This window comes from Triticum urartu, chromosome 7 (assembly GCF_003073215.2).
Source record: "Triticum urartu cultivar G1812 chromosome 7, Tu2.1, whole genome shotgun sequence".
In the NCBI taxonomy this organism is placed as follows: Eukaryota; Viridiplantae; Streptophyta; class Magnoliopsida; order Poales; family Poaceae; genus Triticum; species Triticum urartu.
This window is the reverse complement of record NC_053028.1, coordinates 31,761,254-31,833,342: the sequence shown is the minus strand read 5'-3', so window position 1 is coordinate 31,833,342 and position 72,089 is coordinate 31,761,254. Positions and strand designations below refer to the sequence as shown.

At 43.6% G+C, this 72,089-nt stretch overlaps 1 protein-coding gene and 1 pseudogene across 1 annotated transcript; one reads left to right on the top strand and one right to left on the bottom strand.

Moving 5' to 3' along the window:
* The first annotated feature begins 38,520 nt into the window (after positions 1-38,520).
* Positions 38,521-41,747, top strand: LOC125518239 (annotated as a pseudogene).
* Positions 41,748-42,827: 1,080 nt separating this feature from the next.
* On the bottom strand, positions 42,828-45,919 carry LOC125522320 (26S proteasome non-ATPase regulatory subunit 8 homolog A-like). Its single transcript, XM_048687385.1, has 6 exons — positions 45,615-45,919; positions 45,374-45,452; positions 44,342-44,444; positions 43,469-43,732; positions 43,273-43,384; positions 42,828-43,185 (listed from the first exon to the last, which is right to left on the bottom strand). Exons 1-6 carry the CDS (start codon positions 45,717-45,719, stop codon positions 43,045-43,047), a joined length of 804 nt encoding a protein of 267 aa, XP_048543342.1. The 5' UTR covers positions 45,720-45,919; the 3' UTR covers positions 42,828-43,044.
* Between the last annotated feature and the right edge of the window lie 26,170 nt (positions 45,920-72,089).

The following is a 72,089-nucleotide window of genomic DNA, read 5'->3' as shown; positions in this document are numbered from 1 at the left end:
GTGATGCGTGATCCAAATCAACTAACCCATGTCCGATCATCACGTGAGATGGGGTAGTTATCAATTTTGAACATCTATATGTTGATCATATCTACTATATGATTCATGTTCGACCTTTTGGTCTCTAGTGTTCCGAGGCCATGTCTGTACATGCTAGGCTCGTCAAGTTTAACCCAAGTATTCCGCATGTGCAAAACTGTCTTGCACCTATTGTATGTGAACGTAGAGTCTATCACACCCGATCATCATGTGGTGTCTCAACACGACGAACTGTAGCAACGGTGCATACTCAGGGAGAACACTTTTACCTTGAAATTTAGTGAAGGGGTCATCTTATAATGCTACCGCCGTACTAAGAAAAATAAGATGCATAAAAGATAAACATCACACGCAATCAAAAATATGTGACATGATATGGCCATCATCATCTCGTGCTTTTGATCTCCATCTCCAAAGCATCGTCGCGATCTCCGTTGTCACCGGCTCGACACATTGATCTCCATCATAGCATCGTGGTCGTCTCGCCAAGTATTGCTTCTACAACTATCGCTAACGCATAGTGATAAAGTAAAGCAATTACATGGCGTTTGCATTTCATACAATAAAGAGACAACCATAAGTCTCCTGCCGGTTGCCGATAACTTTCAAAACATAATCATCTCATACAATAACATTCATCACATCGTGTCTTGACCATATCACATCACAACATACCCTGCAAAAACAAGTTATACGTCCTCTACTTTGTTGTTGCAAGTTTTACGTGGCTGCTACGGGCTTCTAGCAAGAACCGTTCTTACCTACGGCAAAAACCACAACGGTGATTCGTCAAGTTTGCTATTTTAGCCTTCTTCAAGGACCGTCCGTAGTCAAATTCGATTCAATTAAAGTAGGAGAAACATACACCCACCAGCCACCTTTATGCAAAACTAGTTGCATGTATGTCGGTGGAACCGGTCTCATGTACGTGGACATGTAAGGTTGGTCTGGGCCGCTTCATTCCACAATACCGTCGAATCAAAATAAGACGTTGGTGGTAAGTGATACTTCTCCAACGTATCTATAATTTTTGATTGCTCCATGCTATATGATCTTCTGCTTTGGACATTATTGGGCTTTATTATTCACTTTTATATTATTTTGGGGACTAACCTATTAACCGGAGGCCCAGCCCAGAATTGCTGTTTTTTTGCCTATTTTAGGGTTTCGAAGAAAAGGAATATCAAATGGAGTCCAAACGGAATGAAACCTTCGGGAACGTGATTTTTGGAATGAACAAGATCCAGGAGACTTGCACCCTACGGCAAGCAACCAACAGGGAGGCCACGAGGTAGGGGGCGCGCCTACCCCCCCAGGTGCGCCCTACACCCTCGTGGGCCCCCCGTTGCTCCACCGACGTACTTCTTCCTCCTATATACACCTACGTACCCCCAAACGATCAAATACGGAGCCAAAACCCTAATTCCACCGCCGTAACTTTCTGTATCCACGAGATCCCATCTCGGGGCCTGTTCCGGAGCTCCGCCGGAAGAGGGCCGTCATCACGGAGTGCTTCTACATCATCATAGCCTCTCCGATGAAGTGTGAGTAGTTTACCTCAGACCTTCGGGTCCATAGTTAGTAGCTAGATGGCTTCTTCTCTCTCTTTGAATCTCAATACAAAGTTCTCCCCCTCTCTTGTGGAGATCTATTCGATGTAATCTTCTTTTTGCGGTGTGTTTGTTGAGACCGATGAATTGTGGGTTTATGATCAAGTCTATCTATGAATAATATTTGAATCTTCTCTGAATTCTTTTATGTATGATTGGTTATCTTTGCATGTCTCTTTGAATTATCCGTTTGGTTTGGCCAACTAGATTGGTAGTTCTTGCCATGGGAGAAGTGCTTAGCTTTGGGTTCAATCTTGCGGTGTCCTTTCCCAATGACAGTAGGGGCAGCAAGGCACGTATTGTATTGTTGCCATCGAGGATAACAAGATGGGGTTTTTATCATATTGCATGAATTTATCCCTCTACACCATGTCATCTTGCTTAAAGCGTTACTCTGTTCTCTTGAACTTAATACTCTAGATGCATGCTGGATAGCGATCGATGTGTGGAGTAATAGTAGTAGATGCGGGCAGGAGTCGGTCTACTTGTCTCGGACGTGATGCGTATATACATGATCATACCTAGATATTCTCATAACTATGCTCAATTCTGTCAATTGCTCAACAGTAATTTGTTCACCCACCGTAAAATACTTATGCTCTTGAGAGAAGCCATTAGTGAAACCTATGGCCCCCGGGTCTATCTTCATCATATTAATCTTCCAGCACTTAGTTATTTTCTTTGCTTTTATTTTACTTTGCATCTTTATCATAAAAATACCAAAAATATTATCTTATCATATCTATCAGATCTCACTCTCGTAAGTGACCGTGTAGGGATTGACAACCCCTTATCGCATTGGTTGCGAGGATTTATTTGTTTTGTGTAGGTGCGAGGGACTCGCGCGTAGCCTCCTACTGGATTGATACCTTGGTTCTCAAAAACTGAGGGAAATACTTACGCTACTTTGCTGCACCACCCTTTCCTCTTCAAGGGAAAACCAACGCAAGTGCTCAAGAGGTAGCAAGAAGGATTTCTGGCGCCGTTGCTGGGGAGGTCTACGCAAAAGTCAACATACCAAGTACCCATCACAACCCTTATCTCCCGCATTACATTATTTGCCATTTGCCTCTCATTTTCCTCTCCCCCCACTTCACCCTTGCCGTTTTATTCGCCCTCTCTCTCTCTATCCTCCCTCTCTTTCTCTATTTGCCTCTTTTTTGCCCGTTCCTCGTTTGCTTGTGTGTTGGATTGCTTGCTTGTCACGATGGCTCAATATAACACTAAATTGTGTGACTTTACCAATACCAACAACAATGATTTTATTAGCACTCCGATTGCTCCTCTTACCGATGCTGAATCTTGTGAAATTAATGTTGCCTTGCTGAATCTTGTCATGAAAGATCCGTTTTCTGGCCTTCCTAGTGAAGATGTCGCTACCCATCTAAATAGCTTCGTTGATTTGTGTGATATGCAAAAGAAGAAAGATGTTGATAATGATATTGTTAAATTGAAGCTATTTCCTTTTTCGCTTAGAGATCATGCTAAAGCTTGGTTTTCGTCTTTGCCTAAAAATAGTATTGATTCTTGGAATAAGTGCAAAGATGCTTTTATCTCTAATTATTTTCCTTCTGCTAAGATCGTCTCTCTTAGAAACGATATTATGAATTTTAAGCAACTTGATCATGAACATGTTGCACACGCTTGGGAGAGAATGAAATTAATGATACGTAATTACCCTACGCATGGTTTGAATTTGTGGATGATTATACAAAAATTTTATGCCGGATTGAATTTCGCTTCTAGAAATCTTTTAGATTCGGCCGCGGGAGGCACTTTTATGGAAATCACTTTAGGAGAAGCTACTAAAATCCTAGATAATATTATGGTTAATTATTCTCAATGGCACACTGAAAGATCTACTAATAAAAAAGTGCATGCGATAGAAGAAATTAATGTTTTGAGTGGAAAGTTGGATGAACTTATGAAATTATTTGCTACTAAGAGTGTTTCTTCTGATCCTAATGATATGCCTTTTTCTACTTTGATTGAGAATAATAATGAATCTATGGATGTGAATTTTGTTGGTAGGAATAATTTTGGTAACAACGCGTATAGAGGAAACTTTAATCCTAGGCCTTATCCTAGTAATTCCTCTAATAATTATGGTAATTCCTACAACAAATCTTATGGAAATTATAATAAGATGCCCTCTGATTTTGAATCCAATATTAAAGAATATATTACTTCGCAAAAGAATTTCAATGCTTTGATTGAAGAAAAATTGCTTAAGATTGATGAGTTGGCTAGGAACGTTGATAGAATTTCTCTTGATGTTGATTCTTTGAAACTTAGATCTATTCCTCCTAAGCATGATATCAATGAGTCTCTCAAAGCCATGAGAATTTCAATTTATGAGTGCAAAGAAAGAACCACTAGGATACGTGCTAAGAAAGATTTCTTTATAAGAGCGTATTCTTCTAGTTTCCATGATAATAAAGATGAAGATCTAAAAGTTATTGATGTGTCCCCTATTAAATATTTGTTTTGCAATATGAATCTTGATAATGATGGGACTGAATATGATCCACCTTTACCTAGAAGGCGTTCCAAAAATTCAGAGTTTTTAGATTTTGATGCTAAAATTGATAAAAGTGGGATTAAAGAGATCAAAACTCTAGATGTTAATGAACCTACTATCTTGGATTTCAAGGAATTTAATTATGATAATTGCTCTTTGATAGATTGTATTTCCTTGTTGCAATCCGTGCTAAATTCTCCTCATGCTTATAGTCAAAATAAAGCTTTTACCAAACATATCGTTGATGCTTTGATGCAATCTTATGAAGAAAAACTTGAGTTGGAAGTTTCTATCCCAAGAAAACTTTATGATGAGTGGGAACCAACTATTAAAATTAAAATTAAAGATCATGAATGCCATGCTTTATGTGATTTGGGTGCTAGTGTTTCCACGATTCCAAAGACTTTGTGTGATTTGTTAGGTTTCCGTGATTTTGATGATTGCTCTTTAAACTTGCACCTTGCGGATTCCACTATTAAGAAACCTATGGGAAGAATTAATGATGTTCTTATTGTTGCAAATAGGAACTATGTGCCCGTAGATTTTATTGTTCTTGACATAGATTGCAATCCTTCATGTCCTATTATTCTTGGTAGACCTTTCCTTAGAACGATTGGTGCAATTATTGATATGAAGGAAGGAAATATTAGATTCCAATTTCCGTTAAGGAAATGCATGGAAAACGTTCCTAGAAATAAAATTAAATTACCTTATGAATCTATTATGAGAGCCACTTATGGATTGCCTACCAAAGATGGCAATACCTAGATCTATCCTTGCCTTTTATGCCTAGCTAGGGGCGTTAAACGATAGCGCTTGTTGGGAGGCAACCCAATTTTATTTTTATTCCTTTATTTTTTTCTCATGTTTAGTAATAAATAATTTATCTAGACTCTGTTTTGGTTGTGTTTTTTGTGTTTAATTAGTGTTTGTGCCAAGTAGAACCGTTGGGAAGACTTGGGGAAAGTCTTGTTAATCTTGCTGTAAAAAACAGAAACTTTAGCGCTCACGAGAACTGCTGCCATTTTTATTTGGAAAGTGATATTTAGTTAATTATTTTTGAATATTATTAATAGATAAATTCCTCACGTCCAGAGATTTATTTTAGAATTTTTGGGGTTCCAGATCTTGCGTTAGCTACAGATTACTACAGACTGTTCTGTTTTGACAGATTCTGTTTTTCGTGTGTTGTTTGCTTATTTTGATGAATCTATGGCTAGTAAAATAGTTTATAAACCATAGAGAAGTTGTAATACAGTAGGTTTAACACCAATATAAATAAATAATGAGTTCATTACAGTACCTTGAAGTGGTCTTTTGTTTTCTTTCGCTAATGGAGCTCACGAGATTTTCTACTTTAAGTTTTTGTGTTGTGAAGTTTTCAAGTTTTGGGTAAGGATTTGATGGATTATGGAACAAGGAGTGGAAAGAGCCTAAGCTTGGGGATGCCCATGGCACCCCCAAGTTAATCTAAGGACACCTAAAAGCCAAAGCTTGGGGATGCCCCGGAAGGCATCCCCTCTTTCGTCTACTTCTATCGGTAACTTTACTTGGAGCTATATTTTTATTTACCACATGATATGTGTTTTGCTTGGAGTGTCTTGTATTATTTTAGTCTTTATTTTCTAGTTTTCCACAATCATCTTTTCTGTACACACCTTTTGAGAGAGACACACATGATTCGGAAATTATTATAATACTCTATGTGCTTCACTTATATCTTTTGAGTTATATAGTTTTGCTCTAGTACTTCACTTATATCTTTTTGAGCACGGTGGTGGATTTGTTTTATAGAAACTATTGATCTCTCATGCTTCACTTAGATTATTTTGAGAGTCTTAAATAGCACGGTAATTTGCTTAAATAATCCTATATGCTAGGTATACAAGATTAATAATAAAATTCTCTTATGAGTGTGTTGAATACTATGAGAAGTTTGATACCTGATAATTGTTTTGAGATATGGAGATGGTGACATTAAAGTTGTGCTAGTTGAGTAGCTGTGAATTTGAGAAATACTTGTGTTAAAGTTTGTGATTCCCGTAGCATGCACGTATGGTGAACCGTTATGTGATGAAGTCGGAGCATGATTTATTTATTGATTGTCTTCCTTATGAGTGGCAGCCGGGGATGAGCGATGGTCTTTTCCTAACAATCTATCCCCCTAGGAGCATGCGCGTAATACTTTGTTTTGATAACTTGTAGATTTTTTCAATAAGTACATGAGTTCTTTATGACTAATGTTGAGTCCATGGATCATACGCACTCTCACCCTTCCACCATTGCTAGCCACTCTAATACCGTGCACCTTTCGCCGGTATCATACACCCACCGTATACCTTCCTCAAAACAGCCACCATACCTACCTAACATGGCATTTCCATAGCCATTCCGAGATATATTGCCATGCAACTTACCACCGTTCCGTTTATTATGACACACTTCGTCATTGTCATATTGCTTTGCATGATCATGTAGTTGACATTGTATTTGTGGCAAAGCCACCGTTCATAATTCTTTCATACATGTCACTCATGAGTCATTGCATATCCTGATACACCACCGGAGGCATTCATATAGAGTCATATCTTGTTCTAAGTATCGAGTTGTAATTCTTGAGTTGTAAGAAAATAAAAGTGTGATGATCATCATTATTAGAGCATTGTCCCAGTGAGGAAAGGATGATGGAGACTATGATTCCCCCACAAGTCGGGATGAGACTCCGGACGAAAAATATATATAAAAAAGAGGCCATAAAAAGAGAAAATGCCCAAAAAAATGAGAGAAAAATAGAGAAGGGACAATGCTACTATGCTTTTACCACACTTGTGCTTCAAAGTAGCACCATGATCTTTATAATAGAGAGTCTCCTATGTTATCACTTTCATATACTAGTGGGAATTTTTCATTATAGAACTTGGCTTGCATATTCCAATGATGGGCTTCCTCAAATTGCCCTAGGTCTTCGTGAGCAAGCAAGTTGGATGCACACCCACTTAGTTCCTTTTGCTGAGCTTTCATATACTTATAGCTCTAGTGCATCCGTTGCATGGCAATCCCTACTCACTCACATTGATATCTATTGATGGGCATCTCCATAGCCCGTTGATACGCCTAGTTGATGTCAGACTATCTTCTCCCTTTTTGTCTTATCCACAACCACCATTCTATTCCACCTATAGTGCTATGTCCATGGCTCACACTCATGTATTGCGTGAAGATTGAAAAAGTTTGAGAACACCAAAAGTATGAAACAATTGCTTGGCTTGTCGTCGGGGTTGTGCATGATTTAAATACTTTGTGTGGTGAAGATAGAGCATAGCCAGACTATATGATTTTGTAGGGATAACTTTCTTTGGCCATGTTATTTTGAAGAGACATAATTTCTTAGTTAGTATGCTTGAAGTATTATTATTATTATTATTATTATTATTATTATTATTATTATTGTGTCAATATTAAACTTTTGTCTTGAATCTTTCGGATATGAATATTCATGCCACAATTAAGAAGAATTACATTGAAAATATACCAAGTAGCATTCCACATCAAAAATTCTGTTTTTATCATTTACCTACTCGAGGACGAGCAGGAATTAAGCTTGGGATGCTTGATACGTCTCCAACGTATCTATGATTTTTGATTGCTCCATGCTATATTATCTTCTGCTTTGGACATTATTGGGCTTTATTATTCACTTTTATATTATTTTTGGGACTAACCTATTAACCAGAGGCCCAGCCTAGAATTGTTGTTTTTTTTGCCTATTTTAGGGTTTCAAAGAAAAGGAATATCAAATGGAGTCCAAACGGAATGAAACCTTCGGGAACGTGATTTTTGGAATGAACAAGATCCAGGAGACATGCACCCTACGTCAAGCAACCAACAGGGAGGCCATGAGGTAGGGGGCTGCGCCTACCCCCCCCTCCCAGGCGGGCCCTCCACCCTCGTGGGCCCCCTGTTGCTCCACCGACGTACTCCTTCCTCCTATATATACCTACATACCCCCAACCGATCAGATACGGAGCCAAAACCCTAATTCCACCGCCATAACTTTCTGTATCCACGAGATCCCATCTTGGGGCCTGTTTCGGAGCTCCGCCGGAGGGGGTATCCATCACGGAGGGCTTCTACATCAACACCATAGCCTCTTCGATGAAGTGTGAGTAGTTTACCTCAGACCTTCGGGTCCATAGTTATTAGCTAGATGGCTTCTTCTCTCCTTTTGGATCTCAATACAATGTTCTCCTCCTCTCTTGTGGAGATCTATTCGATGTAATCTTATTTTTGCAGTGTGTTTGTTGAGACCGATGAACTGTGGGTATATGATCAAGATTATCTATGAACAATATTTGAATCTCCTCTAAATTCTTTTATGTATGATTGGTTATCTTTGCAAGTCTCTTCGAATTATCAGTTTGGTTTGGCCTACTAGATTGATCTTTCTTGCAATGGGAGAAGTGCTTAGCTTTGGGTTCAATCTTGCGGTGTCCTTTCCAGTGACAGTAGGGCAGCAAGGCACATATTGTATTGTTGCCATCGAGGATAACAAGATGGGTTTTTTTAATCATATTGCATGAATTTATCCCTCTACATCATGTCATCTTGCTTAAGGCGTTACTTTGTTTTCATGAACTTAATACTCTAGATGCATGCTGGGTAGCGGTCGATGAGTGGAGTAATAGTAGTAGATGCAGGCAGGAGTCGGTCTACTTGTCTCGGACGTGATGCCTATATACATGATCATACCTAGATATTCTCATAACTATGCTCAATTCTGTCAATTGCTCAACAGTAATTCGTTCACCCACCGTAAAATACTTATGCTCTTGAGAGAAGCCACTAGTGAAACCTATGGCCCCCGGGTCTATCTTCATCATATTAATCTTCCAATACTTAGTTATTTCCTTTGCTTTTACTTTGCTTTTATTTTACTTTGCATCTTTATCACAAAAATACCAAAAATATTATCTTATCATATCTATCAGATCTCACTCTCGTAAGTGACCGTGAAGGGATTGACAACCCCTTATTCGCGTTGGTTGCGAGGAGTTATTTGTTTTGTGCAGGTACGAGGGACTCGCGCGTAGCCTCCTACTGGATTGATACCTTGGTTCTCAAAAACTGAGGAAATACTTACGCTACTTTGCTGCATCATCCTTCCTCTTCGGGAAATCCAACGCAGTGCTCAAGAGGTAGCACTTGTCGTCACTAGTTGTTTCTTGATCAGGCGGTATTGTTGGATGAAGCGGCCCAGACCGACATTACGCGTACGCTTACGCGAAACTGGTTCTACCGACGTGCTTCGCACACAGGTGGCTAGTGGGTGTCAGTTTCTCCAGCTTTAGTTGAATTGGATTCAATGAACATGGTTCTTTCTGAAGATCAAAAAGCATCACTATACCGCGTTGTGGTTTTTGATGCGTAGGTAAGAACGGTTCTTGCTCAGCCCGTAGTAGCCACGTAAAACTTGCAACAACAAAGTAGAGGACGTCTAACTTTTTTTCAGGGCATGTTGTGATGTGATATGGTCAAGACATGATGCTAAATTTTATTGTATGAGATGATCATGTTTTGTAACACAGTTATCGGCAACTGGCAGGAGCCATATGGTTGTCGCTTTATTGTATGAAATTCAATCGCCATGTAATTGCTTTACTTTATCACTAAGCGGTAGCGATAGTCATGGAGGCAATAGTTGGCGTGACGACAACGATGCTTCGATGGAGATCAAGGTGTCAAGCCAGTGACGATGGTGATCATGATGGTGCTTTGGAGATGGAGATCACAGGCACAAGATGATGATGGCCATATCATATCACTTATATTGATTGCATGTGATGTTTATCCTTTATGCATCTTATTTTGCTTAGTTCGACGGTAGCATTATAAGATGATCTCTCACTAAATTTCAAGGTATATGTGTTCTCCCTGAGTATGCACCGTTGCTACAGTTCGTCGTGACGAGACACCACGTGATGATCGGGTGTGATAAGCTCTACGTTCACATACAACGGGTGCAAGCTAGTTTTGCACATGAAGAATACTCGAGTTAAACTTGACGAGCCTAGCATATGCAGATATGGCCTCGGAACACTGGAGACCGAAAGGTCGAGCGTGAATCATCTAGTAGATATGATCAACATAGTGATGTTCACCATTGAAAACTACTCCATCTCACGTGATGATCAGACATGGTTTAGTTGATATGGATCACGTGATCACTTAGATGATTAGAGAGATATCTATCTAAGTGGGAGTTCTTAAGTAATTTGATTAATTGAACTTTAATTTATCATGAACTTAGTACCTGATAGTATTTTACATGTTTATGTTGTTGTAGATAGATGGCCCGTGCTATTGTTATGTTGAATTTTAATGCGTTCCTAGAGAAAGCTAAGTTGAAATATGATGGTAGCAATTACACGAACTGGGTCCGTAACTCGAGGATTATCCTCATTGCTGCACAGAAGAATTACGTCCTGGAAGCACCGCTGGGTGCCAGGCCTGCTGCTGGAGCAACACCAGATGTTATGAACGTCTGGCAGAGCAAAGCTGATGACTACTCGATAGTTCAGTGTGCCATGCTTTACGGCTTAGAACCTGGACTTCAACGACGTTTTGAACGTCATGGAGCATATGAGATGTTCCAGGAGTTGAAGTTAATATTTCAAGCAAATGCCCGGATTGAGAGATATGAAGTCTCCAATAAGTTCTATAGCTGCAAGATGGAGGAGAATAGTTCTGTTATATAACATATACTCAGAATGTCTGGGTACCACAACCACTTGACTCAACTGGGAGTTAATCTTCCTGATGATAGTGTCATTGACAGAGTTTCTTCAATCACTGCCACCAAGCTACAAGAGCTTCGTGATGAACTATAATATGCAAGGGATGGATAAGACGATTCCCGAGCTCTTCGCAATGCTAAAGGCTGCGGAGGAGAAATCAAGAAGGAGCATCAAGTGTTGATGGTCAACAAGACCACCAGTTTCAAGAAAAAGGGTAAAGGAAGAAGGGGAACTTCAAGAAGAACAAAGCCAGTTGCTGCTCAAGTGAAGAAACCCAAGTCTGGACCTAAGCCTGAGACTGAGTGCTTCTACTGCAAAGGACTGGTCACTGGAAGCGGAACTGCCCCAAGTATTTGGCGGAGAAGAAGGATGGCAAAGTGAAAGGTATATTTGATATACATGTTATTGATGTGTACCTTACTAATGCTCGCAGTAGTGCCTGGGTATTTGATACTGGTTCAGTTGCTAACATTTGCAACTCGAAACAGAGCTACAGATTAAGCGAAGATTGGCTAAGGACGAGGTGACGATGCGCGTGGGAAATGGTTCCAAAGTCATGTGATCGCGTCGGCACGCTACCTCTACATCTACCTTCGGGATTAGTTTTAGACCTAAATAATTGTTATTGTGCCAGCGTTGAGCATGAACATTATATCTAGATCTTGTTTGATGCGAGACGGTTATTCATTTAAATCAGAGAATAATGGTTGTTCTATTTATATGAGTAATATCTTTTATGGTCATGCACCCTTGATGAGTGGTCTATTTTACTAAATCTTGATAGTAGTGATACACATGTTCATAGTATTGAAGCCAAAAGATGCAGAGTTGATAATGATAGTGCAACTTATTTGTGGCACTGCCGTTTAGGTCATATTGGTGTAAAGCGCATGAAGAAACTCCATTTTGATGGACTTCTGGAATCACTTGATTATGAATCACTTGGTACTTGCGAACCATGCCTCATGGGCAAGATGACTAAAACTCCGTTCTCCGGAACAATGGAGCGAGCAACAGAGTTATTGGAAATCATACATACTGATGTATGTGGTCCAATGAACAATTGAGGCTCGTGGCGGATATCGTTATTTTCTCACCTTCACAGATGATTTAAGCAGATATGGGTATATCTACTTAATGAAACATAAATCTGAAACATTTGAAAACTTCAAAGAATTTCAGAGTGAAGTTGAAAATCATCGTAACAAGAAAATAAAGTTTCTACGATCTGATCGTGGAGGAGAATATTTGAGTTACGATTTTGGTGTACATTTGAAAAACTGTGGAATAGTTTCGCAACTCACGCCACCCGGAACACCACAGTGTAATGGTGTGTCCGAACGTCGTAATCGTACTTTACTAGATATGGTGCGATCTATGATGTCTCTTACAGATTTACCGCTATCATTTTGGGGTTATGCTTTAGAGACGACGCCTTATGAACTGTGGTTTGGCAAGAAACCAAAGTTGTCGTTTCTTAAAGTTTGGGGCTGCGATGCTTATGTGAAAAAGCTTCAACCTGATAAGCTCGAACCCAAATCGGAGAAATGTGTCTTCATAGGATACCCAAAGGAGACTGTTGGGTACACCTTCTATCACAGATCCGAAGGCAAGACATTCGTTGCTAAGAATGGATCCTTTCTAGAGAAGGAGTTTCTCTTGAAAGAAGTGAATGGGAGGAAAGTAGAACTTGACGAGGTAACTGTACCTGCTCCTTTATTGGAAATTAGCACATCACAGAAAACTGTTTCTGCGACACCTACACCAATAAGTGAGGAAGCTAATGATGATGATCATGAAACTTCAGGTCAAGATACTACTGAACCTCGTAGATCAACCAGAGTAAGATCCGCGCCAGAGTGGTACGGTAATCCTGTTCTGGAAATCATGCTACTAGATCATGATGAACCTACGAACTATGAAGAAGCAATGATGAGCCCAGATTCCGCAAAGTGGCTTGAAGCCATGAAATCTGAGATGGGATCCATGTATGAGAACAAAGTATGGACTTTGGTTGACTTGCCCGATGATCGGCAAGCAATTGAGAATAAATGGATCTTCAAGAAGAAGACTGACGCTGATGGTAATGTTACTGTCTACAAAGCTCGACTTGTCGCGAAAGGTTTTCGGCAAGTTCAAGGGATTGACTACGATGAGACCTTCTCACCCGTAGCGATGCTTAAGTCCGTCCGAATCATGTTGGCGATTGCCGCATTTTATGATTATGAAATTTGGTAGATGGATGTCAAAACTGCATTCCTGAATGGATTTCTGGAAGAAGAGTTGTATATGATGCAACCGGAAGGTTTTGTCGATCCAAAGGGAGCTAACAAAGTGTGCAAGCTCCAGCGAACCATTTATGGACTGGTGCAAGCCTCTCGGAGTTGGAATAAACGCTTTGATAGTGTGATCAAAGCATTTGGTTTTATACAGACTTTCGGAGAAGCCTGTATTTACAAGAAAGTGAGTGGGAGCTCTGTAGCATTTCTGATATTATATGTGGATGACATATTACTAATTGGAAATGATATAGAATTTCTGGATAGCATAAAGGGATACTTGAATCAGAGTTTTTCAATGAAAGACCTCGGTGAAGCTGCTTACATATTAGGCATTAAGATCTATAGAGATAGATCAAGACGCTTAATTGGACTTTCACAAAGCACATACCTTAACAAAGTTTTGAAGAAGTTCAAAATGGATCAAGCAAAGAAAGGGTTCTTGCCTGTGTTACATGGTGTGAAGTTGAGTAAGACTCAATGCCCGACCACTGTAGAAGATAGAGAGAAAATGAAAGATGTTCCCTATGTTTCAGCCATAGGCTCTATCATGTATGCAATGCTGTGTACCAGACCTGATGTGTGCCTTGCTATAAGTTTAGCAGGGAGGTACCAAAGTAATCCAGGAGTGGATCACTGGACAGCGGTCAAGAACATCCTGAAATACCTGAAAAGGACTAAGGATATGTTTCTCGTATATGGAGGTGACAAAGAGCTCACCGTAAAAGGTTACGTTGATGCAAGCTTTGACACTAATCCGGACGATTCTAAATCGCAAACCGGATACGTGTTTACATTAAACGGTGGAGCTGTCAGTTGGTGCAGTTCTAAACAAAGCGTCGTAGCGGGATCTACATGTGAAGCGGAGTACATAGCTGCTTCGGAAGCAGCGAACGAAGGAGTCTGGATGAAGGAGTTCATATCTGATCTAGTTGTCATACCTAGTGCATCGGGTCCAATGAAAATCTTTTGTGACAATACTGGTGCAATTGCCTTGGCAAAGGAATCCAGATTTCACAAAAGGACCAAACACATCAAGAGACGCTTCAATTCCATCCGGGATCTAGTCCAGGTGGGAGACATAGAAATTTGCAAGATACATACGGATCTGAATGTTGCAGACCCGTTGACTAAGCCTCTTCCACGAGCAAAACATGATCAGCACCAAAGCTCCATGGGTGTTAGAATCATTACAGTGTAATCTAGATTATTGACTCTAGTGCAAGTGGGAGACTGAAGGAAATATGCCCTAGAGGCAATAATAAAGTTATTATTTATTTCCTTATATCATGATAAATGTTTATTATTCATGCTAGAATTGTATTAGCCGGAAACATAATACATGTGTGAATACATAGACAAACAGAGTGTCACTAGTATGCCTCTACTTGACTGGCTCGTTAATCAAAGATGGTTACATTTCCTAACCATGAACAAAGAGTTGTTATTTGATTAACGGGATCACATTATAAGGAGAATGATGTGATTGACATGACCCATTCCATTAGCTTAGCACCCGATCGTTTAGTATGTTGCTATTGCTTTTCTTCATGACTTATACATGTTCCTATGACTATGAGATTATGCAACTCCCGTTTGCCGGAGGAACACTTTGTGTGCTACCAAACGTCACAACGTAACTGGGTGATTATAAAGGAGTACTACAGGTGTCTCCAATGGTACATGTTGGGTTGGCGTATTTCGAGATTAGGTTTTGTCACTCCGATTGTCGGAGAGGTATCTCTGGGCCCTCTCGATAATGCACATCACATAAGCCTTGCAAGCATTACAACTAATATGTTAGTTGTGAGATGATGTATTACGGAACGAGTAAAGAGACTTGCCGGTAACGAGATTGAACTAAGTATTGGATACCGACGATCGAATCTCGGGCAAGTAACATACCGATGACAAAGGGAACAACGTATGTTGTTATGCGGTCTGACCGATAAAGATCTTCAAAGAATATGTAGGAGCCAATATGGGCATCCAGGTCCCGCTATTGGTTATTGACCGGAGACGTATCTCGGTCATGTCTACATTGTTCTCGAACCCGTAGGGTCCGCACGCTTAAGGTTACGATGACAGTTATATTATGAGTTTATGCATTTTGATGTACCGAAGGTTGTTCGGAGTCCCGGATGTGATCACGGACATGACGAGGAGTCCCGAAATGGTCGAGACGTAAAGATTGATATATTGGAAGCCTATGTTTGGATATCGGAAGTGTTCCGGGTGAAATCGGGATTTTACCGGAGTACCGGGAGGTTACCGGAACCCCCCCGGGAGCTATGTGGGCCTTTGTGGGCTTTAGTGGAAAGGAGAAAGGGGCATCCCAAGGTGGCTGTGCGCCTCCCCCCTTCCCCTAGTCCTATTAGGACTAGGAGAGGTGGCCGGCCCCCTCTCTCTCTTTCCCCCCTCAAGGAATCCTATTCCAACTAGGATTGGGGGGGGGGGAATCCTACTCCCAGAGGGAGTAGGACTCTCCTGGCGCGCCTCCTATGGCCGGCCAGCCCTCCCCCTCTAGTCCTTTATATACTGAGGTAGAGGCACCCTAGAACATACAAGTTGATCCACGTGATCTATTCCTTAGCCGTGTGCGGTGCCCCCAGCCACCATATTCCTCGATAATACTGTAGCGGAGTTTAGGCGAAGCCCTGCTACTGTAGTGCATCAAGATCGTCACCACGCCGTCGTGCTGACTGAACTTTTCCCCGACACTTTGCTGGATCGGAGTCCGGGGATCGTCATCGAGCTGAACGTGTGCTCGAACTCGGAGGTGCCGTAGTTTCGGTGCTTGATCGGTTGGATCGTGAAGACGTACGACTACTTCCTCTATGTTGTGTCAACGCTTCCGCAGTCGTTCTGCGTGGGTACGTAGACAACACTCTCCCCTCTCGTTGCTATGCATCACATGATCTTGCGTGTGCGTAGGAAATTTTTTGAAATTACTACGAAGCGAATAGATACTTCCATCGGAGGGGCTGGTTTAGGGTGTGTGATCTCGTTCCTCACGTACCAGCTTCGCCAAAAAATGAACAACATCATGCACCGCTCCAACTCAGACAGGGGCGCCAAAGCATGTAATAACCATTCCTTTCCATTGTTAGCTAGTGAGTCAATCTCAGGGAGACTCCAGATTTTGGCCATGGCTCGGTATAGATCCCGCCCATACTGGCATCTAACAAACGGATGATAATTGTCCTCCGGCTCCAGCCCACAGACCGGACAGATACTTGTAGTTTCCAGGCCAATCTTGTTTTTGTTTTTCCACGTTGGTAATCCATCAGTAGCAATTCTCCACGCATGATTTGCCACTGTAGGCGTGGCGCCACAGTTCCAAATGAACTTCCAACAACTCCTGCCGCCATTTGCCGAAGTGCTCGACGAGGCCACATTCCCTCTGGTCAGCTCATCAAAGACTAGATGATAAGCACTCTTAACTGTGAAGTTCCCGGACTTTTCTGGCCCCCATGCAATAATGTCCTCTCCCAGCCTAGGGGATGCTCTAATTTTCATTATTTCCTCAACATCTGCCGCCATAAAATATTGTGACAGAAGATCACTCCTCCACGAACCATTATCATTCAATAAGTCTGAAACAAAGCGAATCCGACAGCGTCCTTGCCTTGTGATCGGCTTATACGAGAACGGTCGGGGAATCCAGTTATCGCGCCAAACTTGGATGCTCCTGCCATTGCCCACTCTCCATATTAGACCCTTCTTCAACAACTCCAACCCGTAACTAATAACTTGCCATGACGATGATGCACTGCCCGCAAAAATTGTGTCCTCAAGTTTACCTTCCGGATAGTATCTTGCCTTTAACACTTGCGCACATAGACTGTCAGGCCTCGTAATTAATCTCCAAGCTTGGCGAGCTAGGAGAGCTTGATTGAACAGCCGAAAGTCTCGAAAACCAGCACCTCCTCTATCCTTAGGCTGCATAAGGTAATCCCAACCTCTCCAATGTACTTTCCTCTTCCCATCCGTGGAGCCCCAATAAAAATTCCGCACCATCCTAGTGAGGTCATCGCAAACCGAGAAGGGCAGTTTGAACACGCCCATTATATAAGTAGGTAATGCTTGGGCCACTGACTTGATCAAAGTCTCTCTGCCAGGCTGCGCCAGATGACCATCACCCCACTGGATAAGCCGCTTGGTAAGGCTTGTCTGAAGATTCTGAAACTTTCCTTTAGACATACGCCCATCTGGAGTTGGAAGCCCCAAGTATTTCTCCTCGAATACTGTACTAGTTACCCCCAAGACATCTCTGACTTCATCTTGTATAATTTGCGGGCAAGCACTGCCAAAGAACATTGAACACTTACTATAGTTGAGACTCTGTCCTGTTGCCACAGCATATAGGTCTAGAGCAGCCTTCACCCGTTCAGCCTGTCCTCTAGAAGCTTCAAAAAACAGTAAAGTGTCATCTGCAAACAATAAGTGTGAGATGCCTGGTGCCCGCCGACAGACTCGTACTGGAGTGATATCGCCACTTTGCACTTTACTATGCAATATTGCAGATAAACCATCCGCCACAAACAAGAATAAGAATGGAGACAGTGGGTCACCTTGCCGAAGCCCTTGCGACGGTGCAAATGAATCCAAGAGAGTTCCATTTAGTTTAACAGAATACCTCACCGATGTGACACATGCCATTATCCAATCAATCCATCGCTGAGAGAAACCCATCTTTTGCATCACTTGCCTCAAGAAACCCCAATCCACTCTATCATAAGCTTTGGACAGATCAAGCTTGTAAGCACAGAAACTCTTTGTTGGGTCTTTCTCTTGCTTAATGTAATTAATACACTCGAAAGCCACTAGGGCATTATCAGTGATCATCCTCCCAGGGATAAATGCACTCTGTTCACTCGATATTAAATCATCCAGAAGCGGCCTCAAGCGGTTCACAAGGCACTTAGATATTACCTTGTATATCACATTACACAGACTAATTGGTCTGTATTCAGCCAACTTAGTGGGGTTAGCAATTTTGGGGATCAAAACAATAGTCGTAGAATTCACACCTTCCGGCATCGCCCCCGTATGGAAAAAGTCTCTGACCGCAGCAAGCACGCCATCCTTCACTGTCCCCCAATTCCTTTGGAAAAATCATGCGGGAAACCCATCTGGCCCTGGCGCCTTTAGGGGTCCTATCTGAAACATAGCGTCAGCAATCTCTTTATCTGAGAACGGCGCACACAGCCTATCATTGTCCTCTTCCGACACCGATCTCTGTAACAAATCAACAACAGGAGTTGCATCGAGCGAAGAATCAGCCGAAAAGATGTTCTTAAAATAATCATTCACCAAGGATCCCATGGCCCCAAGGTCCGAGTGCACAACACCTATGCTGTCAGTCAACTCCCTTATCTTATTTTTCCTGGCTCTCCAAACAGCTTTGCTCTGGAAAAATTTGGTGTTTCGATCACCCTCCTTAAGCCATGAAATTCGTGATCTTTGCAACCATAACATTTCCTCCTGGTACAACACTTCGTTCATTTTGTCAGTCAGTGTCCTAATCTCTTCCCGATCAGCATTCATGTTCATGAGCTCTTCTAGCTGAGTCCGGGATTTTGCCAACTCCCTCGTCACATTGCCGAATTTCCTACCCCATGATCCCAGTGAGATCATGGTTTTTGTGAGAGCGTCCTTTAACTGTGTCAAATTTCGGACCTCCCCAACGGCAGCCCAGGCTTCTTTTATCACCTCTGGGAGTGCCGAGTCTCTTTCCCAGAAAATCTCATATTGCCTGCACGTCCTCCCTACAGGTCCTGGGTCAGCCTCTCCCTTCAACAGAAGCATCACATGATCGGAGCAAGGCGATGGTATGTGTTCGACTACAGCAAACGCAAACAAGTTACGCCATGCATTCGTCGCCACGGCTCTATCCAGGCGTACCTTAACGTTAGCAGAACCACTCCTCTTGTTGTCATAAGAGAAAGGTACTCCCGTGAAGCCCAAATCCACCAGCTCACAAATTTCCAAGGTATCCCGAAAGGCCACCATTTGCGACTCTACCCTCGGTGTCGCTGAGATATGCTCAAAGTTCCACATTGCCTCATTGAAAGCACCCAAAACTAACCATGGGAGGTTGCTTACAGTTTTCAAATTCTGTAGTTTTGCCCACATGATATGTCTGTTCTCAACTCGAGGTTCTCCATAGACAAATGTAGCTCGCCATTGTACTGCTCCTTCCTGCACTCGGATAAGTGCATCAATGTGTCTCTCATCTTTATTCAAGATCTCCACGACACAATTCTCATGCCAATATAATGCCAAGCCACCACTCATACCATCACTATCAACACCACAAAACCCTTTGAGACCCAATCTGTTTCTAACTCTCCTCATCTTCTCTTCCTTCTGTCTAGTCTCACATAAAAATACAAAAGTGGGGGAACGCGACCGACAAATCGTCGCAAGCTCACGAACTGTCCGGGTGTTCCCCCTGTTGGAAATAGGCAATAATAAATTGATTGTTATTATATTTCCTTGTTCATGATAATCGTTTATTATCCATGCTAGAATTGTATTGATAGGAAACTCAGATACATGTGTGGATACATAGACAACACCATGTCCCTAGTAAGCCTCTAGTTGACTAGCTCGTTGATCAATAGATGGTTATGGTTTCCTGACCATGGACATTGGATGTCATTGATAACGGGATCACATCATTAGGAGAATGATGTGATGAACAAGACCCAATCTTAAGCCTAGCACAAGATCATGTAGTTCGTATGCTAAAGCTTTTCTAATGTCAAGTATCATTTCCTTAGACCATGAGATTGTGCAACTCCCGGATACCGTAGGAGTGCTTTGGGTGTGCCAAACGTCACAACATAACTGGGTGGATATAAAGGTACACTACAGGTATCTCCGAAAGTGTCTGTTGGGTTGGCACGAATCGAGACTGGGATTTGTCACTCCGTGTAAACGGAGATGTATCTCTGGGCCCACTCGGTAGGACATCATCATAATGTGCACAATGTGATCAAGGAGTTGATCACGGGATGATGTGTTACGGAACGAGTAAAGAGACTTGCCGATAACGAGATTGAACAAGGTATCGGGATACCGACAATCGAATCTCGGGCAAGTATCGTACCGATGGACAAAGGGAATTGCATACGGGATTGATTAAGTCCTTGACATCGTGGTTCATCCGATGAGATCATCGTGGAACATGTGGGAGCCAACATGGGTATCCAGATCCCGCTGTTGGTTATTGACCGGAGAGTCATCTCGGTCATGTCTGCATGTCTCCCGACCCGTAGGGTCTACACACTTAAGGTTCGATGACGCTAGGGTTATAAAGGAAGTTTGTATGTGGTTGCCGAAAATTGTTCGGAGTCTCGGATGAGATCCCGGACGTCACGAGGAGTTCCGGAATGGTCCGGAGGTAAAGATTTATATATGTCCTGTTTTGGTCACCGGAAAAGTTTCGAGGTTTATCGGTAACGTACCGGGACCACCAGGAGGGTCCCAGGGGTCCACCAAGTGGGGCCACCAGCCCCGGAGGGCTGCATGGGCCAAGTGTGGGAGGGGACCAGCCCCAGGTGGGCTGGTGCGCCCCCCCCCACCAAGGCCCAAGGCGCAAGGAAGAGGGGAAGGGGGCAAACCCTAGGGAAGATGGGCCCTAAGGCCCACCCTGGTGCGCCTCCCCCTCTCCCCTCCCCTTGGCCGCCCCTAGATGGGATCTAGGGGGCTGCCGCCACCCCTAGGGAGGGAACCCTAGGTGGGGGCGCAGCCCCTCCCTTCCCCCTATATATAGTTGAGGTTTGGGCTGCCCAAGACACACGAGTTCCTCTCCTCTTGCTGGCGCAGCCCTACCTCTCTCCCTCCTCATATCTCGCGGTGCTTGGCGAAGCCCTGCTGGATTACCACGCTCCTCCACCACCACCACGCTGTTGTGCTGCTGTTGGATGGAGTCGTCCTCAACCTCTCCCTCTCTCCTTGCTGGATCAAGGCATGGGAGACGTCATCGGGCTGTACGTGTGTTGAACACGGAGGTGTCGTCCGTTCGGCACTAGGATCATCGGTGATTTGGACCACGACGAGTATGACTCCATCCACCCCGTTCTCTTGAACGCTTCCGCTTAGAGATCTACAAGGGTATGTAGATGCACTCTCCTTCCCCTCGTTGCTGGTTTCTCCATAGATAGATCTTGGTGACACGTAGGAAAATTTTGAATTTCTGCTACGTTCCCCAACAGTGGCATCATGAGCTAGGTCTATGCGTAGTTACTATGCACGAGTAGAACACAAAGTAGTTGTGGGCGTTGATTTTGTTCAATATGCTTACCGTTACTAGTCCAATCTTGATTCGGCGGCATTGTGGGATGAAGCGGCCCGGACCAACCTTACATGTACGCTTACGTGAGACCAGTTCCACCGACTGACATGCACTAGTTGCATAAGGTGGCTGGCGGGTGTCTGTCTCTCCCACTTTAGTCGGATCGGATTCGATGAAAAGGGTCCTTATGAAGGGTAAATAGCAATTGGCATATCACGTTGTGGTCTTTGCGTAGGTAAGAAACGTTCTTGCTAGAAACCCATAGCAGCCACGTAAAACATGCAAACAACAATTAGAGGATGTCTAACTTGTTTTTGCAGGGTATGCTATATGATGTGATATGGCCAAAGGATGTGATGAATGATATATGTGATGTATGAGATGATCATGTTCTTGTAATAGGAATCACGACTTGCATGTCGATGAGTATGACAACCGGCAGGAGCCATAGGAGTTGTCTTAATTTATTTATGACCTGCGTGTCAACATAAACGTCATGTAATTACTTTACTTTATTGCTAATCGTTAGCTGTAGTAGTAGAAGTAATAGTTGGCGAGACAACTTCATGAAGACACGATGATGGAGATCATGGTGTCATGCCGGTGACGATGATGATCATGGAGCCCCGAAGATGGAGATCAAAAGGAGCAATATGATATTGGCCATATCATGTCACTATTTGATTGCATGTGATGTTTATCATGTTTATACATCTTATTTGCTTAGAACGACGGTAGTAAATAAGATGATCCCTCATTAAAATTTCAAGAAAGTGTTCCCCCTAACTGTGCACCATTGCGAAAGTTCGTCGTTTCGAAGCACCACGTGATGATCGGGTGTGATAGATTCTTACGTTCGAATACAACGGGTGTTGACGAGCCTAGCATGTACAGACATGGCCTCGGAACACATGCAAAACACTTAGGTTGACTTGACGAGCCTAGCATGTACAGACATGGCCTCGGAACACAAGAGACCGGAAGGTCGAGCATGAGTCGTATGGTAGATACGATCAACATGAAGATGTTCACCGATGTTGACTAGTCCGTCTCATGTGATGATCGGACACGGCCTAGTTGACTCGGATCATGTAATCACTTAGATGACTAGAGGGATTTCTATCTGAGTGGGAGTTCATAAGATGAACTTAATTATCCTGAACATAGTCAAAAGGTCTTCGTAAATTATGTCGTAGCTCGCGCTTCAGTTCTACTGTTTAGATATGTTCCTAGAGAAAAATTAGTTGAAAGATGATAGTAGCAATTATGCGGACTAGGTCCGTAAACTGAGGATTGTCCTCATTGCTTCATAGAAGGCTTATGTCCTTAATGCACCGCTCAGTGTGCTGAACCTCGAACGTCGTCTATGGATGTTGCGAACATCTGACATACACATTTTGATAACTACGTGATAGTTCAGTTAAACGGTTTAGAGTTGAGGCACCGAAGACGTTCTGAAATGTCGCGAAACATATGAGATGTTTCGAGGGCTGGAATTGGGATTTCAGGCTCGTGCCCACGTCAAGAGGTATAAGACCTCCGACGATTTTCTTAGCCTGCAAACTAAGGGAGAAAAGCTCAATTGTTGAGCTTGTGCTCAGATTGTCTGAGTACAACAATCATTTGAATCGAGTGGGAGTTGATCTTCCAGATAAGATAGTGATGTTTCTCCGAAGACATTACCACCAAGCTGCTAGAGCTTCGTGATGAACTATAACATATCAGGGATAGATATGATCCTTGAGCTATTCGCGACACCGCGAAAGTAGAAATCAAAAGGGAGCATCAATCGTTGATGGTTAGTAAAACCACTAGTTTCAAGAAGGGCAAGGGCAAGAAGGGATACTTCATGAAACGGCAAATCAGCTGCTGTTCTAGTGAAGAAACCCAAAGTTGAACCCAAGCCCGAGACTAAATGCTTCTGTAATAAGGGGAACAGTCACTGAAGCAGAACCACCCTAGATACTTGGTAGATGAGAAGGCTGGCAAGGTCGACAGAAGTATATTGGATATGCATTACAATGTGTACTTTACTAGTACTCCTGGTAGCACCAGGGTATTAGATACCGGTTTGGTTGCTAAGTGTTAGTAACTTGAAACAAAAGGCTACGGAATAAACGGAGACTAGCTAAAGGTGAGCTGGCGATACATGTTGGAAGTTTTTCCCAAGCTTGATGTGATCAAGCATCGCACGCTCCCTCTACCATCGAGATTGGTGTTTGCGTTGAGTATAGACATGATTGGATTATGTCTATCACAATACGGTTATTCAGTTAAGGAGAATTACTCTGTTTATTTGAATAATACCTTCAATGGTCTTGCACCTAAAATGAATGGTTTATTGAATCTCGATCGTAGTGATACACATGTTCATGCCAAAAGATATAAGATAGCAATGATAGTACCACCTACTTGTGGCACTGCCACGTAAGTCATATCGGTGTAAAACACATGAAGAAGCTCCATGTTGATGGATCTTTGGGCTCACTCGTTTTGAAAAGTTTGAGACATGCGAACCATGTCTATTGGTGTATATGCATGAAGAAACTCCATGCAAATGGACCATTTGGACTCACTTGATTTTGAATCACTTGAGACATGCAAATCATACCACATGGGCAAGATGACTGAAAGCCTCGTTTTCAGTAAAATGGAACTAGAAAGCAACTTGTTGGAAGTAATACATTTTGATGTGTGCAGTCCAATGAGTGCTGAGGCGTGTAGTGGATATCGTTATGTTCTTACTTCACAGATGATTTGAGTAGATGTTGAGTATATTTACTTGATGAATCACGAGTCTGAATTATTGAAAGGTTCAAGTAATTTCAAGGTGAAGTTGAAAGATCATCATGACAAGAGGATAAAATATCTATGATATGATCATAGAATGAATATCTGAATTACGAGTTTGGCACAGAATTAAGACATTGTGGAAATTGTTTCACAACTGATACAGCCTGGAACACCATAGTGTGATGGTGTGTCTGAACATCATAACTGCACCCTATTTGATATGATGCATACCATGATGTCTCTTATCGAATTACCATAATAGTCTATGGGTTAGGCATTAGAGACAACCACATTCACTTTAAAAGGGGCACCACGTAATTCCGATGAGATGACACCGTATGAACTATGGTTTAGAGAAACCTAAGCTGTCATTTCTTAAAAGTTTGGGGCTGCGACGCTTATGTGAAAAAGTTTTAGGCTGATAAGCTCGAACCCAAAGCGGATAAATGCATCTTCATAGGACACCCAAAACAGTTGGGTATACCTCCTGTCTCAGATCCAAAAGCAATAAGGGACTGTTTCTAGAATTGGGTCCTTTCTCGAGGAAAAAGTTTCTCTCAAAAGAATTGAGTGGGAGGATGGTAGAGACTTGATGAGGTTATTGAACCGTCTCTTCAACCAGTGTATAGCAGGGCACAGGGAGTTGTTCCTGTGGCACCTACACCAATTGAAGTGGAAGCTTATGATAGTGATCATGAAACTTCGGATCAAGTCACTACCAAACCTCGTAGGACGACGAGGATGCGTACTACTTCAGAGTGGTACATAATCCTGTCTTGGAAGTCATGTTGCTGGACAACAATGAACCTACGAGCTATGGAGAAGCGATGGTGGGCCTAGATTCCAAAATGGCTCGAGGCCATATAATCCGAGAGAGGATCCATATTTGAAAACAAAGTGTAGACTTTGGAAGAACTACTTGATGGTCGTAAGGCTGTTAGGTACATATGGATTTTAAAAGGAAGGCGGACAATGATGGTAAGTATCACCATTAAGAAAGCTCGACTTGTCGTTAAGATGTTTTCCGACAAGTTCAAGGAGTTGACTACGATGAGACTTTCTCACTCGTAGCGATGCTAAGAGTCTGTTGGAATTATATTAGCGATTACTGCATTATTTATGAAATCTTGCAGATAGGATGTCAAAACATTGTTTCCTCGACGATTTTCTTGAGGAAAGGTTGTATGTGATACAACCGGAAGGTTTTGTCAATCCTGAAAGATGCTAATAAGTATGCAAAGCTCCAGCAATCCTTCTAGGGACTGGAGTAAGCATCTCGGAGTTGGAATGTATGCTTTGATGAGATGATCAAAGATTTTGGGTGTATACAAAGTTTATGAGAAACTTGTATTTCCAAAGAAGTGAGTGGGAGCACTATAGAATTTCTGATGAATATATGTTGTTGACATATTGTTGATCAGAAATGACGTAGAATTTCTGGAAAGCATATAGGGTTATTTGGAAAGTGTTTTTCAATGGAAAGCCTGGATTAAGCTACTTGAACATTGAGCATCAAGATCTATAAGGATAGATCAAAACGCTTAATGGTACTTTCAAATGAGCACATACCTTGACATGATCTTGAAGGTGTTCAAGATGGATCAGTCAAAGAAGGAGTTCTTGCCTGAGTTTTAAGGTATGAAGTTAAGACTTAAAGCTCGACCACGGCAGAATAGAGAGAAAGGACGAAGGTCGTCCCCTATGCTTAAGACGTAGGCTCTATAGTATGCTATGTTGTGTACCGCACCTGAAGTGTGCCTTGCCATGAGTCAGTCAAGGGGTACAAGAGTGATCCAAGAATGGATCACAGGACAACGGTCAAAGTTATCCTTAGTAACTAGTGGACTAAGGAATTTTCTCGATTATGGAGGTGGTAAAAGAGTTCGTCGTAAAGGGTTACGCCGATGCAAACTTTGACACTAATCCAGATTATTCTGAGTAGTAAACTGGATTCGTATAGTAGAACCGTTATTTGGAATAGCTCCAAATAGAACGTGGTAGCTGCATCTAGGAGATGACATAGAGATTTGTAAAGCACACACGGATCTGAAAGATTCAGACCCGTTGACTATAACATCTCTCACAAGCATAACATGATCAAACCAAGAACTCATCGAGTGTTAATCACATGGTAATGACTCTAGTAAACTCTTTGGATGTTAGTCACATGGGGATGTGACCTTGAGTGTTAATCACATATCAATGTGAACTGGATTATTGACTCTAGTGCAAGTGGGAGACTGTTGGAAATATGCCCTAGAGGCAATAATAAATTGATTATTATTATATTTCCTTGTTCATGATAATCGTTTATTATCCATGCTAGAATTGTATTGATAGGAAACTTAGATACATGTGTGGATACATAGACAACACCATGTCCCTAGTAAGCCTCTAGTTGACTAGCTCGTTGATCAATAGATGGTTACGGTTTCCTGACCATGGACATTGGATGTCATTGATAACGGGATCACATCATTAGGAGAATGATGTGATGGACAAGACCCAATCCTAAGCCTAGCACAAGATCATGTAGTTCGTATGCTAAAGCTTTTCTAATGTCAAGTATCATTTCCTTAGACCATGAGATTGTGCAACTCCCGGATACCGTAGGAGTGCTTTGGGTGTGCCAAACGTCACAACGTAACTGGGTGGCTATAAAGGTACACTACAGGTATCTCCGAAAGTGTCTGTTGGGTTGGCACGAATCGAGACTGGGATTTGTCACTCCGTGTAAACGGAGAGGTATCCTCTGGGCCCACTCGGTAGGACATCATCATAATGTGCACAATGATCAGGAGTTTGATCACGGGATGATGTGTTACGGAACGAGTAAAGAGACTTGTGCCGATAACGAGATTGAACAAGGTATCGGGATACCGACAATCGAATCTCGGGCAAGTATCGTACCGATGGACAAAGGGAATTGCATACGGGATTGATTAAGTCCTTGACATCGTGGTTCATCCGATGAGATCATCGTGGAACATGTGGGAGCCAACATGGGTATCCAGATCCCGCTGTTGGTTATTGACCGGAGAGTCATCTCGGTCATGTCTGCATGTCTCCCGAACCCGTAGGGTCTACACACTTAAGGTTCGATGACGCTAGGGTTATAAAGGAAGTTTTTATGTGGTTGCCGAATGTTGTTCGGAGTCCCGGATGAGATCCCAGATGTCACGAGGAGTTCCGGAATGGTCCGGAGGTAAAGATTTATATATGGGAAGTCCTGTTTTGGTCACCGGAAAAGTTTTGGGGTTTATCGGTAACGTACCGGGACCACCGGGAGGGTCCCGAGGGTCCACCAAGTGGGGCCACCAGCCCCGGAGGGCTGCATGGGCCAAGTGTGGGAGGGGACCAGCCCCAGGTGGGCTGGTGCGCCCCCCCCCCCCCCCCACCAAGGCCCAAGGCGCAAGGAAGAGGGGAAGGGGGCAAACCCTAGGGAAGATGGGCCATAAGGCCCACCCTGGTGCGCCTCCCCCTCTCCCCTCCCCTTGGCCGCCCCTAGATGGGATCTAGGGGGCTGCCGCCACCCCTAGGGAGGGAACCCTAGGTGGGGGCGCAGCCCCTCCCCTCCCCCTATATATAGTTGAGGTTTGGGCTGCCCAAGACACACGAGTTCCTCTCCTCTTGCTGGCGCAGCCCTACCTCTCTCCCTCCTCATATCTCGCGGTGCTTGGCGAAGCCCTGCTGGATCACCACGCTCCTCCACCACCACTACACCGTTGTGCTGCTGCTGGATGGAGTCTTCCTCAACCTCTCCCTCTCTCCTTGCTGGATCAAGGCATGGGAGACGTCACTGGGCTGTACGTGTGTTGAACACGGAGGTGCCGTCCGTTCGGCACTAGGATCATCGGTGATTTGGATCACGACGAGTACGACTCCATCAACCCCGTTCTCTTGAACGCTTCCGCTTAGCGATCTGCAAGGGTATGCAGATGCACTCTCCTTCCCCTCGTTGCTAGTTTCTCCATAGATAGATCTTGGTGACACGTAGGAAAATTTTGAATTTCTGCTACGTTCCCCAACACCCCCCTCCCCGACAGTTCCAACTGAGGCAATTCATTGGGCCCGGCGGTCCTCCTCTCCGGAGGCCGCCTGCGTAGATGTGTCCATATCAATTCCCTCGCTCTCCTCCACCCCGGCCTCTCCTTGCTTTCTTCGCTTCACTACGGGGTTCTTTCCCAGTGTTACTTTAGGATCCAACCGGCTTCCCGAACTGGTTGAGTCCCCGTACTCCAGACGCAGAACCGCATCAGCCACCTTTCCTCCCAAGTTTTGCCCGCCCGGACCACGCACATTTGCCACCCCATCATCATCCACGAGTCTCTTCCTCGTTGTGCGCTCCTCAGCCGATTTCATCATCTTGAACTGCATGATATCCATCCCCACTTGCAGCTCCAAACCTCCCTCCCTTTGCATCTCTACATCGCCTCTCTCCTCCGCACCTTCTGCTCTACCTCCCCTGGATCCACCTCCTCTACCTCCTCTTCTTCCTCCCCGTCCCCCCCCCCTATCGGGCCAGCACCCCCTCTACCTCCATCACTCCCTCCACCTCTACCTCCTCGACCTCCAGAACCCACGGGTTCACTGACCCAATGCAACCACTCCCCCCATTCGCATAGTGCAGTATCATGTACACCATCACCACATTCCTCCACAACATGTCCCATACATCCACAAAAATAGCAGAAATCTGGGAGTTTTTCATAGAACACCGAATACCTCTTCCTTTCCTTCAAGGTGATATGCACAAACCTTACTAATGGTATCGTAACATTAACAAACACCCGAACTCTCAAGAAATTTGATGGGTTGATCCTTCCTTCATTCACCGTGACTGTAAAGGGAGGTTCTCCCACCTTCTTTGCTACCTTCTCAGCCAGCTCCTTCTTCCTCGTCAACCCGTCCGGCAATCCTTTTATTCTTGCCCATAGGGGATACATGTTTAGCTCATATTCTTCTACATCCGAAAAACCATCGTACTCAACTAACACCATCGGATCTCTCCTGAACTGCCATGGTCCCCCTTCCATCACACGCTTCCAGTCCCCCAAGCAATGGCATTGAGCCAAGAACAAGTTGGGGCCCTTAATGTTGAAGGTCACCCCCTGCGCACAAGCCCACGCGTTCCTCATGGAGTTCAACAGAGAAGCATGGCTAAACGGCCGAAGGGTATGAACCCTAAAATGCGCCATCCAGCGCACGTCCTTGATCAAGTCCTCAAACTCCCCAGAAAGGTCCAAATCTTCTTCCTCCTCCCCTTGCAACTTGAGATTCTCAAACGCGCCCTCTAGATCGTGCCCCTGCTCATACTGGTCCCAATCTTCCACCTCCACGCCCTTCTCTCCGTCCGCCTCCTTCCGGCCGATCATACTCCCATCAACAACATCTCCCTTCACCACCCCATCGTCCGGACCAAGCCCGGTACCCGCCGCTGGATCTTCTGCCCTAGCCGCCTCTACATCATCAACCCTAGCCGCCCCTACTTCCGTTTTCTCCATCCCTCCCCGCACCTCCTGGCCGCACAAGTTCTTCATGCAGTCGTCGGAGGCGAGTCCCGACACTTCCTTGATGTCCTTCAAATAGGTTTTTCCATGGTGGTGATCCATCTGTTTGGTTTAATTCACTTGTGGATGTATGCTAGCTAAGCTGCATGTGGTGTACAGCTTTTATAGGCGCTTCTCGAGGTCAGGGCTCCCAAACTTCTAATTCCCGGATTTTTTAAGGAGTTTTCCTCAAGGGAGCATCCAATATAATAAGCTACGCTCGATCACAATCACATCATTGCTTGGTTCGCATGTTACTTGTTGGTCACCCGAGATGTCTTGCTTGGTGTGTTACAATTCATTTTAGCTATATATAAGTTGCCTGAATTTTGAACTTGTGTCATTAAATTTCTTAGTCGTTGTTTCTTGCTCTAAGATTCAGGCCGGGTTTTTTTTTCTGGCCTGTTTTGTGAGCTGTTTGGGCTGTTTTCATATTAATTAACCACATATTTGGGGAATCTTCAATTTGACACCTTCTGCGTAAAACAGATCTGCGACGCACAGGGGCGAGCGCGAAACTAGAAGTAAAGCACCCACCTGGATTCGAACACAAATTCTCACGTACATGTGCTAGTGTCGCTAGCCAATTGACCGAACATTGGCTCTTGTCTATAAATCAGCGCGAAACTAGAAGAACTAAAAGCTAGAGGCAAATTTGAAACATTTTAAGTTTCAAACTGAAACAGTTTTTCAAAACGGAAATATTTTGGAAACGCGGTCAGTTTTTGAAAAAACACGAACATATAACAAATAATTGGAAAATAAAAAAGAACAGAAAATTCAAAAGAAAAGGTAAAAAGGAGAGAAAAGCAAAAAAAGAAGCAGGAAAGAATAAAAAAACCATACTTTTTCGAAATTGTGAGCAAATGCCATAAATGGAAACAATATTTGAAATTATGAACAAAATATTAGAACAGCGAACATTTTTTGAAATTCCTGAACTTTTTTTGAAAGTGCTAACAATTTTTAGAAATACAATTTTTTTTCTCAAATTGCGAATGTTATCTTGAAAAATGAGAACATTTTTTAAAAATATGAAAATTTTAACTTTATCAACTATTTTCAAAACACATTTGTTTTGAAATTAGAGAACATTTTTTTTGAAAACACACACAATTTTTAAATTTGTGAACATTTTTTGAACCCCGAACATATTTCAAATGTGAATTCTAAACATTTTTAAAATTTGCACATTTTTTAAAAGAGAAGCAGGAAAAGGAAAGAGAAGAAAAAAAAGAAGGAAGTAACAGAAAAGATAAAAATTAAAACGAAAATTGAAAATAAAAAAAGGAAAAAAAACCTAAAGGAAAACTAGCCACAAGAGCCAACAGGAAAAAAAGAAAACCCGATTCGGGGAACCTTTTAGAAGGTTCCCAAAACAGGAGAAAACCATAGCTAGGCTAACCGCTAACGGGTCGGCCCAGATCACGTCGCTCGCTCCTGAATCCTTTGCGAACCCTCAACAGTTTAACGCAACATGCGTCACATAGGATTTTCCCGTATTTGGGTCAGTCGTTTTGCTACACGGCTGAAGCCCATTATGTGTACCACCCACCCAGCCCATCTCTCTTTCCCTTTGTTATTTTTCCGTTTTCTAATTTTATGTGTTCTTCTTTCGTTATTTGTTGTGTTTGTTTTGTAGGTATTGTTAGAATGGTATAAGTAAATGTACACACACAATACTATGTGTTGGAGTATAATGTCCAACACTCTCTCAAGCTTGAACTTTTGGGTGAACTGACTAGTATGTGCAATTCTACATGTTATTAGAGCCAAGAGGTCTTGAGTTCAAGACCCGGCTGACGCAATTAAATTGCAGCCCACTTTCGCTCTATGTTTAGGTATGAGGGAGCCAAACGTGAAGGGAAGTGTTAAAGTATAAATGCATAGCCCATATTTCCCCATCAGCTTGATCTTAGGGGTGAACTGGTTAGGTGGATGAATTGCAACCAAGTGGTTTGAAGTTCAAAACCCAGTGAACGTAATAAATAATTGCGGCAATGCCCCCGCTTCCGCTGCCCATGCATAAACTCCAAATTTATACTTTTGGGTGAGTGAGAGTGTTGGAGTATAATGTCCGGCCCTCTCTCATAGGTTGAGCTTTTGGGCGAACTTGCTGGTGTGTGCAGTTCTACACTATGTAATATGCGTGAAAATTACACAGTTATATGATTGTTGTTTGCATACTAGAAAAGTGCAATTCTAGTGCAAAGTTGTGTGTATGTTTCTTAAAACTTTTTCATTATCTTCATTCGTAAAGTGAAATACCAATGGCACTATTTCATTGGTCCTTATAAAATTTTATTTATATTCTGATTTAGTTTTTATTCCATATTTTTCTTCTTAACGGTAATAGGAATGTCATTAACTCATTTTCCTTATAAAACTTTATTATTTTGATTCTGTTATTTCTCCTTCCTGTCCTTTTTTACTTTGCATATAAGATTTGTCTGAAGTCAAACTTCGTAAAGTTTAACCATCTTTACAAAAAAAATATTAACATTCACAATATGATATAAATATCATTAGATGTGTCATGAATTTAATTTTCATAATATATAAATACTATATTGCAGATGTTAATACTTTTTCATATAAATATGGTCAAACTTTACAATGTTTGGCTTCTGATAATTGTAATATGCAGAGTAAAAAGGACAGGAGGAGTATTTTATTTTCTTTCTTGCTAAGGGTAATACCAACACCACTAATTCATTCCTTCTTATGAAACTGCTTTTCTGACAATTATACTATCGTACGCTTACTCTTGCATATTATAAAACAACACAATTTTTCTATATATTATGTGCAAATTTTGTTATATTTTGATTTATTTAATTTTCTTTCTTCTTAAAAGGCAATACCAATGACACTAATTCATTATTCTTTAGAAAATTTTATTCTTTTGATTTTGTTTTAGTTTTAATTTATTTTCTTTCTTCCTAAATGGTAATACCAATGTCACTACTTCATTCTTCTTAGACAACTTCATTATTTTGATTATTTTGCTTCTATTTAATCTTCTTTCTTCTTTAAAGGTATACCAATTCCACTAATTAATTCCTACTTATGAAAGTTCTTTTTGCGACACTATTATATGCTTATTCCACCTTTAAGCGTGCATGTGCAAATTTTGTCGTTGTTTATTTTATTTTATTTTTATTTTTTTCTTCTTAAAGGTTAATACCAATGCCAATGATTTAATATTCCTACTAAAACATCATTTTTATTTAGTTTTAAATTTATTTTATTTGTTCTTAAAGTGTAATATCAATGTCAGTAATTCATTCTTCCTTAGAAAACCTTCGGCGGCAGCAAGGGGTCAGTGTGCCAGGAACAAGCTTGCGCTTAACTTAAACTAGTATCTATCCCTCAAAAAAAAACTTAAACTAGTATCTACAAGAATTGGACCCAACTAAATCAGCATATGGGCAATATAACAATATATAAAAAAACTACGTCTCGGGTCGCTGAGGGCGACTCCGGAGGCGCCGCCGCCGGGACCTTAGAAGGCCCTTCCCCAGCTCCCCGTTCACCATGCCGCCGCCGGGACCTTAGAAGGCCCTTCCCCAGCTCCCCGTTCACCATGCCGCCGCCGGAGGAGGACGTCCGACGGCGGACGGCAGCGGCAGGGCATGTCCCGCTCGTCTTTTTTTCTTTATCTAATCTAGTCGTCTTCAACTCAACCCAAGCAAGATTTCTTCCGATCTAGCCGTCGCCGTTCTGCATCCCCGGCATCCCGATCTGGCTACGTCGGAGGCATCGTGATCTGGCCGCCAATATGCTCCCGATCTGGCAGGCGGCCGGGCTTTTGATCTGTAGTCATCTCCGCGGATGTCGCTCCAGTCATGCACATGCACGTTGTGCCTGCACTACTAGGAAAAGGCGTATCGCTCCAGTCATGCACATGCACGTTGTGCCTGCACTACTAGGAAAAGGCGTACTAATGGCGCATCAGTTTTGCCTATTAATGACACACTACTTATTAATCTCGGGTCACTATGGCTTAATCTCGGGTCAATATGCTTAATCTCAGGTCAAATCGCACTCTGTGGTCAAACTTCCCGGAAGGTCACCCATCCTCACGCTACTCCAACCCGAACACGCTTAACTTCATAGTTCTATCCAACCCCAGCACCACCTCACTTCACAGGCACTTGTTGATATATCTATCATATCAATCCTATTAAACCTTACTGATGTCTAGGACTTTGTTCATGTTCATGAGTATGATGAAATTTTGAAAAAATATTTCAAAACTTCCCGGTCATATTACGTATCATATTTTGAAAAATAATTCAAAAAAATTCGAAACCAATTTTTTTTCTGTTACTAGTGGCGCACCTAGCATACGGTGCGCCACTAGTAAGTCTGAATTTTTTTGCCTCCGGATCTTAAAAGCCCCGTAACTTTTTTTGTGTTAGGTTTTTGGGGATTTTGAAAATGTTTAACGGGGCTCCCCCTGTTAAATTCGGATGTAACTTTTTGAGTAGATGATTTTTCATATAGAAAACTTTTTAATCCAAGTTCGTATGCAAAAGTTATGCCCATTTTACAAATTTCAGAGAGATTTTGAAAATAAAGTCGAAATTCATATTTGTAAATTTTCCCAACAACTAGACCACATATCACATGGGAAACTTATTTTCTTTTATTTTTTTGACATTTCCATCATTTTTTATTTTTTTACTGAAAAGGTGGTCCAGGGGGGGTGTGCATTCGGTGGAAGTTTTGGGCCAAGTTAGTAATGCCGCACCGTGGGAGTGGTGCGCCATTACTAACGCACCACACCCACGGTGCGCCATTACTAGTTTTGAAAAAAAATAAAACAAATTCTGAATTATTTTTGGAAAAAAACTTAGTAATGGCGCACCAGTTGACAGTGCGCCATTACTAGTTTTGAAAAAAAATAAAAAAAAAATTTGTTACTAATGGCGCACCGTGGATGTGGTGTGCCATTAGTATTTGGACACTAATGGTGCACCAACACATGGTGTGCCATTAGTATATACTAATGGCGCACCACATGTCTGGTGCGCCATTAGTGGCCATATCATCTATAGCCCTTTTTCTAGTAGTGCTGGGCTGAGCACAAGTGCTGGAGAAGATCAGCGGCTGGCTAGCCTGCTGGCGCACCACGTCTCATGCTGACACAGGGCACTGGGTGTGCCGTTTGGTGATCGTCTGCCGTGGTTTGTGCCTCCCGATCAATGTACAAAATGGTCTCGGGTGTGGTGCCGCCGCTGGGAGTGCTGCAGGCCAAGGCTACATGATTTCTCCGGTCTTTCCCGTCAGAGATCTATACGGATTGGCGCTTGTCACCCCTAGATATCTAGATCGGAAAGGCTCCGGTCGCACGCGCTCACATTATCAGCCAACACGGTGGCTCCATGGGCCTGGGCCAACCCCCGCCCGGTGAGGACGAGACTTCAGAATTCAAGGGAACACTGGAGAAGGCAAGAGATCACTAGGACGCTTTCATGAAATTCAAGGAATCGGAATTAGCTCAAGAATGGACGAGAAATAAACAAGATTAATGCCGCAAAAAGCAGTGGCACCATAAGTTGGGGCCAGGTGGCTACGAGGTGGCCCGGCCTAAGTGGGATCTCGCTGAGCAAGGGAAAATGGATGCAGGGGTCACTTCGGTTACATTGAGGTGGGCCCCCAGGTGTAGGACTTGGTTCTATGCGCATGGGCGAAAGTTGGACCCTAAGACAGGCGAGCTTTTGGAGCGGGCAAGTTGTAAAGGGGCCATCGACATTTTAATTGTTGCAATAGAAGAGGCTCGAATGGGGGTGTTCACACCCAATAGAGAGAACGACGAGCTTACACACGTCCTGAAGAATCCTGAACACTCGGGAAGAACACGAGGCAAAGGCGTTGTTCCGTGGTTTGAGGGGTTTGCGGACTAGAACGCCGACTACAGAAGCTGTGCGAGAAAGAAGCAGCAGGAGGAGCAGAAGAGGAAGTTGGAGGAGGAGCAGAGGAAGCAGGAAGTAGACCGCCTTCGCATCGTAGAATCAAAGCACCCGGAGTTGGAACTCGCTTTCAAGCGGCGGCGGCAGCAGATCGACTCACTTAGCCAGGAAAGGGGGTCTCGGTAGCGGCAGCATCTAGCGGATCCAACATTGGATAGGACCCTCCCACCCATGCCGAGAAGCAGCGTGGGTTTCACCCAGGGTGATGATGCACGGCTGGATAGATACCTGTGGATGATATCATAGATACGACAACTTGTGAGCTACACTTTAAAATGATGCACTGCTGGATAGATGCCGAGTCTGATCGGATTGTCTTGGCAGAAGGAATATCCTTCGTTGACCGTGAGAGCTTGTGATGGGCTAAGTTGGGACACCACTGCAGGGTTTTGAACTTTCGAAAGCCGTGCCCGCGGTTATGGGCAGATGGGAATTTGTTAATGTCCGGTTGTAGAAAACCTGAAACTTGACCTTAATTAGAATGCATCAACCGCGTGTGTAACCGTGATGGTCTCTTTCCGGTGGAGTCCGGGAAGTGAACACGGTGTTGGAGTTATGCTTGACGTAGGTTGTTCTAGGATCACTTCTTGATCATAGTTTCTCGACCGTGCTTTTGCCTTCTCTTCTCGCTCTCTTTTGCGTATGTTAGCCACCATATATGCTAGTCGCTTATTGCAGCTCCACATCATACCTTTTACCCTACTTATAAGCTTAAATAGTCTTGATCGCGAGGGTGTGAGATTGCTGAGTCCCCGTGACTCACAGATACTTCCAAAACCAGTTTGCAGGTGCCAATGAAACCGTGCAGATGATGCAACCAAGTTCAAGGAGGAGCTCGATGAAGATCTTGTCCTTTGTGTTGTTTCGTTCTAGTTGATCAGTAGTGGAGCCCAGTTGGGGTCGATCGGGTATCTGCGTAGCATTTCGGGTAGTCTTCTTTTATTTTGGGTTCCGTAGTCGGACCTTGATTGTATCTGGATGATGTAATGTTTTATTCATGTATTGTGTGAAGTGGCGATTGTAAGCCAACTATGTAACTCTTTCCCTTAATTATGTATTACATGGGTTGTGTGAAGATTACCTCACTTGCGATATTGCTTTCAATGCGGTTATGCCTCTAAATCGTGCTTCGACACGTGGGAGATATAGCCGCATCGAGAGCGTTACATGGGTCAAAGACAAACGTCCTAACCCAATCCCCATCATGCCCACGGATCAATGTGAATTACTTGTCGGCCTCTGCAACTACATCACGTCCATCGATGATGCCAAGTGTTTGGAGTAAGTATCATTTACCAATGTGTAATGTGTCATCATACATTATTGTTATTATTACAATCCAATTTTCAGGAAGGAATGGGTCCGAAGCTCGACACCCAGTCCAATGGGCTTAAGTCTCAAAAAACTTCAGGGCATACTTAACATGGATCAGTCTATGGACACTGATTGTTTCAACATTGCCGTGCATATACTGTTGGCATGTGACGAGGGAGTATTGTTCATAGACCCTCCTATACACTACATGGATCTACAATTTTGTGTAAGTTATCAAAATTCTTCATTCAATATCATTATTATCAACATGTTTCTAAATAGTTTTTTTTACTCAGTCCATGATGCGGGATTCAACATGAGGTCAAAAGTTCTGCGATAAGGAAACTATTCAGAAGTTGGCAAATTTGTTTGATAGCTGGCCTGGGATAGACAACAACATATCATCGTGCAACATGGTAAGTAAGGTCTTTTGTCCATTGTTTGCCATGGTTTATTGTTGTCTGTAATAGCTATGACTTGTAGATTTATCTTCCATATGAATCTATCGGTCGATACATCTTGTACGTCATCAACAAAGAGGCACGTCGTGTATCTATTCTGGACCCTATTCATACAACACAATTGTTGAAGAGGAAAATTCTGAGGCACTTAGTGAAATTAAAAAGTTTTACGCGGGAATTCAAAGAAGCACCGGAAATAAAGCAACCAGGTATATATATCAAAATGGCAACGTTCATTTCTTGATGGTATTCCAACGAACGTAGACGGGTAATAAATTTAGAATATAAACATTTATTTTTGTTATGACCATATTTAATACAATAACAATTTAGGAAATTGCAGGGATTTGTCAGGCTATTTTGTCTTTTATTTTATGCTATTGTGGAACGGTAAAGACCTGGCGAAGCCACTTTGTGCGGTGAGTATTGTGTGTTACACATGTTTTTAAACCTTCCACGTGAAGTATTCATGCTAACTACATATATTGCTTTTGCGGGATGAGTATGAGTTGAGGAAGAAGCAATTTTTATTATACTTGCTCAAACATCGTGCGAATGAAGCTAAAGACAATTTGTCTGATATTGTGAGAGAATTTCTTAAGAGCATCAAGTAGATCTCAATACTTTGTAATATATTTTTTAATTGGAGATCACTTATATGTATACATTGTTAACTTGCTATTTTGTTATCGCTTTTGATTTTAAATGAAGTGGACTTCAATTATTATGCAATTGTGATTGTGTTATATTGTCTCTATCTACTGTATGACAATTTCACAAGCCCGTGGCAGCGCACTGGCATTCTACTAGTATAGTTAAAATTTCAACCACATGTGATCCCATGACCTCTTTGATATGCACGCTCAAATGAATGAACATGACGCTCGAGATCGCATGTGCCCCTCTCTTTTCCGCCCTGCCCGGCCTCTCCTTGACAACGAAGCTAACTCCATTATCATCCTTATTAGTTAGCTTCGTTGAGGGCCCCACACGGCATCGACGCCACCACCATCCACACCGTCCGTGCCCAATCAAGCGGCCAACACCCGCCACCAGCCACGTCACAACGTCTCCCTCTCGGCCCGAAGGAAATCGCGGCCCTCCCAAGCCGATCCATCCGAGACACCGGAGACAATCCTCGACCGCGGCGGGGGCGGCGGCGCGACGCTGTCGGAGATGTACCAGAGCGCGCGGCGGCTGCTGCTGTCGGCCCGCGTCGAGCGGCTCGCCTCGGCGCCCGCCTCCTCCTCCTACCCCGGGAGGTGGCGCAGATCCAGGGCCTCTGCGTGCAGATGGACCGCCTCTGGCGCTCCATCCCCGCCAAGGGCCAGCGCGACCTCTGGAAGAGATGAGGACACTCTTCCTCTCCTTCTTCTCACGGCCTTAACCCCATTTAGCTGCTCCGTCACGAGTTCCTTGTGTATGCCGCGCGAATCGGCGACGAGGCGGGGAGAGATCTCCAAGCGCCGATGAGTTCTTGGTCACAGCTCTAGCGTATGCATTCTGTCGTTATTGTGGTCTCCAAGGTGAAACCTTCTAGTTCGGCGGTTACCTGAGCATGGATTTGGCGTTAATGGTGAGGATTGAGGAGCTTGTGTAGTAATCTGTGCCATGTTTTCAACTTGTGTGTACTAGTACTTGGTAGGTAGGCCTCCATTGCTTTTCAGCAACTGTAAGTTCAATTAGGTTGTTCGATGTGCCAACTTGGTAGGCTTCAGTTATGCTATTGAGGTTATGGAAGTTAGGTTGTTCAATTATGCTTTGAGCAAGTGGAAATTTGGTTGTTCAGTATGCCTGTTTCAACTTATTTAGCTTGACCACTATCAGTTTTCTTGCCACTGAATCTGCCTGTTGTTGGTAGACAGGTCCATTGGCACTAGATTATTCATAACAAATAGTTCCTGTCGCAAAAAGAATTCTTTGCAAATTTTAGTTGCGCCCTTCTTGGTGGTGGTTCAGAGGGGCAAGACGCCAAGAATAGGCAATGATAAGCACTCATTGAACTACGAGCGCATGATATATACGAGGCAGAGTTTTTTTAATTGTATTTCATGTAGATACTTTTTAGCAATCTTCCATCGGCAAATTATAGGTACACTGTGTCTGATTAGGGATGCCAGTGCCAGAACCACCACGACCTCCACATAGTAGACACCCTCAAATAAGAATTCCTAATTCAGCCTTTCATGATGTTAGTTCTGCTTTGTATGTTGGCATGTACAATTCTTCGTAGACTTAACCAGGGTCATAGTGTTTTAATTCAAGTACCCACCATAAACAAGCAATAAATAACTTTGTGTATCATTGCACTTCATAATGTAGTCAGCAAGCAGGATTATTTTGATGTACGAACTTGATAGTTCAGATTGAAAACTAGCTTTTCTTCAGAGGAATTGGCATAACCAACATTTCATACAGAAAGTTATAATCTCATTTGTTGCTTCTAATCTAAGTTATTAGTAATTCTTGGTTAATTGATTTATCCATCCACCTTCTGGGTGCAGTAGAGATCCTACAGCCAGGTATTAGGTGTAATACATCTTGGAACCTTGATCTTGTCCTCAGCTTGTATCAAATAGTGTTACCTTCAAATACATGTGAGACGGAGTGCTTTTTACCTACATTGCTTTAATCTGTAGGAGATACACATTAGATTGGATTGTTTTCTTGCTCTTAAGATGGCATTTTCTCTAATTCCCTTCCTTTATAGCAAAGATTCAGTCACAGAAGTACTAAACTACTAAATACACATATTTTCTTCTAGTGTTATTCTTTCTCTGGAATTCACCAGCTTAGATCTGAAGGTCTTGTCACTCTATACGTGTGGTCAATATGGAATTTCAGGCCATGTGTCATGCTGAGATAGTTAGACGCCCATGCTAGGTTTATCCGTCCTCGAGGATGCTATATTTCCTTTTATCTGTTTTGTAGAAATGGAGTTCTGTATAAAAGTGATATTTGTGGCTCCTGGAGCAACTCTCGAGAATTGCTCTAGGGTATGATTTCTGTTGTGAATTCCTTTCCTGTTGCATGTATAATCTCGACAGTGTGCACAATTGAAAGGAAGAGCTGAATAGGAGTTATGTAGGTTGCTGTTCCAAGTTTTTAACATTGTTTGATGTTGTCCTGGCAGAAAAGTGGAGCAGCTATCTGAAGAGGTTGATTCATTGAAGGAAACCCTCAACAAGCACTCGTTGCGGCAACGAAAGCGGATTCTGGAAGCCAAGGAAAGGGCGGAGCTATTTGATAGAGAGAGCTGTGAGTAGTCTTGAAGCATGAGCGGTTGTTTTTCATGCAGGATAATTTCGTTGCAGCACTAATGAATTGAAAATTATGTTGCAGAATGGTGAGTCGTCACATGTCCTTCAAATATTTGACGACGAAGCCCAGGCAATGCAATCGGCCCGTAGCTCCTCTCGAATGCTTGACGAAGCCTTTGAGACAGGAGTGGCCATCCTCCACAAGTAGTCTGACCAGAGGGATCGTCTGAAGGTAAACGAAACAGTTCAAGTTGCACAGCACCCTGCTGGCCTTTGTTGGCATGGTGAAAGAATGTGCCTGCCTGATAGTAGTAGAAGTAACATCTCCTTGCACTTGATTGCAGAGCGCGCAAAGGAAGGCTCTAGATGTCCTGAACACCGTTGGCCTATCAAACTCGGTCTTGAAGCTTATTGACAAGCGGCACCGGGTCGACAAGCGGATCGCGTATGGCGGCATGATTATCACCGTCAAAGTGCTGATGGTTGCGTTTTGGCGATGGACACACTAGTTTCAAATGTCCTCTAGAGGTGGGCACACTAGTGCATGAGGAATTAAGGAAGGGGGGTTGTTGTTCAGGTTAAAGTTTTGCTATCTCTGGTCCTTCCTTGTGTAGTAGGCACAACTCTGCTCGGTTACTGATCCATCTTCTTTGTATTACTACTATTATATACTGTGTGTATAGCGATTATGAAAAGATGTTGACAACCCTCAGATCAGATACAGTGGCCTGTTTTGTTGATATGACAATTTCTGTTGTAAAAAATGCAGTCGTGGACGTGCACATCTTGTGTGCTAATACTGCTGTTTATGACCTCTCTTTTAGTTTGCGCTTTTGCAGTTTTCTATTGGATAAATGGTGTTTCATATTGTGTTTTCAGAATTCTGTAACCTGTCTCCTTGAAGACCATGTACTCCATTAAATTCTTACTCCTTTTTTTTACCAAAACAAGCTAGATGAGTATGCTAGAAGAAACATGCAAACAGGGCAAATGATCATAATATTGCTAGTTAATCACCCTCAAGTTATTGCAGATGCAGCAGAGCATTTTTCTTCTTTTTTGCACATCTGTGTTTCTGCTTTTACATTTGGTATAATCCCCTGTCAATCTTACACCTCCTTGGTATAATCTTTTTTTTTATTTGTTTTTAGTGAACCAACCTCTGGTTGAGATGGTTAGGTGGACAGTGGTATCCCCAGCCCACCAGGGTTCAAATCCTGGTGCTCGCATTTATCCTGAATTTATTTTAGAAACTCAAGATGATATGCCGGCTCAGTCTCTCGGAGATGCTCATAGGGGTAAGGTGTGCGTGTGTGCGTTCATAGGGATGAGTGTATGCACGTTCATATGAGCGCTTGCGTCTGTACTGTGTTAAAAAAAAAAAGCATGATGTTTTTATTCATGTCCTGTTTGCTGCAAACATGTATGGCATTTTGGATCTCGGCCTCCATGGAGGCTGAATTTTCGTAAAATTCAAAATTCAAAAATTTCGGTTTCAAAAAAATCTGACGAGGATGAATAGTATCATGTGTTAAAAAGCCCTAGATTTTTTTTCACAGCCCTCATTTCAACTTATTTTGTCCTAAAATTTTACACGTGCATTGTGCCTTCATCTATCTCTTTTTTTTTCAGAATTTTTTGAAATGTAAAAAATATGAATTTTCAGGAATTTTGGATTTGGAGGCTCCACAAAGCTCGGCCTCCAAAAGCAATTTCTGGAGTAGGTTTATACTATATCTTTGGTTCAACTCCCTTGTAGTTTCAAGGCAATTTTGATATAGACTTCTGCCAATCAACCGTCTCATCATCTGCCCGTAGGCCACCATTTCTGCTCAAGCAGCATCAACTGCCGAAGATGTTGCCACCGTCGACCTTGCCTGTCGCCGGCGACGGCAGCAGGGGGAGGAGAAAAAAGCACAGGCAGTTGGACTTACGCTTACACAATCAATTGATTAACATAACAGGCATTGTTTCTTCTGCCATTTTAGGCCGACATTTCACAGTTGTGTAGCTTTGGAAACCGTAGGTGAAACAAACGATTTAACAAAATAGTACAGCCGAGTCACAGGGCAATCCAATCCAATAATCCACCTCTTCATGGGAAACTCAGTCCAATGATGAAGAAAAAAGAGGCAAACAAATCACACAATCCTCTCCAATTCCCTCGCGTAGCCGAGGGTCTGGTTGATGACCGGCGCTGCCGGGATCTCCTTGCAGGGCTGGGACTCCTTCGCCTTCTGGAACAAGACCCGGCCGTCCTTGACATCCCACTCGGGGTGCTCCTGTTGACAACACGACGGTACTTTACAACCCCATGGCCATAATAACTCACGTAATTCACACCAGGAGCACAAGGCATGTTAATTTACCTCTGCGATGTACTGTTGCAGTTCCTTGTCGGAGCTGAACTTAAACATCTGCTTCGCGTCGTTTATTGACAGGTAATCATATCCCTTCTCGCTGCACCCAGCTATCTCGTCTCTGCGGGTGCAGCAGATATCATCACAGTGATGCACAGCAGCACAAGGAGCTAACTGGAAGGGGTGGAGACAGAGACCGACTTACCTAACCGTTTTGACGAGAAGGTCCATGAAGTATATGTAGGTTTCATGCGGCGCGGTTTGTCGAGCGCTCAGCACGCGGTTGTATGCGCCCTCCATAAAGGACTGCTCGAGCTCAACCCCGTGTTTGATGTAAGCATTATCCAGCGCTTTGGCGGGAAGAAGCTCCAGCTCAGTGTGGAACTCCGCAATTCTATTCTGGACTAACAGCCTCAGAAGGTTAGCCCCCATGATTGGGTACTCCTCCGATGATGGAGGAATTATGCCGCTGCAGGCATCAGCATGAATTAGTACGATATATTACAAGCAGAAAACCCAACATGTTCCTAGGTAAAATAACCTTCAACAAGTCCAGACATTTTTTAACATGTTCTGGACTTGATAAACCAGGCATATAAAACTGAATAAGGTGTGAAAACAATTCTGCTAAGATATTAGAAACACAAAACATTTGCCAGTCTGGCAAGGGCATCATGGGTCACCCGCAGGCCAGAAACCTGAGAGTTCGATACGAAACCCAATCTACATGTCTAACTTAACCGCGACTTGCAAACATAAATTCCCAACTCAGCCCCTGTTCCATATTCGACTACCCAACTGAACCAGCAAACTTGGCACAACATAACTCATGCAAGATTAACCCAAAAACTCATGCAAGACTAACACAAAAACCTATTTTGGTTCAACTCATTTGGCAACTTATTATGCCCAAAGAAAACCAATAATTTATACAGTACTTATTTGTTTTGACTTTACCAACTGAAAACCCAATGGATGATGAAGGAGAACAGGGAACAATACACGTATTAAATGACAGCCTACACAATGCATAGACAGAGAAAACAACTGCAAAGTGGTAAAAAAAAAAGGAACTAACCATGTGTCCATGTAATAGGGCTTGAGCTGGCAGAAGTCCCTTTCAAATGCATCTTGGTCTTCCATTTTCACACTCAAAATAACTGCCTGCTCATAAATTTCCCCTGAAATGTTTCAGGTAGATTTAGTGGCTGCTCTATTAAGGATAACCACAAGACCAGAGCATATATTTCTAAATAGCTGGGCCATAACACTACAGACACACATTTTCCTTTTAGAAAAAAAACAGGGCATAGGTTACGATAATCAGACAGAAGGGTTGGGTTCATTCATGGCGACAGCATATGAACGATCAATTCATGAACTGCAACATAGTGATATCTGAATGACCGAATCTTATATCATCTAATACAAATATCCAATGCAGCATCAGAGGTCAAGTCGAAAAAGAGACCCGTTATTCCAGAGTCGACACTCTGACACTGACAAGCATCACTAGCGTCAGTTTTAACTCCTAAGATAGAACAAACATTCAAATCAAATCATCTATAAAAATTCATATATGGCTGCAACCATTCGGCTGAAACTCCTAAAGTAAAATTGCATGACCAAAACAAATCAGTGTTAGGCGTGCAAAGATCCCCCGCCACATCCTCGAGCTAGCTGCATCGAGCAACTAAACATACCAACTGTTACAGAAAGACCACACATGAATTGCCGGCTAACTAAACAAAGTTTCAGTTCAACGGCGCTGAACGAGTCATATCGCAACAATAATCAAACATGACTACAATCTCAGACGGCGTTACAAAAACCAGATAACCACATCACACATCAACCAAACACAGACCAACCTACACACAGAGTCAAAATCCCCTCACCGACACAATCTTCATCATATATATATATACCTACACACAGAATCAAAATCCCCTCACCAACACAATCTTCACATATACCTACATACACTACACACACCATAATAACATGGTGACCTACCAAGAAAAAAAATCGCACCCAGCGCACACATACGGAAAGCATCATTGCAACCACCTGACGACAATTGATAGAGAGAAAAAAAAAGTTGTCTTACTCGCAAGCTTGAGCTCCTCCACGGCGTTGGGCGTCTGCTGGAACAGCGGGGGAAGGCTGGGGAACTTGGTGAGGAGGACCTGCAAGAGGAGGAAGCTTCACCTGTCAATTCACCAGAAGATGGACCTCTCGCTCCCCGGCGAAACCACCGGCGCCGCCGACCCAACCAGAACTAAAACCTAGAAAAGATGCGAGCTTTCCGAACCGCCCGGCGGGAGGGGGGGAGAAGGGGGCGGGCGCACCTTGAGCTGCGAGAGGAGGGTCGAGCAGACGTCGAAATTGCTGGCCTTGAAGGCCGCCTTGAAGCGGTCGAACAGCTGCGTCACCTCCACCAGCTTCGGATCCATCGGCGGCGGCGGGGGGCGGCGGCGGAGCTGGAGCTTCGAGTCGAGTCGAGTCGCGGATTGGAGCCGAGGCTGAGCGGGATCTCTCCTGCGGCGGGAGGGGATTAGGGTTCGAGTCTCCTCCAAGGCTCCAAGTACGAGATCGGGCGCCGCGGGGGAAGAGCTAGCGGCTGTGTACTGTATACTCCTCCTCTCGGGCTGTCCTACTCGGCTTCCTCCTCTTTCTTCTTTCTGTGGAAAAAAGAATAAAAAAGTAATAAATCAAAACGCTTTTTTAATTAAAAAAAAAGGGTTGTAGGAAACGCGAAAAACAATACGTAGACATGACATAATTTTTATATTTGCGAAAGTCCACTTTGCTTATTATTTACGAAATTTATTAACCCAACTAGTACGAACTAGACCTAGGTATGGGCAGCCCGGCCCGACGACCCAGCCTAAAAAATCCAGGCCGGGCTCAGACCTAGAAATTTGACTCATTGCGTATGTCAGGCCGGGCTCTGGCCTAGAAATTTGACCTGTTGTGTATGTCAGGTCGAGATCGAACCTGAAAAATATGTCAGTTTACACGGAGGCCCGGCCCGGCCCGGCTCGAAATTGATGTTTTTAGTTTCTTCGGCCGGGCTCGGGCCTACATATATGTTTTCTTGGCCGGGCCGGGCTAGGCTCGGGCTTAGACTTTGCAAGTCGTGCTTTGACAGGCCTGACCCGAAACCCGACCCAGCCTGAGGAATGCCCAAGGGCAATACTACGCGTCCGGCCCGATGATAAACCAATTAGATCATCCGCCTCGGCAACCGTCAGATGCCGTCCAACACATCCGTCCAATCTTCTGACCTAGCCAATTAAGGACCTTTGCAACAGCTACTAGCATGCTATTCTTATGGGCTTGCAACAAGGACCTTGTTTCAAAGGTCCACCGAGATAGCAGCTGGCTGAGATAGGCCACACCCTAGGCTAGAGCATAGCCGCCATGCCATGACCCGAGCATCTCGGCCATAGAACACCGTCACTTGCCGGAGTTGCTCCTCCTCCTCAGCATTAGCCCCGCGAGCAGCTGCCAGCTCCACTCCAACACGACGGCGACGGCCTCTCATGTCGGACGCTCCTTCGCGTTTTTATGCAACTGGGACTATGTTTCTGAAACATTCTTTATGTTGCAATGCCTGACCTATCACTCTCTAACGTGGGGCGCTCCTCCCGCGCTTTCTGCAACAGGGGCTATGTTACTAAAACAAGACCCCTGTTGCGGAACGGGCTATGTTTCTGAAAAAAACCTGTTGCGGAAAAAAACCCTTCACCACCAAATCATTTTTTGTTTCTGAAACAAGATGTCTATTTGCATAAACCTTTTGAAATAAGACCCCTATTGCACAAAAAGAAACCTTCACCATCAAATAGTTTTTCGTTCTAAAACTAGTCATCTGTTGCAGAAATCTACTGAAACAAGACCCTTGTCGCGCGACAAAAACTGGTTGCATGGGACTTGCACGAGCCTTGGTCAGGATCGATCCGACGGCTAAGCAAGCGTCGGACACTGCGCGTGCATCAGCTGGTTGAAGGGTAGCATTTTCCTACAAATAAAACCTTGAAAAATAAATACGGCCTCCGTCCAGATTTATCCATCGCTAAAATGAGTGTATCTAGATGTGTTTTAGTGTGTCGATACACTCATTTCGGCGAGTTCTGATGTCCAGCGCTTCAAATCAATTCGAGGGTTCAATGGCGACAACTGATGCTCTGGGTTGATGGTCAATAGAGGCACGTACATGAAGACTTTCTGATTGTCATTGGCAAGGTCAAGCCGACTCTGAAAGGGGAGCGGCGATGGCGGTGCGTCGGCGAGTTCGTTCTAGCAGTGGTAGTGTTCGGTGGTGTAGGTCCTCGATGTAATTTTTATTGTGTTGAGTTACTTTGTATTCCTTAGGAACCATTATAATATTGGAAATCTTATATGGGAAACGTTAGAATAATCCTAAAGCACTGTAAGTTGTCATGTCAGAAATTCAACCGTTCACTGCGAACATGCCTAGTGTGAATGCGCCAGCATCCACTCACATACAAAGCTGGTACCCCCCCCCCCCCTGAAAGATCGTGGATGTCGCCTAGAGGGGGGGGTGAATAGGCGCTTTAAAATAATTACGGTTTAGGATTGAACAAAAGAGGAATAAACTCTAGCGTTTTTTGTCAAGCACAAAACCTAAAATGACTAGGCTCACCTATGTGCACCAACAACTTATGCTAGGCAAGATAAACAACTATGTGATAGCAAGATATATAACATGAAACTATGTCTATCACAAAGTAAAGTGCATAAGTAAAGGGCTCGGGTAAGAGATAACCGAGGGACGCGGAGACGATGATGCATCCCGAACTTCACACCCTTGCGATGCTAATATCCGTTTGGAGCGGTGTGGAGGCACAATGCTCCCAAGAAGCCACTAGGGCCACCTAATCTCCTCACGCCCTCGCACAATGCAAGTGAAGGAATATACCCTAGAGGCAATAATAAAGTTTTTATTTTATATTTCCTTATTCATGATAAAATTTTATTATTTATGCTAGAACTGTATTGATCGGAAACCTAAATACATGCGTGAATACATAAACAAATATCGTGTCCCTAGTAAGCCTCTACTAGACTAGCTCGTTGATCAAAGATGGTTAAGGTTTCCTAACCATAGACATGTGTTGTCATTTGATAACGGGATCACATCATTAGGAGAATGATGTGATGGACAAGACCCATCCGTTAGCTTAACATAATGATCATTTAGTTTTATTGCTATTGCTTTCTTCATGTCAAATACATATTCTTTCGACTATGAGATTATGTAACTCCCGGATACCGGAGGAACGCCTTGTGTGCTATCAAACGTCACAACGTAACTGGGTGATTATAAAGATGTTCTACAGGTATCTCCGTAGGTATTTGTTGAGTTGGCATAGATCAATATTATGATTTTTCACTCCGAGTATCGGAGAGGTATCTCTGGGCCCTCTCGGTAATACACAACATAAGCTTGCAAGCAAACAACTAAGCAGTTAGTCACAAGGTGATGTATTACGGAATGAGTAAAGAGACTTGTCTGTAACGAGATTGAACTAGGTATGAAGATACCGATGATCGAATCTCGGGCAAGTAACATACCGATGGACAAAGGGAATTATGTATGTTGTCATAACGGTTCGATCGATAAAGATCTTCATAGAATATATAGGAGCCAATATGGGCATCCAGGTTCCGCTATGATTATTGACCGGAGAGGTGTCTCGGTCATGTCTACATACTTCTCGAACCCATAGGGTCCGCACACTTAACGTTCGATGATGATATAGTATTATATGAGTTATGTGATTTGGTGACCGAATGTTGTTCGGAGTCCCGGATGAGATCACGAACATGACGAGGAGTCTCGAAATGGTCGAGAGGTAAAGATTGATATATAGGATGACGGTATTCGGACACCGGAAGTGTTCCGGAGGGTACCGTGTACATATCGGGTCACCCAAAGGGGTTTCGGGCACCCCCGGCAAATATATGGGCCTTATGGGCCAAGAGGGGAAACGCACTAGCCACAAGGGGCTGGTGCACTCCCCATCTGGGCCGGCCAAAGGTGGAGAAGGACAGGGGAAGGAGGAAAGGCAAGTGTGGAATAGGATTCCCACTTCCTTCTCTCTCTCCCCCTCTTTCCTTCCCCCTCCGACAAATATGGCGGGGGGCACCACTTGGGAGGACCCTAAGTAGGATTCAGCCTGCTTGGGGCGCCCTCCTGGATGCTCCCTCCTCCCCCACCTATAGGTCATCATCACCGTCTTGGTGGCGCCTAGCACACATCCAGACAATTGCCTAGCCGTGTGCGGCGCCCCTTCCACCGTTTACACCCGCGGTCATATTTTCGTAGTGCTTAGGCAAAACCCTGAGGAGATCACTTCACCATCACCGTCACCACGTCGTCGTGCTGGCGGAACACATTGATACGTCTCCGTCGTATCTACTTTTCCAAACACTTTTGCCCTTGTTTTGGACTCTAACTTGCATGATTTGAATGGAACTAACCCGGACTGACGCTGTTTTCAGCAGAATTGCCATGATGTTATTTATGTGCAGAAACAAAAGTTCTCGGAGTGACCTGAAACTTCACGGAGCGTCTTTTTGGAAATAATAAAAAATACTGGCAAAAGATCAAGACCAGGGGGCCCACACCCTAGCCACGAGGGTGGGGGGCGCGCCCCCCTACCTCGTGGGCCCCCTGGAGCTCCTATGACCTCGACTCCAACTCTATATATTCACTTTTGGGAGAAAAAAATAAAGGAGAAGGATTCATCGCGTTTTACAATACGGAGCCGCCGCGAAGCCCTAGAACCTCTCGGGAGGGCTGATCTGGAGTCTGTTCGGGGCTCCGGAGAGGGGAATCCGTCGCCATCGTCATCATCAACCATCCTCCATCACCAATTTCATGATGCTCACCGCCGTGCGTGAGTAATTCCATCGTAGGCTTGCTGGACGGTGATGGGTTGGATGAGATTTATCATGTAATCGAGTTAGTTTTGTTAGGTTTTGATCCCTAGTATCCACTATGTTCTAAGATTGATGTTGCTATGACTTTGCTACACTTAATGCTTGTCACTAGGGCCCGAGTGCCATCATTTCAGATCTGAACCTATTATGTTTTCATCAATATATGAGTGTTCTTGATCCTATCTTGCAAGTCTATAGTCACCTACTATGTGTTATGATCCGGCAACCCCGAAGTGACAATAATCGGGACCACTCCCGGTGATGACCGTAGTTTGAGGAGTTCATGTATTCACTATGTGTTAATGCTTTGGTCCGGTACTCTATTAAAAGGAGGCCTTAATATCCCTTAGTTTCCGCTAGGACCCCGCTGCCACGGGAGGGTAGGACAAAAGATGTCATGCAAGTTCTTTTCCATAAGCACGTATGACTATATTCGGAATACATGCCTACATTACATTGATGAATTGGAGCTTGTTCTGTGTCACCCTAGGTTAAGACTGTTACATGATGAACCACATCCGGCATAATTCTCTATCACCGATCCATTGCCTACGAGATTTCCATATATTGTTCTTCGCTTATTTACTTTTTGGTTGCTATTGTTACAATCACTACAAAATACCAAAAACATTACTTTTGCTACCGTTACTTTTGCTATCGTTACCATTACTATCATATTACTCTGCTACTAAATACTTTGCTGCAGATATTAAGTTTCTAGGTGTGGTTGAATTGACAACTCAGCTGCTAATACTTGAGAATATTCTTTGGCTCCCCATGTGTCGAATCAATAAATTTCGATTGAATACTCTACCCTCGAAAACTGTTGCGATCCCCTATACTTGTGGGTTATCACACATCTACTACCTTGACGTCTTGCTGGATCAAGAAGGCGAGGGACGTCACTGATACGTCTCCAACGTATCTATAATTTTTGATTGCTCCATGCTATTATATTATCTATTTTGGATGTTTAATGGGCTTTATTATACACTTTTATATCATTTTTGGGACTAACCTATTAACCGGAGGCCCAGCCCAAATTGCTATTTTTTTTGCCTATTTCAGTGTTTCGCAGAAAAGGAATATCAAACGGAGTCCAAATGGAATGAAACCTTCGGGAACGTGATTTTCTCAACAAACGTGATCCAGGAGACTTGGAGTGGGACGTGATGCCTATATACATGATCATACCTAGATATTCTCATAACTGTGCTCAATTCTCTCAATTGTCGACAGTAATTCGTTTACCCACCGTAATACTTATGCTCTTGAGAGAAGCCACTAGTGAAACCTATGGCCCCTGGGTCTATCTTCCATCATATTGATCTTCCAACACTTAGCTATTTCTATTGTCGTTTATTTTACTTTGCATATTTATTTCTCTTTATCATAAAAATACCAAAAATATTATCTTATCATATCTATCAGATCTCACTCTCGTAAGTGACCCTGAAGGGATTGACAACCCCTTTATCGCGTTGGTTGCGAGGTTCTTATTTGTTTGTGTAGCACTAGTAGAAAAAGGGGCTTTTGTTCGGGCCTGGCCAGCCCATTAGTCCCGGTTCTTCCACGAACCGGGACCAATGGATGCATTTGTCCTGGTTCGTGAGCCCAGGGGGCCGGCCGGGGCCCCGTGGGCATTGGTCCCGGTTCGTATGGACCCATTTGTCCCGGTTCTAGGCATAAACCGAGACCAATGGGCCTCGCTCCTGGCCCACAAACATTTGTCCCGGTTCGTGGCTGGAACCAGGACAAAAGGCTGGGCTTTAGTCCCGGTTCCAGCCACGAACCGGGACAAATGAGTTGCCTATATATACCCCATCGCCGCATCAGAGCACTCGACAGTGCTCTGTTTTTTCTGGCCGGCGAGGAGAGGGCATTTGGGTGCTCTAGCTCACCTCCTATGCACATGAGGTGTTCGATGAAATGCCCGAGCCACGCTAGTTAAGCTTTCTCCTCTCGAAGCTCGACCTCCAAGTTCCATTTTCCCCGAGATTTGTCTAGGTTTAGTGGTCCGTCACGTCCCGTCCCCGTCTCATCACCGTCGATCGCCCACGCCGATCTCATCGCCTGCACCACCGTGGTGAGCCTCTTATCTTCTTCTGAAAGAAAAAAAATTCTTACTTTAGATAGATACTTGTCTAATTTTCTTACTTTTATTATTGCTTGTTTTTATATAGTGCGATGGTTTTGGCATCCGCCCCCGCGGCCCTCGTGCTGGCTATGATTCGGATGTGGTATATATTATTTTTATATCTACTTGGTTCATTTATTGTTTATGACAAATATGCCCATCAAGTTGACATAGATTTTATTTATGTAGGAGGTAGTTGAACCGGAAATTCTAACCGACCCTATTGTCGAGAGGTTAAATTTAGTTGAAGAAGAAAACAATTACCTGAAGGAAAAATAAAAAAATTGAGGAGGAGAAGATGATATTGGAGTTGCATGTTGTGGATGTCGTCGATGATCACAAGATCAAGATGGATGCAATGCGGTTGAAGATTAGAAAGATTAGAAAATATGCCATTCATACCGAGGCTTGGTATCATTATGCCGTTGGATCAATTTTTACCTTGGTTGTGATTATGATCGCATTTGTTGTTGCATTGAAAGGTTTTACATAGTTTCAATGTATGGTTTAACTAGATGCTCTGGAGAGCTATATGTTGTTCAATGAGAACTATGTATGTACTTTGTTTTTAATGTGATGATGAACTTCTATTAATTTGGTCACTTATCTATTCATGAGAGCTATATGTACTAAATTGATGATGTGGCTTTGAATGGTGCATTTTGAACACAAAAAAGTATGGAGTTCAAATAAGTTCAAAAAAATGAAATCCCTTTGTAACAGACGAGTTTCCGTATGAAACCGTGATACTTCGAAAGAGATTGACCGTTTTGTACACGAAGTGCATCCAGTTTTTTCCGTAAGCCTCTCTACTTTCTTGCACATGCTATGTGGGTGAAATGATGATACCATGCCAACTTTCAACCTTTTCAGAGTTCATTTGTTGTGCTTTTCAATTTCAGGGTCTTATAGCTCAAAATAATCAGTAAATGCATGAAAAATAACAAATGAAGTCAGTAAGGGTTGAAAATTGATGATGTAGCTTTGAATGGTGCATTTTGAACACAGAAAAAGTATGGAGTTCAAGTAAGTTCAAAAAATGAAATCCCTTTGTAACAGACGAGTTTCCGTATGAAACCCTGATACTCCGAAAGAGATTGTCCGTTTTGTACACGAAGTGCATCCAGTTTTTGCCGTAAGCCTCTCTACTTTCTTGCACATGCTATGTGGGTGAAATGATGATACCATGCCAACTTTCAACCTTTTCAGAGTTCATTTGTAGTGCTTTTCAATTTCAGGGTCTTATAGCTCAAAATAATCAGTCAATGCATAATATATACGAATTTCAGGGTCTTTCAGCAAAAATAATTATCATAAAATAAATAAGTAATTTGAAACAAAAATTATCAAAGTATTTTCTGTTCAAAACATTATAAGAAACCTCTAAAATTGATGAAACTAAAATTATAAAAAATTGATGAACTAAAATTATCAAAGTATTTTCTGTTCGAAATCATTAAAAGTAAAAAGAATTGTCATAAAGAACTTTTTTTGTTAGAAATTTTAATAGCAAAAAGAATTATCATAAAATAAAATAAATAAGTAATTCGAAACAAAATAAAATAAAATAAATAAGTATTTTGTTGTAAGTAGAAACAAAACAAAAAAATAAAACAAAAAATAAAACAAAAAACTGGGAAAAAATAAAAAAACATTATCACCTACTGGGCCACCACGGCCTGAATACGACTAGAAACCCACGACCTGATTATGAAACAAAAATTATCAAAGTATTTTCTGTTCAAAACATTTTAAGCAACCTCTAAAATTTATGAAACTAAAATTATATAAAATTGATGCAACTAAAATTATCAAATATTTCCTGTTCAAAATCATTAAAAGCAAAAAAGAATTGTCATAAAGAACTTTTTTTGTTAGAAACTTTAATAGCAAAAAGAATTATCATAAAATAAAATAAATAAGTAATTAGAAACAAAAGAAAACAAAAAAAGAAAAAAAGAAAACAAAAAAACAGGGAAAACATAAAAAAAATTGCCACCTACTGGGCCACCACGGCCTGAATACGACTAGAAACCCATCCATGGGCCAGGATTCAGGCCCACAGAAAGCCTAGTAGGCCCATCAGGCATAGCAGTCACAATTAGGCCCGTAAGCCTGCAATGGAGAGGAGCTCGAGAGGGGTGCGGTAGTGGGGCTTATAAACCACTGCGCGCCCCTCTCGACTAGCGAGGTGGGACTAAACTCCCACCACCACCCCGCTGTACAAGGCCTTTGGTCCCGGTTCGTGGCACCAACTAGGACTAAAGGGGTGCGTTGGTTCCGATTCGTGGCACCAACCGGAACCAATGCCCCACCTTTAATCCCGGTTGGTGCCACCAACCGGGACCAAAGGCCGCCGCTTCCCGCCCTTTGGGCTGCTGAAAAGAGACCTTTGGTCCCGGTTGGTGGCACCAACCGAGACTAAAGGGTGGCATTGGTCCCGGTTGGTGCCACGAACCGGGACCAATGCTTCGTATATATAAGAAAACACTTAGCAGTTTCTGCAAAAATCACTTCTTCTCCGCCCCGACGCCCCCACTCTGCTCCTCGTCGCCGTCACCACCGATCCCCTGCCCCGACGCCGTCAGGCTGCTCCACCTCACCGTCGCCGCCAAGCCCTGCCCCGACGCCGTTAGACTGCTCCACCGCATCATCGCCGACGCCATTGGGCTGCTCCACCTCGCCACCGCTGCCGCCGTCGCCACTGCCCTCTGCCCCGACGTCGCCGCCACTCCCCGCGCCCCTGCCTACTGATACGTCTCCAACGTATCTATAATTTTTGATTGCTCCATGCTATATTATCTACTGTTTTGGACTATATTGGGCTTTATTTTCCACTTTTATATTATTTTTGGGACTAACCTATTAACCGGAGGCCCAGCCCAGAATTGCTGTTTTTTTTGCCTATTTCAGTGTTTCGAAGAAACGGAATATCAAACGGAGTCCAAACAGGAAACCTTCGGGAACGTGATTTTCTCACCAAACGTGATCCAGGAGACTTGGACCCTATGCCAAGGCATCAAAGAGGCGGTCACGAGGGTGGGGGGCGCGCCCCCCTAGGGCGCGCCCCCTGCCTCGTGGGCCCCTCGATGCTCCACCGACGTACTTCTTCCTCCTATATATACATACGTATCCCCAAATGATCAGATACGGAGTGAAAAACCTAATTCCACCGCCGCAACTTTCTGTATCCATGAGATCCCATCTTGGGGCCTGTTCCGGAGCTCCGCCGGAGAGGGCTGTCATCACGGAGGGCTTCTACATCATCATAGCCTCTCCGATGAAGTGTGAGTAGTTTACCTCAGACCTTCGGGTCCATAGTTAGTAGCTAGATGGCTTCTTCTCTCTTTTTGGATCTCAATACAAAGTTCTCCCCCTCTCTTGTGGAGATCTATTCGATGTAATCTTCTTTTTGCGGTGTGTTTGTTGAGACCGATGAATTGTGGGTTTATGATCAAGTCTATCTATGAATAATATTTGAATCTTCTCTGAATTCTTTTATGTATGATTGGTTATCTTTGCAAGTCTCTTCGAATTATCCGTTTGGTTTGGCCAACTAGATTGGTAGTTCTTGCCATGGGAGAAGTGCTTAGCTTTGGGTTCGATCTTGCGGTGTCCTTTCCCAGTGACAGAAGGGGCAGCAAGGCACGTATTGCATCGTTGCCATCAAGGATAACAAGATGGGGTTTATTTCATATTGCATGAATTTATCTCTCTACATCATGTCATCTTGCTTAAAGCGTTACTATGTTTTTAACTTAATACTCTAGATGCATGCTGGATAGCGGTCGACGAGTGGAGTAATAGTAGTAGATGCAGAATCGTTTCGGTCTACTTGTCACAGATGTGATGCCTATATACATGATCATGCCTAGATATTCTCATAACTATGCTCAATTCTGTCAATTGCTCAACAGTAATTTGTTCACCCACCGTAGAATACTTGTGCTCTTGAGAGAAGCCACTAGTGAAACCTATGGCCCCCGGGTCTATTCTCATCATATCAATCTCCATCACTTTAATCTTGCTTTGCTTTTTTACTTTGCCTTTACTTTTTACTTTGCATCTTTATACCAAAAATACCAAAAATATTATATCTATCATATCTCACTCTCGTAAGTGACCGTGAAGAGATTGACAACCCCTAATCACGTTGGTTGCGAGCAGCTATCGTTTTGTGCAGGTACGAGGGACTTGAGCGTGGCCTCCTACTGGATTGATACCTTGGTTCTCAAAAACTGAGGGAAATACTTACGCTACTTTGCTGCATCATCCCTTCTTCTTCGGGGAAAACCAATGCAAGCTCAAGATGTAGCACCTGCACCGACGCCGCCCGCCGTGCCGCCCTGCTCCTGCCCCGACGCCGCCGTCTGTGAGCACCGTGCCCCTGCCGGCCCCGCCGCCGCCGTGCTTTTTATTATATATGCTATTTTTTACATGTTTTTAGATGTTTTTAGATTTTCATATATGTATGTATGTATTTTTTAGATATATGTATTTTTTGATGTATCTTCATATATGTATGTATGTATTTTTACATGTTTTTTGTATGTATGTATTTTTTCAATTGTAATATGCATGATGTTTTAAAAATACATATATGCAAAAGTTAGATTTTTAGAAAAGTTTTATCTATATATGTTCTCTGATTTAGTATATTAATTTTAGGTTAGTTTCATTTTTATAAAAGTTTTATATATTTAGGAAGAAGGAAGAGAAGGAAGAAGGAAGAAGAAGAATAAGTTTTATATATGCAAAAGTTACATTTTTAGAAAAGTTTTATATATCTAGCTAGGAAAGGAAGAAGAAGAAAAAGAATGAGAGGAAAAAGGAAAATAAGAAGAGGAAGAAAGGAGAAGAAGAGGAGAAATAAATAATAAGAGGAAAAAAGAAGAAAAAGAAGAGGAGAAGTTCTATATATGTTTTCTTCTTCTCTTTTTTCTTCGATCTTCTCCTCTATTCCTTTCTTCTTCTCCTTTTTTATTTCTTCTTCGTCTTCTTATTTTTTTATCGGGTATGTCGTTGTCGATATACCCCCTCCCGATAACTTCAACACGAGGGGGGGGTCGATATACCCCCTCCCCAATAACATTATTTTCCCATGTATGTATGTTGTCATTGTCGATATAACCGGCCCCCTCCCGGATAACTTCAACATGAGGGGCGGTCGATATATATACCCCCTCTCGACCGTGATAACTTATACCACAGGAGCACCCCCCCGACCCTCTCGCTCGACCAAAACTCTCAAGGACACCCAAACCCTAGAAAATAACGTTGTCGGTCTCCTGCCCCCTCCCGCCGCGCCCCTACCCGATCGACAAACTCTCTTGAGGCCACCCAAATTTACCAAGTTAAAAGAGCGTTGTCGTCGAGGCCACCCCAAACCCTAGAGAAGCGTTGAGGCCAGGCCACTAATATGATTCCTTATTGTGATTAGCTAGCTAGTTCAACATTTGCCACTAATATATCCATCTGTCATGTTTGACTAATAATTTCCATGTTGTAAATATTGCAGAAACTATGGATCCGCACCCCCAAGACGAAGAAAAAGAAGCGGTGTTGGGGGGAGATAATCGCACACGGAAGTGATGCCGTCTTGTCATTTCTCAACGTCACATGCACCGATGGTCTGGAATGACAGGATGAAGAAGCAGGCTACGACGATGATCAAACAATGGAGGAGGAAGGACACCGTGATGACGGCTCCGGTGACCGAATGGAGGGGGAAGGACACCGTGATGATAGCTCCGATGACCGAATGGAGGGGGAAGGACACCGTGATGACAGCTCCGGTGACTGAACGGAGTCCGGCCAGGTATATATATATTAAGTAAGTAAGCATGTGCTGATTATAGCTTATTGATGCATTAATTGTTTTTGGTATGTACACATATTAACTCTCTTCTTTTTCTTCTTTTGTAGCCCTCCGGATCGAGAAACACTTTGGTACCGAGACGAGGCCCGAAGAGAAAGTTGTGCGCGGATGAAAGGTACACGAGCATCGAAATTGATCGCGCTGGCCAACCGATTGAACCCCTCCGGACCAAGCAAAAATTTAATGCTCAATGCGGGGTTCTAGTTAGGGACATGATCCCGATCAGCATCGAGCAATGGTTGAAGCCTAAGGACAAAGACTCTCAGGTGTCTTATGTCAGCGATAGGCAGAAAGCTGATCTTTAGACCGCGCTGCAGGAAAATTTCACCTTCCCGCCAGAGGAGGATCCGGAGAATCCAGTTAAAAAGCCAATGATCAAGGCTTATGCTCTTAAGAAGATGGCTGAGCTATTCAAGAGGTGGAAGAATGAGCTGAAATCATCGTTTGTCGACCAAGACAAGACTCCAGAATTCATCGGCCGATTTGAGAAGATCAAAGATCAGTGGCCCACATTTGTCACCAAAAAGAAATCTGAGAGAGCAGCGAAGATGTTGAAGGAAATATGCCCTAGAGGCAATAATAAAGTTATTATTTATTTCCTTATATCATGATAAATGTTTATTATTCATGCTAGAATTGTATTAACCGGAAACATAATACATGTGTGAATACATAGACAAACATAGTGTCACTAGTATGCCTCTACTTGACTAGCTCGTTGATCAAAGATGGTTATGTTTCCTAACCATAGACATGAGTTGTCATTTGATTAACGGGATCACATCATTAGGAGAATGATGTGATTGACTTGACCCATTCCGTTAGCATAGCACTTGATTGTTTAGTTTGTTGCTATTGCTTTCTTCATGACTTATACATGTTCCTATGACTATGAGATTATGCAACTCCCGTTTACCGGAGGAACACTTTGCGTGCCACCAAACGTCACAATGTAACTGGGTGATTATAAAGGTGCTCTACAGGTGTCTCCGAAGGTACTTGTTGGGTTGGCGTATTTCGAGATTAGGATTTGTCACTCCGATTGTCGGAGAGGTATCTCTGGGCCCTCTCGGTAATGCACATCACATAAGCCTTGCAAGCACTGCAACTAATAAGTTAGTTGCGGGATGATGTATTACGGAACGAGTAAAGAGACTTGCCGGTAATGAGATTGAACTAGGTATTGAGATACCGACGATCAAATCTCGGGCAAGTAACATACCGATGACAAAGGGAACAACGTATGTTGTTATGCGGTCTGACCGATAAAAGATCTTCGTAGAATATGTGGGAGCCAATATGAGCATCCAGGTTCCGCTATTGGTTATTGACCGGAGACGTGTCTCGGTCATGTCTACATTGTTCTCGAACCCGTAGGGTCCGCACGCTTAACGTTACGATGACAGTTTCATTATGAGTTTATATATTTTGATGTACCGAAGGTTGTTCGGAGTCTCGGATATGATCACGGACATGACGAGGAGTCTCGAAATGGTCGAGACATAAAGATCGATATATTGGACGGCTATATTCGGACACTGGAAGTGTTTCGGGTGATTTCGGAGAAAACCGGAGTGCCGGAAGGGTTACCGGAACCCCCCGAGGAAGTATTGGGCCTTAGTGGGCCTGAGGGGAGAGAGAGGGCAGCAGCCCAGGAGGTGGCATGCCCCCTCCCATGGGGAGTCCGAATTGGGCTAGGGGAGGGGGGCGCGGCCCCTCTTTCCCTCTCCCTCTCCCTCTCTTTCCTTCCCCCTTCCCTCTTCCTAGTTGGACTAGGAAAGGGGAGTCCTACTCCTACCAGGAGGAGGACTCCCCCCTCCTTGGCGCGCCTCAAGGGCCGGCCGGCCTCCTCCCTTTCTCCTTTATATACAGGGGTAGGGGGGCACCTCTAGACACACAAGTTGATCTTCGTGATCGTTCTCTTAGCCGTGTGCGGTGCCCCCCTCCACCATAATCCTCGATAATATTGTAGCGGTGCTTAGGCGAAGCCCTGTGACGGTAGAACATCAAGATTGTCACCACGCCGTCGTGCTGACGGAACTCTTCCCCGACACTTTGCTGGATCGGAGTCCGGGGATCGTCATCGAGCTGAACGTGTGCTAGAACTAGGAGGTGCCATAGTTTCGGTGCTTGATCGGTCGGGCCGTGAAGACGTACGACTACATCAACCGCGTTGTGCTAACGCTTCCGCTTCCGGTCTACGAGGGTACGTAGAAAACACTCTCCCCTCTCGTTGCTATGCATCACCATGATCTTGCGTGTGCGTAGGATTTTTTTTGAAATTACTACATTCCCCAACAGATGTCAGCGACAAACAAGAAAAATGCTGCAAAGAAGAAGCATCGCCATCGCACGGGGTCAGGTGGCTACCTGAAAGCCCGGCCGTTGTGGGACAAGGCTGAGAATGACCTCATTGATAAAGGGATCGAACCAGAGACGCGATGCTGGCCAGACCATTGCAGGACTTGGTTCTTCGGGGTTGGGGGAAAATTGGACCCTGTAACAGGGAAGTGCGTTTGGACTAACGAGCAGCTGAACTCACCCATCGAGAAGCTTCAGGAGTATATTGAAAAGGCGCAGCAAGGGACGTTCGTTCCGGACAAAGAGAACGACGAGCTCACAGAGGCCCTCGGGAATCCTGAGCACCCCGGACGGACCCGAGGCACGCCAGGCTCCCTTTCGTGAAAGGCAGGATTTCCTGACGCAGGCGGTTACAAATGCCGGGAGAGGAAGAAGAAAAAGGAGTTGACCCAACTACAGGCGCTGCACGCAAGGGTACAAGCGCTAGAGGAATGAGACAAGGCCCGCAGCACGCGACCTGCCGAAGCTACACCCGAAGCTACCCCGCCATCTCAGCGGAGAAGCAGCGTGGCTTCCATGGAGCTGCTTCAGGAGCCTATCTTCACGGCTCCTGCTAGCTACCTCATGGATGCTATCACGGAGTCTCAGAATTGCCACCTTATGACAAAGTGGATGGAATTGAAAGTCAAGGTGGTTGTTGGCTTTGTTGCACCTCCTGAACCTGGCACAACTTTTCACTGCCGGCCGATTCCAGAAGGATATGCTAGGGTGATGGTGGATGAAATCACGGAAGGATCTGAGGACCTCCAACTAACCACCCTATGGGTGACGGGGAGACTCGGTTGGGTTCTTGTCTGATGACTCCATGCCTATGGCGGAAGGAGCTCATCAACCTTCCGAACTGGACGCCGACGCCTCCTCCTCCTCCTCTGGCGAGTCAGGGCACTCCGCCTGCTCCACCGCCTCCTCCTCCGGTGAGTGATCAGGGCACTCAGCCTCCTTCTCCGGTGCGTGGCGGCACTCCGCCTACTTCTCCGCCTGCGCCGACGCGCCTGAGCAGCCACCAGCCTCCTCCTTCTCCGCCTCGCCAGCAAGGGCGGAAGAGACCCGCTGTCGCCCCGGCTGCTCCGGCGCGTCATAGTCCTCCTCCTTGTAAGCAAGGAAAGAAGACAGCCGCTGCCGCTCCGTCCGCTCCGACATCTAGCAGTACATCCAGAGGCGGGAGGCAATACAGATTCGGTCCTTCTCTGAAGACTCCAGAGAAGTTACCATACGAGATGACCCCGGAGGAAAACGAGAAGATCGCGCGACACGAAGTGAGGAACTTCTTTGAAGGGGTGAATGCAAAGAAACATCCACCTCCGGAGGATAAGGTAGATCCGGTGAAAGCGAAGCGCACTCTGGAAGCCCTGAAGAAACCACCAACGTCTCCGCCGAAAGGCAACTATGAGAGCATTATTAAAAGCTCATTTATCGAAGCGGAGCGGTCGGGAAGTACTGTCAGTGATCAAAGGTTAGCGAAATGACGAGCTGGGAAAAAAATTGCCCAGCTAGGCGAACAAGCGAACCAATCGTCCCCCCCGCTCAAGGTGTCTAGCGATATCGTCGCTAACGATTCGAGGATGGTGCCTGGTTATAACAATATTGATGATTACCTGCCCGACGATGTACATTATGAATTCTTGGAGGTGGAAGAACACAGATACGAATACGGGAAGCCTCTCGTCAAAGATGAAAGGTCTCTAACAACGATGATGCGAAGATTCCATGATTGGTACATGAAAACCTGCAGAGAGTCTGGGGGAGGAATACTTTGACGCTGAGAGTTAAAGAGGAGCATGACCTCGTTGGAACTGATCTGTTGAATGTTCCATTTGAGGAGTTCTTCCAGTTTTTCAATCAGAGGGCCCTCGATAAATTAACGGTCACTTGCTACTGTCTGTAAGTACTACTTCTGTCATTAAGTCTCTATATATAGGTCAGCTCTTTCATTGCATGTATTTATAATTATCCTCACTATATTATGCAGATTGAAGATCGCCGAATTGAAGAAAAAACAAATCGGTGATATTGGGTTCATTAACCCAAATATCATAGATGCATTTTCGGTTGAATTTAAGAAAAAAGAAACCAAGGCCAACTTGCTACGATAGTTGGTATTAAATCAAAACAAAGCTATAATACTCTTTCCTTACAACTTCAAGTGAGTGTTACTTTCTTGTGCATGTTCGGTTTCCCTTATTAGTCGAGGTTATAGTAATGTAATTGATGAGTTATGCATGCGTGCGCAGGTTCCACTATATTCTCCTAGAGATTAAGCTCGAGCAGGGACTAGTAACCGTCTTAGACTCGAGACGAAAATATCCCAAGGAGTATGCGGACATGACTGAAATTCTCGAGAAGTAAGTTAAATCGATGATTATCGCACCATATCGGAAACTTTGTTCACTTCCTGGTATCAAGTAATTGTTTTCTTTGTCTGGCAGGGTTTGGAAAAAATTCACCTCAAAAGCTCCGGGACTGCCGAAGAAGCTGGAATTTAAACACCCGAAAGTAAGTACTACTAGCATGTTCCACGCATCTCCTAGTGATTCAAGTGCTAGTTTCATCAATACCATTTTAGCATGCTTGCTTATCAGTTTGATTGACCTCTATTTCTTGTAAAGTGGTTGTGGCAGGAAGCCGGGAATAATTACTATGGATACTACGTTTGCGAGTCCATCCGCCACACGACCTGTGAGCGGGGCTACACTAAAAAACAATATGAAGTGTGTAAGCAATAATATTCAGAATTTAACTTTATTTACCATATTTTGTGTTGAGTTTCATTCATTCATATATATGTATTGACCACCTTCTTCAAATTAGATGTTTCGGATGCGGGATGAACTCCTAGCACCAGATCACATGCGAGGAATTCAAGAGGAATTGGCGGCATTCTTTCTTGACCACGTGATCGATAAAGACGGAGAATACTATGTGGACCCTGTGTTCATATATAATTAGGGGATTATATTGTAAGAGATCTTATATTGTATATATGTAGCCAATAGCGTCGGATAGGCATACGAAAACTTGTTTTTCGACCAATATCTCGGAGAAGGAGAGGTCGATATCACTTCTCTCTGTATGCATATGTTCATGACGATCTTCTGTTTCCTTCATTTTTGCTTACTAGCTAGCGTGTCGAGTGCTCTCTATACATATAGTACGTAGCATCGACCAAGCATGGAGATAAGAGAGGACACTTCTCTCTATTAATTAATTAGCTACCTAACACAATATATGAAACACCTTAATTAACCATACAAAACCCCCAAATCCCCCCTTCAGAAAAAAACAAAAACCCTAGCCCCTGAACAGCTGACGCGTGGATGCCTATTGGTCCCGGTTGGTGCCACCAACCGGGACCAAAGGGCCTCCTGCCTGGGCTCGCCGCACCGGCAACGTGGAGGCCCATCTGTCCCGGTTCGTGTAAGAACCGGGACTAAAGGCCAATGGCATTAGTAACGACCTTTTAGTCCCGGTTCCCAAACCGGGACAAAAGGCCCTTACGAAACGGGACAAATGACCCTTTTTCTACTAGTGTAGGTGCGTGGGACTCGAGCGTGATCTCCTACTGGCTTGATACCTTGGTTCTCAAAAACCGAGGGAAATACTTACGCTACTTTACTGCATCACCCTTTCATCTTCAAGGGAAAACCAACGCAGTGCTCAAGAGGCAGCAGTCACCAAGCTGATCGTGTGCAGAACACGAAGGTGTCGTGCGTTCGGAACTTGATCGGTTGAAGCGCGAAGAAGTTCGACTACATCAACCGCGTTGTGAAACGCTTCCGCTTACGATCTACGAGGGTACGTAGACACACTCTCCCCCTCGTTTCTATGCATCTCCATGGATAGATCATTGCGTGTGCGTAGAAATTTTTTGTTTTCCATGCAACGATTCCCAACAGTGGCATCAAGAGCCAGGTCTATGCGTAGATGATATCCATGAGTGGAACACAAAGAGTTGTGGGTGGTGATAGTCATATTGCTTACTGCTACCTCTTGAGCACTTGCGTTGGTTTTCCCTTGAAGAGGAAAGGGTGGTGCAGCAAAGTAGCGTAAGTATTTCCCTCAGTTTTTGAGAACCAAGGTATCAATCCAGTAGGAGGCTACGGCGAGTCCCTTGCACCTACACAAAACAAATAAATCCTCACAACCAACGCGATAAGGGGTTGTCAATCCCAACACGGTCACTTACGAGAGTGAGATCTGATAGATATGATAAGATAATATTTTTGGTATTTTATGATAAAGATGCAAAGTAAAATAAAAGCAAAGTAAAAAAGCAAAGAAAATAACTAAGTGCTGGAAGATTAATATGATGAAGATAGACCCAGGGGCCATAGGTTTCACTAGTGGCTTCTCTCAAGAGCATAAATATTTTACGGTGGGTGAACAAATTACTGTTGAGCAATTGACAAAATTGAGCATAGTTATGAGAATATCTAGGTATGATCATGTATATACGCATCACGTCCGATACAAGTAGACCGACTCTGCCTGCATCTACTACTATTACTCCACACATCGACCGCTATCCAGAATGCACCTAGAGTATTAAGTTCAACAGAACAGAGTAACACTTTAAGCAAGATGACATGATGTAGAGGGATAAATTCATGCAATATGATAAAAACCCCATCTTGTTATCCTCGATGGCAACAATACAATACGCGCCTTGCTGCCCCTACTGTCACTGGGAAAGGACACCGCAAGATTGAACCCAAAGCTAAGCACTTCTCCCATTGCAAGAAAGATCAATCTAGTAGGCCAAACCAAACTGATAATTCGAAGAGACTTGCAAAGATAACCAATCATACATAAAAGAATTCAGAGAAGATTCAAATATTGTTCATAGATACACTTGATCATAAACCCACAATTCATCGGTCTCAACAAACACACCGCAAAAGAAGATTACATCGAATAGATCTCCACAAGAGAGGGGGAGAACTTTGTATTGAGATCCAAAAGGAGAGAAGAAGCCATCTAGCTAATAACTATGGACCCGAAGGCTGAGGTAAACTACTCACACATCATCGGAGAGGCTATGGTGTTGGTGTAGAAGCTCTCCGTGATCGATGCCCCCTCCGGTGGAGCTCCGGAACAGACCCCAAGATGGGATCTCGTGGATACAGAAAGTTACGGCGGTGGAATTAGGGTTTTGGCTCCGTATTTGATCGTTTGGGCGTACGTAGGTATATATAGGAGGAAGAAGTACGTCGGTGGAGCAACGGGGTGCCCACGAGGGTGGAGGGCGCACCTGGGGGGGGTAGTGTTGGGGAACGTAGTAATTTCAAAAAATTTCCTACGCACACGCAAGATCATGGTGATGCACAACAACGAGAGGGGAGAGTGTTGTCTACGTACCCACGCAGACCGACTGCGGAAGCGATCACACAACGTAGAGGAAGTAGTCGTACGTCTTCCCGATCCGACCGATCCAAGCACCGTTACTCCAGCACCTCCGAGTTCTTAGCACACGTACAGCTCGATGACGATCCCCGGGCTCCGATCCAGCAAAGCGTCGGGGAAGAGTTCCGTCAGCACGAGGGCGTGGTGACGATCTTGATGTACTACCGTCGCAGGGCTTCGCCTAAGCACTGCTACAATATGATCGAGGTGGAATATGGTGGAAGGGGGCACCGCACACGGCTAAGGAACGATCTCAAGGATCAACTTGTGTGTCTAGGGGTGCCCCCTGCCTCCGTATATAAAGGAGCCAAGGGGGAGGGGGCCGCCGGCCAGGAGGAGGGCGCAGGAGGAGTCCTACTCCTACTGGGAGTAGGACCCCCCCCCAATCCTAGTTGGACTAGGATTCCCCGAGGGGGAAAGAGAGAGAGAGGGGGCCGGCCACCTATCCTAGTCCTAATAGGACTAGGGGAGGGGGGAGGCGCGCAGCCCACCTTGGGCTGCCCCCTTCTCCTTTCCACTAAAGCCCACTAAGGCCCATATGGCTCCCGGGGGGTTCCGGTAACCTCCCGGTACTCCGGTAAAATCCCGATTTCACCCGGAACACTTTTGATATCCAAATATAGGCTTCCAATATATCAATCTTTATGTCTCGACCATTTCGAGACTCCTCGTCATGTCCGTGATCACATACGGGACTCCGAACAACCTTCGGTACATCAAAATGCATAAACTCATAATAACTGTCATCGTAACGTTAAGCATGCGGACCCTACGGTTCGAGAACAATGTAGACATGACCGAGACACGTCTCCGGTCAATAACCAATAGCGGGACCTGGATGCCCATATTGGTTCCTACATATTCTACGAAGATCTTTATCGGTCAGACCGCATAACAACATACGTTGTTCCCTTTGTCATCGGTATGTTACTTGCCCGAGATTCGATCGTCGGTATCCAATACCTAGTTCAACCTTGTTACCGGCAAGTCTCTTTACTCGTTTTGTAATACATCATCTCACAACTAACATCTTAGTTGCAATGCTTGCAAGGCTTATGTGATGTGCATTACCGAGAGGGCCCAGAGATACCTCTCCGACAATCGGAGTGACAAATCCTAATCTCGAAATACGCCAACCCAACATCTACCTTTGGAGACACCTGTAATGCTCCTTTATAATCACCCAGTTACGTTGTGACGTTTGGTAGCACCCAAAGTGTTCCTCCGGTAAACGGGAATTGCATAATCTCATAGTTATAGGAACATGTATAAGTCATGAAGAAAGCAATAGCAACATACTAAACGATCGGGTGCTAAGCTAATGGAATGGGTCATGTCAATCAGATCATTCAACTAATGATGTGACCTCGTTAATCAAATAAAAACTCTTTGTTCATGGTTAGGAAACATAACCATCTTTGATTAAGGAGCTAGTCAAGTAGAGGCATACTAGTGACACTCTGTTTGTCTATGTATTCACACATGTATTATGTTTCCGGTTAATACAATTCCAGCATGAATAATAAACATTTATCATGATATAAGGAAATAAATAATAACTTTATTATTGCCTCTAGGGCATATTTCTTTCAGTCTCCCACTTGCACTAGAGTCAATAATCTAGATTACACTGTGATGATTCTAACACCCATGGAGTCTTGGTGCTGATCATGTTTTGCTCGTGGAAGAGGCTTAGTCAACGGGTCTGCAACATTCAGATCCGTATGTATCTTGCAAATCTCTATGTCTCCCACCTGGACTAGATCCCGGATGGAATTGAAGCGTCTCTTGATGTGCTTGGTCCTTTTGTGAAATCTGGATTCCTTTGCCAAGGCAATTGCACCAGTATTGTCACAAAAGATTTTCATTGGACCCGATGCACTAGGTATGACACCTAGATCGGATATGAACTCCTTCATCCAGACTCCGTCGTTTGCTGCTTCTGAAGCAGCTATGTACTCCGCTTCACATGTAGATCCCGCTACGACGCTTGGTTTAGAACTGCACCAACTGACAGCTCCACCGTTTAATGTAAACACGTATCCGGTTTGCGATTTAGAATCGTCCGGATCAGTGTCAAAGCTTGCATCAACGTAACCTTTTACGGTGAGCTCTTTGTCACCTCCATATACGAGAAACATATCCTTAGTCCTTCTCAGGTATTTCAGGATGTTCTTGACCGCTGTCCAGTGATCCACTCCTGGATTACTTTGGTACCTCCCTGCTAAACTTATAGCAAGGCACACATCAGGTCTGGTACACAGCATTGCATACATGATAGAGCCTATGGCTGAAGCATAGGGAACATCTTTCATTTTCTCTCTATCTTCTGCAGTGGTCGGGCTTTGAGTCTTACTCAATCTCACACCTTGTAACACAGGCAAGAACCCTTTCTTTGCTTGATACATTTTGAACTTCTTCAAAATCTTGTCAAGGTATGTGCTTGTGGAAGTCCAATTAAGTGTCTTGATCTATCTCTATAGATCTTTATGCCTAATATGTAAGGAGCTTCACCGAGGTCTTTCATTGAAAAACTCTTATTAAAGTATCCCTTTATGCTATCCAGAAATTCTATATCATTTCCAATCAGTAATATGTCATCCACATATAATATCAGAAATGCTACAGAGCTCCCACTCACTTTCTTGTAAATACAGGCTTCTCCGAAAGTCTGTATGAACCCAAATGCTTTGATCACACTATCAAAGCATTTATTCCAACTCCGAGAGGCTTGCATCAGTCCATAAATGGATCGCTGGAGCTTGCACACTTTGTTAGCTCCCTTTGGATCAACAAAACCTTCCGGTTGCATCATATACAACTCTTCTTCCAGAAATCCATTCAGGAATGCAGTTTTGACATCCATCTGCCAAATTTCATAATCATCAATTGCTAACATGATTCTGACAGACTTAAGCATCGCTACGGGTGAGAAGGTCTCATCGTAGTCAACCCCTTGAACTTGTCGAAAACCTTTTGTGACAAGTCGAGCTTTGTAGACAGTAACATTACCATCAGCGTCAGTCTTCTTCTTGAAGATCCATTTATTCTCAATTGCTTGCCGATCATCGGGCAAGTCAACCAAAGTCCATACTTTGTTCTCATACATGGATCCCATCTCAGATTTCATGGCTTCAAGCCATTTTGCGGAATCTGGGCTCACCATCGCTTCTTCATAGTTCGTAGGTTCATCATGATCTAGTAGCATGACTTCTAGAACAGGATTACCGTACCACTCTGGTGCGGATCTTACTCTGGTTGATCTACGAGGTTCAGTAGTATCTTGATCTAAAGTTTCATGATCATCATCATTAGCTTCCTCACTTATTGGTGTAGGTGTCACAGAAACAGTTTTCTGTGATGTACTACTTTCCAATAAGGGAGTAGTTACAGTTACCTCGTCAAGTTCTACTTTCCTCCCACTCACTTCTTTCGAGAGAAAACTCCTTCTCTAGAAAGTTTCCGAATTTAGCAACAAAAGTCTTGCCTTCGGATCTGTGATAGAAGGTGTATCCAATAGTTTCCTTTGGATATCCTATGAAGACACATTTCTCCGATTTGGGTTCGAGCTTATCAGGTTGAAGCTTTTTCACATAAGCATCGCAGCCTCAAACTTTCAGAAACGACAACTTTGGTTTCTTGCCAAACCACAGTTCATAAGGCGTCGTCTCGACGGATTTTGATGGTGCCCTATTTAGCGTGAATGCGGCCGTCTCTAGAGCGTATCCCCAAAACGATAGCGGTAAATCAGTAAGAGACATCATAGATCGCACCATATCTAGTAAAGTACGATTACGACGTTCGGACACACCATTACGCTGTGGTGTTCCGGGTGGCGTGAGTTGCGAAACTATTCCACAATTTTTCAAATGTACACCAAACTCGTAACTCAAATATTCTCCTCCACGATCAGATCGTAGAAACTTTATGTTCTTGTTACGATGATTTTCCACTTCACTCTGAAATTCTTTGAACTTTTCAAATGTCTCAGACTTATGTTTCATTAAGTAGATATACCCATATCTGCTTAAATTATCTGTGAAGGTGAGAAAATAACGATATCCGCCACGAGCCTCAATATTCATCGGACCACATACATCTGTATGTATGATTTCAAACAAATCTGTTGCTCTCTCCATAGTACCGGAGAACGGTGTTTTAGTCATCTTGCCCATGAGGCACGGTTTGCAAGTACCAAGCGATTCATAATCAAGTGGTTCCAAAAGCCCATTAGTATGGAGTTTCTTCATGCGCTTTATACCGATATGACCTAAACGGCAGTGCCCCAAATAAGTTGCACGATCATTATCAACTCTACATCTTTTGGCTTCAACATTATGAATATGTGTATCACTACTCTCGAGATTCAATAAGAATAGACCACTCTTCAAGGGTGCGTGACCATAAAAGATATTACTCATATAAATAGAACAACCATTATTCTCTAATTTAAATGAATAACCGTCTCGCATTAAACAAGATCCAGATATAATGTTCATGCTCAACGCTGGCACCAAATAACAATTATTTAGGTCTAATATTAATCCCGAAGGTAGATGTAGAGGTAGCGTGCCGACCGCGATCACATCGACTTTGGAACCGTTTCCTACGCGCATCGTCACCTCGTCCTTAGCCAATCTTCGCTTAATCTGTAGCCCCTGTTTCGAGTTGCAAATATTAGCAACAGAACCAGTATCAAATACCCAGGTGCTACTGCGAGCATTAGTAAGGTACACATCAATAACATGTATATCACATATACCTTTGTTCACCTTGCCATCCTTCTTATCCGCCAAATATTTGGGGCAGTTCCGCTTCCAGTGACCAGTCTGCTTGCAGTAGAAGCACTCAGTTTCAGGCTTAGGTCCAGACTTGGGTTTCTTCTCCTGAGCAGCAACTTGCTTGCTGTTCTTCTTGAAGTTCCCCTTCTTCTTCCCTTTGCCCTTTTTCTTGAAACTAGTGGTCTTGTTAACCATCAACACTTGATGCTCCTTCTTGATTTCTACCTCCGCAGCTTTCAGCATTGCGAAGAGCTCGGGAATAGTCTTGTTCATCCCTTGCATATTATAGTTCATCACGAAGCTCTTGTAGCTTCGTGGCAGTGATTGGAGAATTCTGTCAATGACGCAATCATCTGGAAGATTAACTCCCAATTGAATCAAGTGATTATTATACCCAGACATTTTGAGTATATGCTCACTGACAGAACTGTTCTCCTCCATCTTGCAGCTATAGAACTTATTGGAGACTTCATATCTCTCAATCCGGGCATTTGCTTGAAATATTAACTTCAACTCCTGGAACATCTCATATGCTCCATGACGTTCAAAACGTCGTTGAAGTCCCGATTCTAAGCCGTAAAGCATGGCACACTGAACTATCGAGTAGTCATCAGCTTTGCTCTGCCAGACGTTCATAACATCTGGTGTTGCTCCAGCAGCAGGCCTGGCACCCAGCGGTGCTTCCAGGACATAATTCTTCTGAGCAGCAATGAGGATAATCCTCAAGTTACGGACCCAGTCCGTATAATTGCTACCATCATCTTTCAACTTTGCTTTCTCAAGGAACGCATTAAAATTCAACGGAACAACAGCACGAGCCATCTATCTACAATCAACATAAACAAGCAAGATACTATCAGGCACTAAGTTCATGATAAGTTTAAGTTCAGTTAATCAAATTACTTAAGAACTCCCACTTAGATAGACATCCCTCTAATCCTCTAAGTGATCACGTGATCCAAATCAACTAAACCATAACCGATCATCACGTGAGATGGAGTAGTTTTCAATGGTGAACATCGTTATGTTGATCATATCTACTATATGATTCACGCTCGACCTTTCGGTCTCCATGTTCCGAGGCCATATCTGCATATGCTAGGCTCGTCAAGTTTAACCTGAGTATTCTGCGTGTGCAAAACTGGCTTGCACCCGTTGTAGATGAACGTAGAGCCTATCACACCCGATCATCACGTGGTGTCTCAGCACGAAGAACTTTGGCAACGGTGCATACTCAGGGAGAACACTTCTTGATAATTTAGTGAGAGATCATCTTATAATGCTACCGTCAATC

Excerpts from the sequence above, each read along its gene's own strand:
- LOC125522320 (XM_048687385.1), bottom strand. The coding sequence starts at position 45,719 with ATGGATCCGAAGCTGGTGGAGGTGACGCAGCTGTTCGACCGCTTCAAG. Across the intron at positions 45,453-45,614 it reads CCCTCCTCTCGCAGCTCAAG|GTCCTCCTCACCAAGTTCCC; the intron begins GTGCGCCCGCCC and ends CTCCTCTTGCAG. Across the intron at positions 44,445-45,373 it reads GGAGGAGCTCAAGCTTGCGA|GGGAAATTTATGAGCAGGCA; the intron begins GTAAGACAACTT and ends GAAACATTTCAG.